The 72089-nt window shown below is 43.6% G+C and overlaps 2 long non-coding RNA genes across 2 annotated transcripts; both read right to left on the reverse strand.

Annotated features, from left to right (window-relative positions):
• Window positions 1-15661: 15661 nt before the first annotated feature.
• Window positions 15662-28678, reverse strand: LOC140219246 (uncharacterized). The gene is made up of 2 exons (XR_011895381.1): window positions 28494-28678; window positions 15662-17271 (listed from the first exon to the last, which is right to left on the reverse strand). It is a non-coding gene; the product is annotated as an uncharacterized lncRNA (long non-coding RNA).
• A 6021-nt stretch (window positions 28679-34699) lies between these two features.
• On the reverse strand, window positions 34700-50801 carry LOC129385932 (uncharacterized). The gene is made up of 4 exons (XR_008613402.2): window positions 49826-50801; window positions 41728-41866; window positions 36719-36803; window positions 34700-34763 (listed from the first exon to the last, which is right to left on the reverse strand). It is a non-coding gene; the product is annotated as an uncharacterized lncRNA (long non-coding RNA).
• Window positions 50802-72089: the final 21288 nt, after the last annotated feature.

Here is a 72089-nt window from a genome sequence, read left to right on the forward strand (position 1 = left end):
CAAGCCAATCAGTAGTAAGAGTTCTGGAAGCGCTTGTCGAACCAACTTAACATACCACGTGTAGAACGAAGGGTTTTGTACTTTAATAATCCAAAGTATCTGAGGCTGCACTCGCTCTCCAGTTAATTCATTATGATGGCCATGTTTAACTCAACTTCCATAGAAACAAAAAAAGAAGAGAAGTGTTTTACGACATAAAAAAGGACTTCGTTTTCATGGAGAAGCATCCGTATAAGCAGACGCGACTGACATGTGAACCCCCATGTAAGGTTTCTAAAGAACAGCCCGCTTTCTAGTAGCCTATAAGGCACTTTTTTAACACGCTGAGCATTCGTAGGGAACATACTGCAATTTTCTTCTGATTCTATACTCCTTCTCGTGGGCCTATCTCGAAGATAGTACCACGTACGTTTGACTTCTATGACGTACATGCAAGTACTGTTAGCTTAAGTTCTATAGAACTAGTACTTCGACATGCACGGAGTCTACACTTTTCATGTGCTGGTTCTCTATGATGCAACCATACCAACTTTCCCAGCTTATCATTCCTCTATCATTCAACTACTTCTGAGCTTGTTTCAGGTATTACCCAGGCACTCACAACTCTGTGGGTGTCTCTAAATGTATTTTTGCAATAGCCATCTCGTGTACGCTGGAATCTCCAGGACCGTGAGAATTTATCTCAATTTCGTTAGCGTGTCTGTGAGATGAAGGGGTGTAGAGTATAGAATAGCACTGTCGGCTGTATAGCCCATCGCCTCTGCATACCATATGCAGAGGCCCCATCGTGCAGAAGGTCTTGTAGGAGGAACGAGAGAGAAAGAGCGAGTCACTTTAGCTGAATCCGTGCGCCACCTGCCAGTGACGAGAGAGTGGTACGAAGGCACATCCTGATAGAAGCCCGATATAGCAGCTATGCCTGCGTCAGGCATAATGAGGGCAGGTTTGTTATGGGCAGCGCATGTAGGAGCCGGGAAGCGGAAGCTGCAGAGAAAACGCGAAATGGTAGGCGGGCGCTGCAGCCCTTTGAGCAAGCCCACTGTTCCTCTAGAGTTGAACACCAGGTTAGGAGTGCCCTAACGGATAGCAGCCACATTATCTACTAAATGTAGCCCCTACAGGTGCGTTACTTTAGGCATCAGAAGCTGTGAAGCTGCTCAACTAGAGTTTTAATATTGCGTGCGAGTTCTTGAGCCGGTCATCCTACCTTCCCACTACTTGCATTTATTCCAATGGTAGGATGATAGGTGGCAACAAGCTTTATGATTATGTTATTCGCTTGTTCATTGAACGGAGTTACCGCAGTGGTCCACGTACCGAATTGGATGTGTGATGCTACGTGCTCAGATAGTGAATGCATATGCAATCTGTACGCGGAGGTAGGAAGAACGAGACCATCGGTATAATAGCAGGCATCTAGTATGCCGTTCTCGGGCGTATGTAGATAGCAATGGGCTCAATCCTTCGTGCTGGTTTGGCGAAAAACCAAGCAACCTGATAATATCTACCCATAACATGGTAACATGATAATATCAACCCATATATTCCATCAGGCTTCAGTGTCACGTGAGACTGACTGCTACGACTGGAATGCCTCGGCTGGCTTCTTCACCTTGAGGAGTCCCCCCCCCCTCCCCCCAACTTACCAAAACTATCTTTCAGATTAAAAAACGTTGCCTCATTGTCACATTTTGTCTAAGTTGCAGAACAGGAACTTCACTTAGTGGCCGTGAGCTTGCGATTAATCTGGAAGCGGACGACATCCACCCTTGGTCAGCTGCAGTGCTTGTCTCTTTATCACACAGCGATCAGCTTCAAGTAGTGTCGGACTAAAGAAAAAAAGAAAGGTTTGGCTCTGGTAAGCACGGTAAGCATTTATTTAAAGGGTTAGCTTACATTTGGACGCATAAATGTTTTGACTGTTCTTTTTCCACATTTAATGACGAATACAAATCCATGTCGCTACAGAGGGAGGATAGATGTAATTGGTAGCATAGTGATATCCAGTAAGAAAGATCCTCACATTTCGCCGTAAAAATGATATTTCTTTGCACTAAGATAAAGTAGCTGCATAGGCTTGACTTCCACATCTTACTGCAGTTGTAGATCAGCATACGCCCATTTCCACTGTACGTGTAATATGATGCGAGAACGTGAAACGTTTCTCGAGGGCTCTTTTGTGATATTGCATGAGGGAATTCAGTTCTCGGGATTGGACGTACTCAGCATTTCCCAACTTTTATCTTGAAGTATGAAGCTTTTTCCATCACAAAGTTTGTGGGAAAGGAAAAAAAGAACGTTTATGCGCTGGATAGATCTCCCCTGCGTCTCGTCATTCATTCTATTCAAGATCAATAACTGCAGCAGCGCACAGCAAGGACTTATCACCCGGATAAAGCGTCAGCTGTGTTTTCGGGTGGGCCTTCAATTTGAAATGCAAATGCCTGCGATGAACGCCGCTCTCCCAGCACGCAAACTGAAGGTATTCTCCGCAGACCCATTTACCCGAAGACTCCTCGCGAGCCCTCGCTCCCTTTGCCTGTCCGCTTGCGCGAGCGCAATAAGTTGAGCTGTTCATTTGATCTTTTTTATAAATGTATACCTTTATTTGTCCGCCGACACGACGCTCCTTGCGAGTGCTTGCACATGAGCCACATGTGCGCTTTGAAGAAGTTGGGTAGAATAAAGTGCTGGCGAAAGTGCAGGGGCCTTTAGCTTTCGCACTGGCTTCCTTGCGATGCCCCACATAGCCAACACTCGTGCCTCTTCTCGACAATGTTGTTTCCAGAGCGCTGTCGTTAGCGCGGTTCGGCTTAGGCATACCTTAAACCAGTTCTCCGGGCACCCGAGCTTTCGCGTAGGAGCCGGCCGGTCGATCCAAATTAGCGGGAGCACAATGTGGCGTGAAGCAAGAGGGGGCGAAACTGCGCGCATCTGCTCCGATCAGGGCTCCAGTAATTAGGTAGTCAATATTCCGTAGAGGCAGTTGCCTTTGAATAAGAGTGTTTGCGTTCTTAGGTCTTCCTTTTTTTTTTTGCGAGTAATGCCAGGCTAGCTCGTTGTGTTCTTGAGCCGATAACAATGGAGCACTGGCTGGGCTGCGGCCGATATAACTAGGCTGCCGTGCGACTTTATGCAGTTGGTGATCAGTGGCTACAGCGGCGGTGTTTATAGGCTGCTGGTTTAGAGAGAATTGGCATTTAGATATGGCCCACAACAAGGAAAGCCGCGGTTACTCGTACCACAACTACAGTAATTTCGTTCCTCAGATAGCCGTTTTTAATGGAGCTCGTGCACTATAGTATAGACGCGCATGCAACCTATTGGAATGTGCTTCTCTGTCTGACCGTTTTCTACCGCAAATTAGTCGTTACGCATGACGAAATAGCGCCCGTGAAAGAAGTGACCGGTTCCCTTCAGCATTCCATAAGGGCGATGTGGATTGATCACACTATACATTTCTCGGATGAAGGGTGAAATCGGCTCATGCACCAATATTGTAGCTGGGAATCTCATGAGTACGAAACACCACGGCGTGTTTATTTGACCACTCCAGCCAGCAGCCACGGTAAGGAAAGCCTGGGTGTGTTCGCAAAGGCACCTTTAGTATATAACGCGAGCGTCGCTCAAAGGCGAAACACTGAAAGTCATAACGAGGTTTCGCGCTGTGCTTGAGCTCTTAGGGCGCTTTTATGACAATATGGGGGGCGGGGAGGGGGGGCGAAATGGTGGGGCGAGGTACCATGCCAGAAAACTGCTGCTGCGCCGGCGGAATAGCGTAGAAACTGCATTAATAGAACTTGTCTTATAGCTCGTATGCATTCTTTATTGTAGGTCATCTTCCAAATAGGTCTCAGACATTATACATATATATATATATATATATATATATATATATATATATATATATATATATACAACATCAAGGAAAAGAGTACGACGTAAGTTAGTATGGCACAATATATTTCGCATGTGTCGGCTCGTGGAGCAGCCTTTGTCAAAGTGACTTTGTGACTAAGGCGTCAGAAAACGTCACACATGTACCGTGGAAGGCCAATGTACGTCGTAATCTTTTCTTCAAAGATATTATACACAGGCTAAATAAGCTAACACTCAAAAATGCTTAAAGGTTGCGCGTGGCAGACAGCAAGATTCCAATTGATGAAATGGGCTACTCCAAGAGGCGGACATTACTTGCGCGAAAAAGTGAAATGCATAATCGACTAATTAACGAAAATTCACTAATTACCTTCTAACTAAACACGTTATGGCCCATATTGCAATTTATAAAATCTGGTCATGGGTTCGCGAGGCACATCCACTTGGAACGAATTCTCAGGATGACACGAGTTTCGATATATGAATTCCGAACTTTTCGGGAGAATACATTGGTGCTCCAATTATGTTTGTGCTTGAATGCATAAAATTGTGTTTTCTTAAGAAAGCAACTGGAACGCCAATGGATTTCTCCGCAATGTTAGGGAATTAATGTCTCAAATCTGGTGTCATCGCAAGAATTCGGTCCAAGTGGATACACCGTGCGAACTCCACGACTACAATTTGTAAGTTGCGATATGGGCTATAAGACAATTAGTTAAGAGGTTAATTAGTGAGTTTCCGTTGTTTAGACGAATCTGCATTTCATTATTTAGCGAAAGTAATGTCCGATTCTTCGAGTTTAGACCAGCTCATGTACTAGACTTGTGCTATCTACCAGAGGCACCCTATAAAAATTTTGTGAGTGTTCGCTGAAACACCCGGTATATATAAATACATATACAACATATATATATGTACCCCCATAGGACTCACTGTATATCTATCGAGCACATCGTGTCATGCGTTACACATGAGCGTACGGACAAACGGACCAACAAATTTAAGGGGCAAGTAGCTTAAGAATGCTTACGCGTAAACAATGTACCAATGACGCTATCACTGTTAAAGAATAAACTGCTTTACTTCATGAGGCAAACGACACCTTGCAGAATTTTGCGGTTCATAACCAACGGTTTGTTTTCGTAACTAACAGTCACCTTCAACTATGGCAGATGGTTTCAAATGTTCTCCCATCGCTACATGTGTACGATAACAATAGGGGACACTGCAAAACGATGGGACGAGACATTGCATGCTGCTCATCGTCATCCCGAGTTTTCGTGCTCTTCGTAAGCATGAAGCATTGCTTTTACGGATCGCATTGTCATTTTCAGAAATACAAACGCGGAATAGCAGAGCAGTAGAGCTGGGCCACACTGAAATTATAAGCTCCTTGTAAGGCATTAAAATGACAACATTGTTTCAGTCATTCATTATTCAACGATGTGGTTAGATAATTAGTTACACTTTACTGCAACAACATGCACACACCAATAATAAATTAAAAAATTGTTTCGCATGAAACGGCAATTCCATATCGCAGAAGTGTTAGCGAATTAACGCAGCAAGTATCAATGTAATAAATATAGCTGACAATAACAAAACGTACAAGCAAACAAGCAGGCAATACGCAGACGTAATAAATATATATCCGGTAGAATAGAGGCAAACGCTAGAGAAATGAAATGAGAAAATGTTTTGCCTTGTGGAGAAACTGTATGGAATTGCGGCTGTAGCTAAGATTAGATAATCGGATTGAGAAGGAATATGAGATCTGAATGCAGGACTTTTTTCCGGCAACGGTCCAAACATTGGTACTGAATAACAATAAAATGGTAATAATAAATGTGCGTGATAAACAATCATAAATTATCATGATTAGGAAGGATGAAATGCACTCCGCAGACAAGGACGAGAGATGAAGCGATAGGAACTAGCGAAATTATCACGAATCTATTCCACGTCCTGAAGGCAAAAACGTTCAAATTTCTGCAATAAATAACCCCATCTTTCTGGATTCGCGAGCGGAATTAGGTGGATTTGCCTGTGTTTTTATATATTTCCCATGTAGAAGCGAATGGCCTGTGACTCTATGATTTTGTTGCCATATAATCTCCCATCAGACAAAATAACGAGCCATGTTTTGAACTCTTTGGTTGGTTTTCTTGGTGTTGCGTCCATCAACACAATATATTTGAATAATAATACGCTCGTTGTTGCTCTTGTAATTAACAAGAGCTCGAGCAACGCTCCTGCCGCATGTCCACTAAACAAGAAGAGGACGCACTCCTCGGCGCTTCAGCTTGGGCTGGCGTTTAGCTGGGTCGGCTCGGCTGCTCTGCGTTCGACCCGACGTGACTGTGCCAACGGCTTCCCGATAACCGGCAATGAAGCCCGTAGCCCCCTCGTTTAATGAATGCTGCCAGAGTGTGAAGGCAAGCTACTGAAGGCCTGGCGTTTCCACAGACCTGAAAAATAAAAATTCCAGCGTTTAAGAAATGGGAAGAAACAAATACATGGGCATTTGCATCACAGGGATGCGTCACCGACACAATGGCAATGTTTAGAAGTCGAAAATCGCCTAAAGATACACCCCATTAAGGCTTAGCGTTGTGATTGAACTCCTTACAACGACAGCTGTGGCTTGTCGATGAATTTCAAAGCTACTTCTTTCAGCTCCATAAGAGATGTGCTAAGGTAGTTCACAGAGTCTTTTTTTTTTACACGAAATGCTGGCACGAGCATTATGCGCACACGCTCTCGAATTCGCGCTGAGCACCCGCGTGCGTACTATACCATGGCACATAGGCTGGTATAAGTGGAACGAAGTGCAGGCGTCAAGAACAAACTATTGCGCCTTGCATAGGACGCTGGAAATGGTTCTTATCTCGTACATCGCAGAGAAGCGAAGTCGACCACATTCTTGGCAGCACTCTCCTCCAAGCCAGCGTTTTTAAACGCTGCCAGGGCACTGCTCCAACGGCGCCGCAGCAGCTGTCTGCCATGCTAAGGAATCATCACTGATCCGTGTTTTGTGACTCAAAGGCAGCTCTCCTGGGTATTCTGTCGCCGTTCGATGACGCACTCAACTAAAAGCTGGCCGTAGCTGGCCACGGCGTGTCCACTTTGTACGAACGTTTTTTTCCTTCTTATGTTATGCTGCCGTCGCCTTTTATTGTATTTACCCCTTTCTACAGCAAATGGTAGCCAGCTGGTATTTACGCTGTCTAAATTGCCCGTATTTTCATCTATATTTCTTCTTTCTACTCCTTCCCTGCTGCATTATGTTACACAGTGATCGGGTCAACAAGTTCTTGCGCATCATGTTATAAAGCTGTCCGTGAAGCTTATGAGGAAGCTTTAGCTCTGGAGCTTCTAATACATGGGAATGGAAAAGTCATTTTCGTGAGTAACCATGGCACCGAAGTTGCTGAGATTTGTTGCACGTAAAATAAAAATTTAGAATCTAGTTACTGTCGATAGTGAAATTCTTATTTAGTCTGTCGATTTTTTATACCCAATCTTGAAAATCACAAAATTAATAAATATCGAAAATTTCAGTTTACAACTCTGAGAAATAAAGACATGGGGCGCTATAATGTAAAGCTATTCCAAACTTTGCTATTCCAGTTCTGCAATCAGCCCTCCACAATTGGTGCAAAACTTTTTTTGGCCACCCCCACTTCGCCTGTCTGTCACCCGACGCCCCGAAAACCGCGATAGCTCCTCTTCTGATATCACGTGTACACACTGATTATGCATGACTGAACCGAAGAAAACAAAAATACATATTTTTTATTCGACGCCTTTTAACCATTATTCCTAGGCTATTGGCCAAACGTTTTCGGGCTGCAACCACTTCACCTGCCTCTCACGCGACGTCAAGGAGGAGGAGGAAGAACTTTATTAAAAACACCAGTCAGTGAACGTCAGGAGAGAAATGCTTCTCCCCCTTCGCCCCTAGCCGTCGGCCGGAATACCTTGAGACACAGCAGCAGCAAGGGCTTGACCGATGATGTCCTGCTGGACGTTGGGGTCTGGGCTGCGGAGCAAAGCCTCCCAGGATTCTAGAGTGCGCGAGCTATCATGCTTAGCCGGACATGCCCACACCATGTGAACCAGATTTGCTGCGCCATCATAGAATTTGCACTTTGACCTGAACACTCCTGGTACTTGCTGTAGAGTAAGGGGTTTGGAAAAACCCCCGTCTGTAATTTCTTCCACATAACCTCATCTTTCTTACTGAGCGTTCTGTCCGCTCCCGGGTAAATTTGTCGATTTAGTCTGTAGTGTGCTATGATTTCCTGGTATGCGCGCATATCCTCTCTTCTGTTTATAGTTTCGGTGGTTTGGGAGCTTCCGGGGGTCGACCGGTAAGTGAGACCTCGGGCGACCGAATGAGCCTTCTTGTTCCCTCTAAGTCCCTGGTGAGCGGGTGCCCAAACAAGCAGAACAAGCTGCCTGGTTCCTCCTTCCCTGTTTAATATACGGATGGCAGTCTGCGTCACCCTCCCCGATTCGTAATTCTCACAGAGTTTTTGGAGTCGCTGATGACCACATTTACCCCCCTTTGGCTGAGGGCCAAGGCTATGACTACTTCCTCAGCTTCAACCGTCTCGACGCCACTGACTGTGCAGCACGCCACCGGTGTTCCGTCTTCTCTAACCGCCACGGCCGCGTGTGCCGCTTTGCTTTCATATTCCGCAGCGTCCGTATATAGGACGTCCTGTCGACAAGTGTATCTAGCTTGTAATGCCTCTGCCCTGTCTTTACGTCTGCCGTCGTGAAAGGCAGGGTTCATGTTTCTGGGTAGCGGAGGTATTTTTATCTTGTCCCTGATCTGTCTGGGGATGTCTCCTGAGCGCACTTGCTCATGTTTGGGCTCGTAGCCTAATTTCTCTAAAATTTTCCTACCTGTTTTAGATCTAAGTAGCCTTTGGTGCTGCGCGGTAACGGCAGCCTCAATCAGTTCCTCGAGAGTGTTCGACACACCCAGCTTCATAAGTTTGCCGGTGGGCGTGTTCGGGGGGAGTCCAAGCCCGACCTTGACACTTTTCCTAATAATGATTTCGAGCTTGTTCCTTTCTACAGAACTGAGCTTGAGGTAGGGTGCCACGTACACTATCCTACTGATTACGAAGGCCTGTGCTAGCCTCAGGAGATTCGCCTCCTTCATCCCAGCGTGCCTGTTCGCTATTCGTCTGATAAGACGACACGTTTGATTTGAACTGGCTTCTAACCTAGCAAGCGTTTTATAATTTTTCCGGTTTGCCTGAATCCTCAGCCCGAGGACGCGGATACTGTCGACCGCCGGGATCTCGGCGCCGTCGACGTACAGGTGGATGCCCGCCTCGCGCTTTTGGTGAAGCCGCCGTTTTCCGGGGGGCATCAGGAACAGTACTTCCGACTTTTCGGCCGAACATTTAAGTCCTTTGGGTTTCAGGTATAATGTCAATTGCATTTTGCAGGGAGCTTTCAATTTGCCCATCACTGCCCTTGTTTATCCATAGTGTTAAGTCATCCGCGTGTATGGTGTGGTTTAGATTCTCAATTTCCCCCAACCGTTCGGGGAGTTACAACATTGCAATGTTGAAGAGGGTAGGTGATAAAACCGAGCCCTGCGGCGTCCCCACGTTACCCAGGTTAATGCTCTTTATAGATTATTCCCCTATCTTGAGAGTGGCTTTCCTGTTGGTAAGAAAGTCCTTGATGTAATCGTACACTCTCTTCCCAACATTGAGTGAGTTCAAATTCTCCAAGATGGACACGTGCCTCACGTTGTCGAATGCCTTTGCCACATCTAACCTCACGATCACTTTCGTGTCTCGCGTTTGCATGTCTATAATTTGGTCTTTGAGCTGCAGCATCACGTCGCATGCCGACAGCTTTGGTCGAAAACCGATCATGGTGTGCGGATACAGTCCATTTTCCTCCATGTACCTATTGAGCCGCGTCAGAACGACGTGCTCCATAAGCTTACCCACGCAGGATGTGAGCGATATAGGCCTGAGGTTCGCGAAGCCCACTTTTTTACCCGGCTTGGGAATGAAAATGAGGTTGGCGAGTTTCCACTCCTGCGGTATCGTCCCCTTCTCCCAGCACTCCTGCATGTACGTTGCAGGGTTGGCGTTGAGCTGTCGTCTAAATTACGGAGCATCTTGTTGCTCACTCTGCCCGGCCCTGCCGCTGACTTAGTACTTAGCCGATTAATCTCCGCTCTGACCTCAGCCAAGGTGATGGGGACGTCTGATTCCGAATTCTCTCCCCCTCCGTAGTCCGGGAGGGGTTCAGGTCCGGCGGGATTGATGTACCTATTCCTAACTTCTTCTAAGAGTTCCTTCTTAGCGCCATCAAACTGATGGGCCATTCTTTCCAGCTGTTGTTTTGACGCTGACTTTGTGCTATCCGGATCTAAGAGGTGGCGAAGAAGTCGCCACGTCCCCACGGTACTCATATTCCTCTCGATCTGATCGCAGACGTCCCCCCAATTTTTCTTCGTGAGCGTGATTGCGTGCTCTTCAATTTCCCTGTTTAAAGCCGCTATGTGTTTCCTGATATTTCGATCCCATCTCTTCTGTCGAAGTCGGTCCTCTAGCCTTTTCTTTTTCCTCCAGAGATTAACTAATCTGCTGTCTACCGCTTCGTTGTCCCCCTCAGTTTCCACCACTTCGGTGGCCTCTTTAACAGTGCGCACTACACCATCGCTCCACTCTGCAATATTAGAGATGGGAGCCGGGTCTCCCCTGAGTGGCCTGAAAAGTTCCCAATTTACAGCCTTCACCCTCCTTTTCCGGGAGGTTGTCGGGCCTCCTTCCACCACCACTTCTATGATTTTGTGATCGCTGCCTAAGTCTTAGTTTGTATTGCACCACGTGGCTTTAGTGCCGCTCCCCGTCAAGGTGAGATCGGGTGTCGTATCACACGCGACACTATTTCCCTTCCTCGTAGGCTGCATCGGGTCGGTTATTAAATCCAGGTTATGAGTTTGTATGTCGTCCAACAATTTCCTACCTTTGATCGAAGTCTGCCTATATCCCCATGCCGTGTGGTGAGCGTTAAAGTCCACCACGATCAACAGCGGGTTGTTCTTAATTTTACGTAGCGTCGTCGCGAAGAGATTCCCGAAGTCGCATTTTCTTTGTCTGGGAGAGCTGTACACATTTAAAACAAACAAGCTACAGTCTTTCTTTCTTCACGGTATCAGTTCTACGAGGACGTGGTCGATTTGTGCATTCCCGGTGTCATGCTTCACCGTTGTGACGTTTCGCCTGATTAGGGCGGCCACCTGCGTGCTTTCGCCTTCGCCTAGACAGGATTTGTACCCTTCAATTTCGCCTTTCTGCCGCATTCCTGTAGTGCTATTAGCTCCGGTCGATCCCCGTTCCTCAGGAATTCTTGTAGGACCGCACGCTTGCTCGTGAAGGCCCTACAGTTCCATTGCCAAACGGTGTTTTTACTGGATTTGTGAGCCATGACTACCAACTAGCTGATTTCCTAATACTTGCTGGGTGAGCTGTTCATATGCCCGGTCCCTCTTCGCAAATTCTGCCTTAAGTTCTTCAGTGAGTTTATTATCCCTCTGATGCAGTCGCTCTGTCAGATTGTTATCTCGCTGATGCAACTGCTGTGTCAGATTTTGGAACATCCCCAACATGCGTTCCTCGAAGGCCATGCGCCATTCATCGTCCTGACCAGACTTGGTCTCAAAATTTTCCTCCAGTTTCGCTATTTTAATGTCTATCACTGTCTCTATGTCCTTATCTATCCCGTGCTTCTCCACTTCCTTCGCCCTCTTTTTAGCAGGAGGCGGAGACGCTATCTGCTCCTCTAGTCCTTCTATATTTGGCTTTTGCGACACTTGCAGTTGTTTAACATGTGCTGTATTAGGCTTAAGGGCTATATTAAGCTCCTCAATTTGCCTATTAAGCGCGGCTAGTTGTTCTTTAAGCATGCGATTCTCTTCCTTAATCTGAAACGTTTCCTCATCGCGTTTATCCTGGGAGGCCCTGCCTGCCCCACCCACCTTTCTGTTCGGAGACGTGGATCTCGCTGGATTGTCGACGACAGCGCTGCCGGAGCTCCCCGTATTCCCGCGCCCGGCCTTCTGTTGCGTCTCTCCTTCCTGCCGTTGCGGCAGTCGCGGAAAGGAATCCTACCCCCCTCTCGACATGCTCCGCTGTCTTGACGGACTCCTGGATCTGCCTTGATTTTTTTCCCATCTGCTCCTTCCTACTTCGGCCTCCTTCGCCTTCCGCTCTTCCTCCTCCAAGCGCAGCTTGGCCTCCCATTGCCTCTTCTTTATCGTATAAGGGATCCTGAAAGCTTCCTCGCATTTACGGTCTGCCGTTAAATGACCTTTGCCGCACAACTTACACTTGGGCTTACATGCGCGATCCTCAGGTGGAGACGTCATTCCGCATCCCCGACATTGAACTTGTTCGCTGACACATACGCCCGATCTGTGTCCTAGCTCACCACACTGGAAGCACACCTCGTAGCGTTTCTTGTGGAGCACACACTTCAGAGGTACGCCATAACAGTACATCCACCTCGGCACTGTCTCGTTTATGAAGGTGACGATTGCCGAGCTGGAGTTGCCCATCTTCCTAACTCCAAGTATCGGCGGGTTCCTCGGATTACCGAAGGCCTCAGTCAGTTCCTCTTTTGTGAATCTCGGGTCGATGCCGTGCACCACACCCCGCCCGTTGTCTTCGTGCGGCGCAAGGTACGCCGTGACTTCGTAGTCATTGTTTTCGATCTTGATAGACTTAATCTTGGTCACCTTCCAGACAGTGTCCATGTCTGGGGTGCTGAAAATCAGGGTGCCTTGCTTGTTGTTAACAATAAGCACGTCCTTTTCTTGTCCCTTAACCAACGGGATTTGCGCTGCCACGCGCACCGCCGCACTCAGCCTGGTAGTCGGAACTTTTGCGAGCACCAGCCCGTTTTTCGGCCGAAGGATGATCTTGTAGTCGTTCGGCGGTAATCGCGCGAGGTGCGACGCAGTTGAACGCTCCGCGATCTTCTGCCCCAGCTTCTTATACGCGGCGTTCGCCGCTGCCGCCTTCTTGCCTTCCCCGAACGCGGTTCCGCGTTCCGTCCACTCGCCGTTGTTCTGGCTTTCTCGCCGTTCGCCTCTCGCAAGGTCCTGCAGCTCCTTGACATGTTTTCCCACTTTCGTGATCCAATCCGCTGTTCTCAATTGTTCGGGGGTAATTTCTGTACCCTCTACGGTCACCTCCATGGTTCTCCTGCCTCCACAGCGGGGTTCCGAAGCGGGTGCCGGGGGCTTCGGCTGCCGCCGAGCCGCCGCGTTTGTTCAACGCTAGCGTTACCCTTAGCTAGGTGGGAGACGCGGTCGACATAAAAGTGGCCGTAATACATCCAAATGTCCACTTACAGTCATAAAATTGTAATCCAGGTGATCCTTGGGTCTTCCGATAGGCGATCACATCACTTATTTCTATGAATCGGCGCTGTTTCCACCAGACAAAGCAACTTTCCACGGAGCCGACTTGAACCACGTCCGCACTCCCTGGCCCCCTGGCGGCTTCCTCCACGCGACGTCAGAAAACCACGAAAACAAACCACGTGAAAGTGACATGTACGCGTTAAAGATGCGTTAATATGCGAAACAAAACTGAATTTTCTTTGGTATAGCCGCAGGCAACGCCGTTCTGAAAGGAATAAAAGATGGCTGCCGCGGATCGCTCAGCCAATAGCTACTCGCACCTACCGGAGCGCTTAGGTGTTGCCTGGCAATGTAACGTTTTTGACCACTTTCGGCACGTTTACGATCTCGCTCTGCCGATTCTTCTTTGCTGGGGATGTGTTTTAGCGTCATCCTTAACCTTCCGTTGCATGCCGCTGTGATTTTCGACCAGCCACCGCAAACTGAATAAGGGAAAGCGGACCTATCGCAGACGCCGGCACAACCCTTTTCATCCGGTTATCGAATTTCAGTGCACTCCACTTGAACTTGCTCCTCGCCTCTTGTCAGCCAGTTAGACAAGACAAGCCGTTCAGTGTAGGCAATGTTATTCGTTCTTAAAACAAACAAAAGTGGCCTCCTATAAACGAGGAGAGCGTTTGATTGGTCAGTTCAGACAACCCTGCCAGTCACCGTCCTATGTTTGCGTCGGCGGGTACGTAAATTTTACTTCGGGAGATTGGAATAAAAAGACATTGGAATGGTATTTTACGTTATCATGGTTTCGCAATTCAGCAAATTAGGTCAAACCGCATCTAAAGCGCACAAAATGGATTTATTACGCACTGATCTAATACGTGAGCAGGACTTTTCGCAGAAACTCTCGTAGACGTGGCAACAACTTTAAATAACTTCCAATTTCATTTACTAGTTGTTAGTCTGTTTTGAATGCTCTTACCGAAGCAGTTTACATAACGGCGAGATCTGTTTTTTGCGTAGAGTTAGGGATATGTGAATTTGCTGCTGATAATTTCTTAGCTTACCAAACTTGAGCATTTTTTTTAATTTCGCATACTATATCTATATCTGGTTTCCCACGGTCGTTAGAATTTTACTTTGTCTCTCGAACGGAAGAAATTTCATTGAAATCGGCCAAGGGTTGCCTCGTAAAAGCATTTCTGTGTTTTGCATGTAACTCAAAAGGTGGCGTCAGAGTTAGCACCGAGCTGAAGCTTCCTCGCAACGCTCAACATTGCTATTGCTTTCAATACTTTGTCCTTCCGGTGAAACTAACTTTTCTTGCTGTTTATTATGCTTCACTTGGCTGCACATGTGGAATATATATCTATTTATTTATCTGTCTCTCTGCGTGTCTGTGTGTCTCTGTATCTGTCTCTCTGTATATTTATTTATTATTACCCCAAATATTATATACAAGCAACAGCTAGATTCTATCGCCTTGTTGCGGTGAATAAAGCTTTCGACTGCAGCCAGAACGCAAGGAATATTGTCATAGCTACTACACTGTAAACAGGTTTGACCCTTTTAGGGAGTTTTGGCCTCGTTGCATAACTTCAGCCCTTAAGGGAGGACAATATCCTCCATTCGAACGGAGTTTTTTTTTACACCCTTGTGTTTGGTGGTGTTAAGGGGAATTATGGGAGTTTTTTAATTCTCCTTTGAACACCAACCCCTGAGTGGTTGCAGGAGTCTATATGGAGAATTATGGGAGGTTTTTAATTCTCCTTTGAACACCAACCCCCGAGTGGTTGCAGGAGTCTATATGGGGAACGTTGGGAGTTTTTCATTCCTCTTTTGAACACCAGAACTATGGAAGTTCTTATGAGGAGCTTTGGGAGCTTTTACAAGTTGACATGGGTATTTCATTTTGCTTCTTATGGGAATTTATAGGAGAAGCGATGGGAGTTCTTACGTACATATTTTCGGAAACGTTTGGCTTCTTAAGGGCGTTTTGAAGGATACCTTTGGGAAATTATTTTACCTCCTTGTAGGAGTGCTTAGGTGTAAACCTGGGAGCAACCGTTCCCATATTTTGGGAGCTCTGCTTAAGGGAGCACTTATGGATATTTTTGAGAGTTCGATTTTTGCTTTTTATGGGAACATATACGAGAATGCTTGGGAGTGAATTTTTACAGCTTTAGGGAGCTGTTTTACTAAGGGAGTTTTAAACAGATGTTTTGGGAGTGCATTTTAGCTCCTTATTAGGGCTTTTACAGGTAGGTCTGGGAGTTTATTATGCACTTTTTGGGAATTTTACGAGGTTGAAGGGAGTTCTTTTTGTGTGTGTGTTTAGTAGATTGTCTGACGAGTGCAAAAACCATGACAAAGCAATAAAATGTCTGGAAATTTATTGCAGTTCCAGAATCAAATGTGCCAGCATGATAGTACAATCAATGACTATTAGCATAATGAAGTGAAATAATTCAATAAATTGGATACAAACAAGCAAACCAGTTTGACAGGAAATTCAAGCATATTGCAAGCTTCAGTACAGTTGAAAATCCACAAGTGCAGCCAAGACTGAAATTCAGCGGCTCAAAACATCATGAGCTATTGGGCAGTCCTTGCATGCATTAGAACAGGCCACATTTGTTTTTGCATGTAAAAAGCATGCTACAAAAAATGATGCAAAGGAGGCCAGACAGCACAAATGACCTAGAACATAATGAAAGTACCTTTGAATACCTATGCTATTTCTAATAGACATCTACGTACAACTTATTCTCTCATGTAACACACAGCTGCAAAGAAAAAGAAGTGGTACCACCCACTCTGAATCAATTTCCTTAGCGTGCAGCACCTGAAATTCAAGCTTGCCAGCTAGAGAACATGACAAGTTCACAGCAAAATGGGCATAATGTGATAACAGTAGACAAACAGGTGATATCTGAGGCTGAAGTTAATTCAACAAGGGGACTAGTCGTCATCAGGGAAAGAAAATCCAAGCAGACAATTCCAGCTCACACTTACTTGCATACACAGATGTCGCTACATAGGTTTGTGTTGTGATGCCCCATGACCTAAGTCAACATCAAAGAGGTTCATTAAAGAGTGGCACATATGCAGTGGCACACACCCAGCGTACATACACAAGTTTGTGTCAAAAAAGTTCATTGGAGAGCTGCATCTACCCAGTGGCCCCAAGTGCTCGTAGTAGCCCCAGGGGCACATACTGAATTTCCACAAATATAAGGATTTTTTTTTCAAAATTTCTGGCGTCAGAAGACGCCTCGCATTATATAACTGACATAGACACAAACAAGATCACTCATAGAAATTGGTGCGAGCAACCTGCCAAACTCCCATACTTCTACACACCTTGCTACCCCAACTAAACCCCCATGGTGAGCATTTAAACTTACCTCACCTTCTCTATGCACTCACTCATTTTGCTGGATATCCATGGAGTGGAGAAAAGTGAACTATATAAATACTGCCAAGGAAAACGGTTGTTACCCTAACGAAGAAGTCCACTTCTCAAAAAAATTTCTCCACCTGACATAACACTTGTTCGACCTCTGCTGATCACCTTCAGCTGAATATTGCATATCACACAAAGCAGCAATTCAACTATAATTTTTAGTTTTATAATGAAACAAAAATTTCTTAGGATGTGAAAGAAAATATGATACAGGAACCTTTAACAGTATCCATAAGTGTGAAATTTTTACACAGGCAAAGAGGCAAACACTTTGCCACCAGGGCACACATAAGGCGTCATTACATTTTCTCTGCAAAAAGCCTTAACACCCCGACGACAGGTGGTGTTGCATGAAGCCATGCATGCATTTCAAAAAATAGGCATTTTGTATTTTCTTCTTCCGCAAGATCAAGGCAGGCAGGCTGTGATGCTGTGCAAACAGTGGTGGCCTTCAAAAGGGAAGGAATCCACACAAAAAGCCATGGTACTGTTGAGATGGCAGTGCATGATAGGGAGCATTCTGGAAAACCAAAGAAAATAGATTATGTACTATTGTATTGCAAACAGACACCGCATGAATATTTAAACATAGCATCACCAATTATTCAATAGTGCTGGGCCATTCAATGCTACCACTCCAAGTGCATCTTGGCCACCTCAGATTTTAGGAAAAATTACAGCCCATTGTACAGTTGCAGGCTGGATGAAGTGGAGAGTATGACGAAAGCCCGTCTGGTCGGGATGATGCATACTAAAAGGAAGAGGTCCAGACACCGACCAAAATGTTTAAAATAGTTTTTTACATTTTCAAATTCAAATAACTTCAAAAATTCAAATAAGTACTTTAAACCATTTTGGTCAGTGTCCAGACCTCTTCCTTTTAAGTCGCAGAATGCACAAACAGACTACTTCGCGAAAATTTCACATGGTGTGAGTATCGTTATCTTGTAGGCTAAGGTTGAAACATCACGGCACTGACAAAGCTACAAACAAGTGTTTCTACGAATGACCACAAGGCCTTCCAGAATGTTTCATTATGTGAGATAGACCATTAATGTTTTTTATCTGCAAAGAGTATCTTCTTATTCTGACTAAGTATAATAGACCTTCGAGCAGTTTCTGAAAAGTATTTTCATCCAGCTCGGGTGGTTTATAGGCGCAAATAACCAATTTAGGAACCCCCATTTTGTAGTGAAGAAAGCTTATATTAAAAAAACCTATAGCTGCAGTGATTAAAAGCTTCTGAAATTTCGAATCAACTCTTTATGTCTGCAGAAGCTCTTTAATTAGGTATTAGGACGCCTTGCAGCACTGACAATGAAAGGAAATCATGACAACATATTACAAAAACTAATAAAATGAATGTGTTCTTGATAATATATGTTGTTGTATTATACACAGATTATACAAAACACCAGCAGTAATGTGCATATCTTCAGAGTGCACACACAGTTCACCAACGTAATAATAAATACAGGTCAACATCATAAAGCAACACATAGGTACTGGCGTTTTTCTTTCACATTGGCCTAAAAACCAATCACATGAGCATTCAGCCATCATATAAGCAGCACCTGCTTGCATGAATTCAAGGAACTTTCAGATGTGCAAAATCGTTTAGGAGCTTTTAAGCAATAGGCATGACACTACTATTATGATTAATTTGTTGCCTGTAAGTGGTAAATCAAGTGAACTGCCAGTTGTCCTTCCGGTGAAGGATATTACAGAAAATGTGAGGACAAAAAGATTATAGTAGCTATTTGGAACTCATGAATGTTAAGAAGATAATATGCAATGTTACCATGCTGACAGACAGTCAGATAAAAGATGATACAAAGAAAATATTATATATAGATTACACAGATGCAAGCATTCTGCTTCTTTATTGCTGCAAAACTCTGTAGTTATAGAAGTGCTTCATCCCCTGAAAAATATTTTTAGCAATACATTCACTATGGAGTTCTATTGAGGATGCATCAGATTTGCATGCTACAAGTGGTTTGAGCTGTTCACAGACAGACATCTGGCTTGTAAACGCAAGAGCATGACGAAATACTGCAAGTGCTCCAGAAAAATGCTTGCATGGTAAGGGAAATGACAAAAACAAGAATGTGGATGAAAAGACCAAACTGCCCCAAAGTCTAATTTTAGCAATGTAAGGTTTTATGAAACATAATTACAGTTCTAAGACAAAACAAAATACCAACATGATATGCAGAGAATGGGTGCTGGACATCAAGCAACCTCACTAAACAATGATTACATACATAAAAACAACACATTCGCAGGAAATTTCACAATACACGACATATAAACTATGTGATTCATGATGCACCCATGTCATACATCATATTGTTCAAGTAACCAACTTCTTTATTCAAGACCCCTGTAGAAGGTTTGTTAATGCAGTTATTGGTTTCTTGGATGGAAAAGACCTAGTATACAAATCTGCACTTCCCTGCCTTATATTTGCAAACTGCATGTGTACAGTCACAGTTTGGCATGTTTTGCAATGTTTTGTGAGATATCCAGATGCTGTTACCACCTACATCTGTGCACAATGCTCCTGCAGCCTGCCATTACCACAAATCCTGGTCTATCCTACATAATACCCCAGTCACACGGGCACTTTCAAAGTCCTTTGAACCAAAGATTCTTTACTTCAAGGGAGAATGTGCACTGTCACACAGGCACAGCAAAGGAGCCCTACTGGAAGGTGGCTTTGAGTCAAAGGAGTGCGCGTTCGTCCTTTGAAACCTCAAGGGAATACTCCCAAGCCTAGAGGGCGTCTGACAGTAGAAAAAATAATCTAAAGATATGGAAGTTCAATTTTTACTTCTTCAGAACAAGCTTATAAGTACTGAATACTGTTACTAAAGTACTAAACACTTTCGGGACACCCGCAATCTCCATCATGAAAGCGCCGGTACAGCAACACCGGTACGGCCTGTCGTCAGCAGCAACCTCGACACAACACGGTTGCCATGTGCGATTTGGTTCTTTGGTTAGTGGCTGCTAGGCATCCCAGTCTCCTTGGCTTTTTTCCGCACATCTTTCCTTGTCACTTTTGTTTTTTAGTTTTTACAGCATTTACGTGTACCTACCGCTACCTAGCCACAACAAACGAAACAAAGCAGCTGAAGCAAAGGCAACAATGAATAATCGACGCCAATGTGCGGTGTACGAAGCGGTACACATGGTGGCCATCATTACAATAAATACATCTGTTTGTGATAAAGTAATGCCTTTACTACGTGTGCATTTTGTTTTGATGTTTCTATGTATTAGGAAAAATAAATGTTGCTGAAAAAAATGTGACAAATTTATTATAAGACGCATTGGGCTATATTTTTTTATTACTTTCAAGGTGATGGTAGCGCTAAGGATACATTGCGGTCTCTGTTAAAAGCTTCAACGGAGACTACCTGGAGACCATGTAGCACCGACATATATCCGTTGAACTAATGTCTTTGAAAGCTCAATGCTCCTTAACTTCAAAGGACCTTTGGCATGCTCGTGTGACGGGTATAACACTTGCTGCTGAAGGCATTAAAGGCACTCAAAGGTGCCTCAAAGACAGGCTGAGCATTCTGCGCAGGTTAGCGTGTCAGCAAGGCCTGAAACACTTGCAGGACATTGTAAAAGATGTCAATACATGGCAAAATACAACAGCACAACATACTCAGAAAAAATGTAAAGGTAAAATTCCACACTGATATATAAGGGCCTTCCCAGACAAACCGATAAATGCAATAGCACACCTTCTATTGAAATCTCGAATATAAAAATTGATTACTTGAAAAAGATGTACGGTACATGCAAAATAAAATGAGTGATGTATGTTATATGTCACGTGTAGTCAAATTTTGCTGCAAATTTGAGCATTTCATGCATGCATATAATCGCACTCATGTACTAAAACAAGTTCATGTGTAGTGCTCATCCTGTGCATTTCATGTGTTTCATCTTATAGTGTAGTAACTATGTTTCCTAATGCCAGTAACCAACTCTCCCAGCTTTCAGCAATAGTATGCAAGATTATTTATTCTTAGAAGTATGATAGCAGGAAGAAACAAGGATAAAGACCTGTCAACAGGACTAGCATCAACTACAAGCTGATTTGGCTCCTGGATGGAAACGAGTATTAGTAATCGTAATCATTATCAATGTTTCAATGAGGGAGTGGGTGAACCCAGAACTTGCACAAATAACTACAGTAGCCACATGGCTGAACATATGAGCCGTGGGTGTTTCCCTATCTTCCAGCACATGAGGTTAGTTGCAGAGCCCCGAGAGAGCTGAGAGGGAAGTGATTGTGATTTTCCACATTAGCAAATAAAGATCGACATGTGTCGGAAAATAATCACCATCTCTCATCGAAAACATGTAATTGTTTATAGAGCACTTATCCTCAATTCATTACACAGATTGCGTTAGGTGACTAATTTGTTTTACTACTGTTCTTAGTGCCCCATACAAGATTAACCTTTTCCATGCCAATTTTATTTTCAGAAAACCACTGAAATTTCTAAAATATTTTTATTAGCTATTCTTTGTGAAGAGTTTTTATTACTGCAATATCAGCAGTTCGTTTAAAATTTTCTGCTGCCTTTTACTAGCTGTTTTTCATGTTTTTAGGTTGCAAACAGACAAGGACGCAGAAACTGTCTACATGAAGCATATTTTTTTAAATAAAGTCAAGCGTGCTTTTGTTACCCTCCATGAAAAATGTTATTGCAGGAAGAAAGGTGGTTAACCGAGGGCCCCTATTTTTATTATTCATATCATAAGAAGCCAACAAACACTGACACCAAGGACAACATAGGGGAAATTACTTGAGCTTAATAAATGAAATAATGAAACGATAAATTAATGGAAATGAAAGTGGATGAAAAAACAACCTGCCACAGGTGGGGAACAATCCCACAACCTTCGCATTTCGCATGCGATGCTCTACCAATTGAGCACCGCGGCGCCGTTTACCGATCCACTTTCTTGGGTATTTATGTTTCCTTGTAGAACCCTGGGAGTGTTAGCCAGCGTTACCACTCACAGACCTTGGCGGCGGACATGGAACATTCTTTCTGCCGCAGGCGTCACGAGAACGTGATCTTTTTTTAGTGAAGGCAACCGGTCAATAAACCCACACATGCTACCTGAAGGCATCAATGTTGCCTGATTCGAGACACTCGTTATGTAATAAATGAGAAGAAAGAGGGTTAACCGAGGGCCCAATTTTTACTAGTAATATCATAAGAAGCCAACAAACACCAAGGGCAACATAGGGGAAATTACTTGAGCTTAATAAATGAAATAACGAAATGATAAATTAATCGAAATGAAAGTGGATGAAAAAACAACTTGCCACAGGTGGAGAACGATCCCACAAGTTCACTTTCTTTTTTTTGGGGTGGGGGCAAAAACTGAACACATAACTAATCACTGATCTATCATGCAAGTGGTGTTTGCCTATCTCAATAGTCTATATAAAGACAGAAAACTAGGCTCAGGTGTTTTTATCTCTAAAAGAAAAGACAAGCTTTTATACGGCAACCTATCAACTTGAAGCCCACGGTAGTAGTTCTCTTCTATGGCATCTAGCTGTTGAGCACGAGTCAAATAAAAATTAATGCAAATGTATTAGTGTTCCATGCTTTTAATGCATGGAAAAGGGACACTAAAGGAAATTAATGAGTTAAGTTAGATTAGAGGTTAGCCTTTTGTAATAACAAATTCATCATTTATACCAAGAACAGAGCTTTTATAAGCAAGAAAATTAGAGAACTGGAACATCAAAGGGCACCAACTAATATATTGAACCAAATTCTGTAGTTTTATTTGCCAAAACCACAATATGATTATGAGGCATGAAGTACGAGGGATTCTGGAATAATTTTGACCCCCTTGGTTACTCTACTGTGCATACAGTGCAAAACACACATGCATTTTTGCATTTCACACCTATCAAAATGCAGCTGCCACAGCTACAATTTGATTATCCACCATCAGGCTTGGCAGCGCAACACCAAACAGCCCAACTCAGAGCCCATGCTTGTCAGCAACCTTCTGCAGTGAGTGCATCACTTGGTGCTCATGAGGCAGTACTTCCAGCTGCTTCAGCTGCTTTAAAGTGTGCGCACTGCTGGCTTTTGCTGTTTTACAGCCCTTAAAGCCCAACCACAACAAAAGTTAGGGCTGCATAAAAAAATGATTCAAACAGTGTAAATACAAAACAGCATTCTAGCAATCTTGATACCGAGACTGAAATGAATGCCACAATTACCAGTAACTGGCAGTGAGGCATGACTCAGATTGCAGGGCACCTTAGTGTGGCCTACGAGATAAGGGACCACCTGCAGCTGCCTGCAGTGATAAAAACCTGAAGGCGATGTGGACTCTCGTCATAGCCACTAACCACCAGGTTCATGTGTCGTCTGCTAATACAGTATTAAAAGAATATCAAAAAGAAAATTAGATACCAGCCCCGCAGCTTTGCCAAGATGACTACAGTAGTATTTACTACTAATTTATTACCAATATAGCCAAAGTGAAATTTCATTGCATTTGGAATTTAAGCTTTTGCAGTAGGGGTTTTGAGATGTGATAATCGCAATGCTCCTGTGCTTTGTGACATTACATCACTAGATATTTGACAACGCCGTGGTTCTAAGTGTTTTTACATACATCGATATCTTGATTCTTTTACAACCTAACTCTAATATGACACATGAGAATACGGTAGATAACATTTGAAATGTCTTTAATGGGCACGGAAAAGGACTAACCTTTACACATGAGACACGCATGGTGAAAGCATTGTAAGCAAGGCTCCCACGTGTCTTTAAATAATTTTTCACTTTGGTCGGTCTCAGTTCTGTTTTTTCCCTTGACTCTTCCTAACCGGACAAGACTTCGTCAGACTCAACTTCATTAACCCATTGACAATATGCTGCATATCTTAGGTAAACATTTGATGCTCACCCTAACGCATGTTTCCTGAAGTTACCAACTAAGAGCAAAGAAAGGTTAGCTACTGTATGAACCAGCCTAAATCCATGTTAAGCCCACAATTGCCCAATGTGCCTTGAATAGGCTCTAAAAATGTGTATTAACACAAGGCGCAATAGATTTTGTGCTCACGTTGGCATGTTCATAACACCTGGCCTCCCTCACTCTCATCATCGGAATCTCACAATCCCTACTGCGAAAACTTCAGGAGTGGAAAGCAGCAAAGGTAACAGTGTGCAGTTTGAAGCAGCCAGAGGCACTGCCTCATGAGCACAGCAGTTGCACTCACTGAAGAAGGTTAATGACAAATATGGGGCCCCATTCGTGCTGCTGGTTCCGAAGAAGCCATCTAAGCTTTTTTCCCACGCTTGAGTGTAAAAATACAGCTGCTTTTAACAAAAGGCATGCAACACCGTTCATGAATTGTGCCATTGGAATGGTTTACCAAATAACCTCTTACTTCTGGTAAGCTCTACACAAGCCAAATTGGACGCTGCACTGATGAAAGGGCAAGAGAACATTTGCAGAATATAAAAACAAAGTAAGACCAATGTAGGTGAGCATTGTAACACATGCACTTGTCATCCACAACTTGAAATATATTCTTGGCAGAAGTAGAAACATGAATTCACAACTGATATCAGAAGCTCTTTTAATATCAAAGAATGACTGTAATTATTCTTTTTTTTCTATTTCTCACAAGTATGTGTATGAATGTTTTTTGCTTTCGGTTTACACAGGTTGCTACACCTCCATTTGTTTGACCCTGTTCCCTTCTTTGCAATCTTTCCTCCCTCCCCCTCTTTTATGAACTTCCAGAGAGATTATATGAATAGTTCCTGCTTTCTTAGAAAACATGGCACACACGCGGTGGATGTGGAACATCCTTTCTGCTGCAAGCATCACAAGTACGTGATCTTTTTGGGTGAAGGCAACTGGTCAATAAAGCCCCACATGCCAACTGAAGACATCAATGTTGCCGGAATCGAGACCCTTGTTATGTAATGAACGAGAAGAAAGCAGGTTAACCGAGGGGCCCGATTTTTATTAATCATAAGACGCCAACAAACAAAGGCACCAAGGACAACACAGGGAAAATTAACGGAACTGAAAGTGGATGAAGAAACAACTTCCTGCAGGTGGGGAACGATTCCACATCTACGCATTACGTGTGTGATGCTCTACCGATCGAGCTAACACAGCACCGTCTTCCCATCTATTTTCTGGGGTATTTATGTTACTACTAGAACTAACCCTGGGATTGTTAGCCAGTGCCACCACTCACGAACCTTGGCGATATGTAGAGCATCCTTTCTGTCGCAGGCATCACGAGTATGTGATCTTTTTGGGTGAAGGCAATTGGTCAATAAACCCACACGTAGTACCTGAAGGCACCAATGTTGCCAGATTCGAGACCCTCGTTATGTAATGAACGAGAAGGGGGTTAACCAAGGGGCCCGATTTTTTACTGCTGGTGTAGTACACACTTTCCTGCGTTTAGGGTGATGCCAGCTTCTTGCAGGTGCTGAAGTACTTTGTGCAGTCGTGCATCATGTTCTGTCTTCGTGCGGCCAAACACTATTATGTCGTCTTGCAGACATGCTTGGCCGTCCAGGCCTTCTAGCAGTCTTAGCATTTCCCAGTGGAAAAATTCAGTTGCTGTGGAAATTCTGAAGGACAATCAGAGGAACTTAAAATGGCCAAGTGGCGTCAGGAAAGTGTTGTACCTCTGGGACTCGGGTAACCAGTAACCAATATCCGGCTATAGCATCAAGTTTGCTAAACCAGGCAGCTCCGGTGAGTTTGGCCAGGCAATCATTGATGGTGGGCACTAAGACTCATTCTCACAGAATGTTCTATTTTAACCCTCCAAAGTCACTGCAGATTTGAAGCTCGCCTCCTTTATTTTTAGCCACTACCATAGGTGCATGCCACTCTGTGGTTTCTTCGACCTTTATGATGACACCCAGGCTCTCCGTTCTCTCCAACTCACATTTGGACACTTGGCAACATGGGCAGAGGTACTCGCCCCGAGTACATAATAGCACACCGCTTGGCATCAGGGAGTAGCGATATATTGTAATCAGTCCTGAGAAGGTAGGCCTAGGTCTGTAGCCAGGTAGAGGTAGTGGCATAAAATGTTGGCTGGGTCGCTGACCTTGCCTTTTGACTCCGCTACTTCTAGGAGACTTGGTTGGACATTGAAGGATTTGATTGCGGGGGGACGTCAAAAAGTGCGTCATGCAGCTTGTCTATTACATAAATTTGTTCTTGACACAACCAGCCATTTCAGCACACGGTAGCAGTCTAACCGTTGCTTTTTTTGGTCCTGCCGGGTCCGAGCAGCTGTTCTTTTGCTTGCTTCAGGTTTCCCGTGACTTGTTCGTCGTAGAGGCTTGTTGGCATGGCAGTCACATCTGCACCAGTGTCTACCTTGAAGCCATTGACCATCACATTGATTTTTCATGGCCCAGGATCCTGTTGGTCAGTTAATTGTCCAAGTAAACCTCTTCCAAAACAGCTTGGTATGTGCATTTTGTTCTGCTTTTTGGAAGCGGAAAAGCATATGGCAGCTGTGTTCCTTTTTACTGCAGGCACTGCATGTTTTGCCATTCGCCGTGCACATAGTGTGTGATGGTGAACCATAGGTGTCTTGTTGAGCCATACCACTTGCATGTCAGCGCAGTTTGGTCACGCTGGATTTTACGAGAATTATTTGACTTTCCTTTGCTCTTCGAGAAGCTGTGCATGGTGTCTACAGCTTCAAGTGATTGTAGCTGTGGCCGTAGGTCCTTTTGCTGCTGTTTGATTGTTGCCGCCATGTTGCGAGCAGCGTTGACAGCGGCTTCCAGAGTAAGCTCAGCATTAAGTTGCAGCTTCTCACTTACCTACGTGTCTGTGGGACCGACCACGAGTCTATCACAGATCAGTTCCTCTTTCAGGGCGCTGTACTCAGAGGCTTCAGCGAGCCTGAAGAGTTCGGTGATGAACATATCGGCTGTCTCATGCACGTCTTGCTTCTGGCTGTTGAACTTTGCACACTCGTATATCATGTTCATCCGTGTCAGGAAATTTTTTATGAACAGTTGCATTACTGTGTTGAAGTCGAGTTTCTCAGCATCACAGAGCCTGAGCAAGGCTAGGACGTCTTTGGATTCAAGACCCATGGCATAAATGAGTGTGTTCACCTGCGTCTCGTCGTCGTCTTTGGTCTGGAGATAGCTCTATAGCCCTCCCTTCTCGTGAGCCACCGTTTCTACTCCTCGGGCTGCCGAAAATCAAGTTTTTCCGGCAGTTTGACGACGAACGAGTTTAGTGGAGCTGCGTGCTGGGCTGTGGACACTGTAGGTGAAGCCATGGGTAGCAAAGTTTCGTATTCACCGCAGTGCGCTGTGATGTAGACTTCTACTTGCGTGGTGCATTTCTCACAGCGTTGTCGAGTATCCCACCGTTGCCTCCATGTCATGGTCGGGTGACGAGCATACGTGATTGACAAAACGTAAGTGTTAACTGGAACTGTTTACTAGGTTGTGTATGCAAAACAAGCACGGCTACATGCCGGCTCGGCTTACACGGTCTGGTCCGCTCTCCCAGAGGCGTTGTTCCGCATCTTACATGACCGTGTACACAGCGCCATCTCGTTGCGGTAGCTCGCATGACACGGTGCACCAGTGTAACTCAATGGACAGCAACTTCAAAAAAAGTATATTTCGGAAGGCTGCCCAAGTTTAAACAACTCTCAGTTAACGTTAAGGCGATTTGCCCTCTTATTAACATGCACATTTACGCCACTAGACCATAACCTCATTGCTACATTATAGCACAGTTTTGGTCCGAATTAAAACACTGATATAACACAGCGGAAAAGTTACGAATAAGTGCCATAAATACAAAGAATATTAGAAGGGCATACACTATCATTCTTGCTAACTGCTCATTTGTTGAAATTATGGCAGTCTTCTGAATTATAATTTTTAAACGTGCTGCCCATTGAGTTATGATAATGCATTGCGGTGAAATTTGATAGATGGCCGCAGAGCCAATTCAACATTTCAGTTTCAACCACAGCTAGTTACCCCTATGCTTTTCTTGGCTTCATTGCCTCCTGGCTTTATATGGTCGTGATTTTAAAAAAATGAAGTCCGTTTTCCTTCTCATTCATTCATGCGAGGGTTTGAAACCTCACAGCTTTGATGCCTTTAGGTAGCATGCATGGGTTTATTAGCCACATGCCTGCTCTCTTCAGTTCAGGTGTTACGCGACACCATCGTGCAAAAAAAGATGTTCCACATCTGCCCACCATGGCTCTAAATGGCGCTGGCTAACACTCCCAGGGCATAAATACCATAAATACCCAAGTTAGCACAATTGGTAGTGCATCGCGTGTGTACTGCAAAGGTTGTGGGTTCAGTCACCACCACAGACAAGGTCCTTTCGTCTGCTTTCATGACTTTCTTTCAATATTTTCTACATTTCAATTTCAACCACAGCTAATTACACCAACGCTTTTCTTGGCTTAATTGCCTGCGACCTTTATATAATCAGCAAAAATAAGGTTACAAGAAAATTAAAATAAATAAGTGGAGGACAGGGTCATCGGTGTTCAAAGAAGCACCTTCCTTTTTGTATCGTTAACCAACATGTGCGCCCAATAGGTAACTCCTCTACCTGCACATCGAATGACAATGCAAGAGATGCAGCTGGAACCCACAGTCAAATATATGTACAGCATACCAATGCATCTCTCCTCCGAAGGTAGTGAAGAGCACAGGTGCCTGTAGAGTTGCGTGCCACGGTTCCTCTTGCCAACCCATGGAAAGGAGCATAAGTGATGCTGTAGAGCTTGCTCCTTCAAGCAGTGTTCAGGTATCCATTCATAATCCTGCATGTAGTGTCCAATGTATTGTAGATATCAAGACAGCTTCAGTCCTGCAGCAAATAAAGTGATCAGTTCTAACCAAAATGTTGAGATTGGCAGGCGCTTTGGCAGACACTTTGGCAGGCGGATGTTAAATGTTGAAGTTTCTGGGATGCCAGTGATAATTTCATTAAACATTATATGGGCCACTCATACAGGGATGGAAGCAGTCAAAGAAGTTTTGGAGCAGCTCTGGGAGGTGGCAAATTTGACACACTGGAGCATGAATTGCCCGTTTTCGAGCAGTAAATACATATTTACATGAGTAGCTTGGTAGAGGTCAATGAGTGAAATACAGGTATATGAAGAAAAGGTGTTCCTTATTTTACTTTACAGAGCACTATTTGATTATGGCAGATCAGTTCTGTGGAAGCCTGCAAGGCAAGTAAAATTCATGACAGGAAAAATTTTCACCCACCCTACTTTAGCATGAAGCTACGAAGGAGACCTGTACAGGTTTCTCGGAAACCACCATTAAATTACATACTGGATATGACAACTAACAGTGGCCAAGAAAAAAATTAATGAGTGCTTTCCGTGAACATCACCCACTCTATGTTGATAGGTTTATGTTTGTGCTACTCAAGTTTTTTTTTCCATTGTGAACAAGCAATTAATATGTACTTGTAATGAATGTTTATTTCCTTACTTATCGAATATGGTGCCAATGCAAAGGTTGTGGAATACGCCGAGAAATGACCGATAACAGCGTTACAACGACCTAGTTCATGTGTGGTCTTTTTTTTTCCGACAAAAAAAAAACAAACAAACAAGCGAATTTTTCTTTAGAAATTCACGTGACAATGCGCTCCGCAACAGTAATATAAGTGGTCTCAGACAGAAACAGTGTCATCAGTGCACTGCATATATTATGAATGTGCAAACCTGGGGCACAGTCTTGTAAAGGTTCGCAAAGCGAACTGTTACCAAGATCGCGCTACTTCGCATTTGGTAGGGACTGTACTTGCCCGCCAAAAACTGCTGACATGTCGAGAAAAAACTGCAGCTGCTCTTTCCCAGTGCCCCTATTTGACAAAGTTTTTGTAAAGATTGATGCAATAGTGCGCAGAAGCATTGTCATGGTAAGGACAGTTTATTTTCACCTTTTATTTATTTCACGGGCTTTCATTCTCGTGCCTTCACAAATCCTAGGCTGTCTTAAATGCTGTTACCGGCCATTTGTAACCATCATACAAAGCTTTTCACTGACATCTCATCGATTAGGTAAATCAAGACACTCATCAGATACAGTGAACACCATTCGAGTAGTGCACTCTGGTAATTTTTCATTCTTGGCAACCTGCAGTTGAGATAGCAGAATATTGCAGAATAAATGTGAAGTGACGTAGTGGTCATTGCATATTTGCGAGTATTTTATATCTGTTTTGACACACTGGTTGGAAAAAAGACATGAACGGGCATGTTAATTGCACTTGAGCTATGGTATACAAGTTTCCCTTGTTGTGCAAGGGCGTCTACATTAGACAGACGGGAAGGGGTATCAATGATTCATAATAAGGTTAGTTACAGCGCAACCTAAGACAAGGACAACAGAAGGTACAAAATGACGACACGGCGCTGTTTTGTACCTTCTGTTGTCCTTGTCTTAGGTTGCGCTGTAACAAACCTTAGTATGAATCCCAACCAACTGGCCCAATTTGCCGTTCTGATGCAGTATCAACGATTGCTTGGGCGAGCATAGTTACAACCTTCATAAAAGTTAACGAAGTAGGCCCCTTGCGATGCATTGCAAGACTTGTGGATGCAAACTAGTTTTTTTAAAGAATGTGTCATCATAGGATGCAGTAACATTCAACTGATGCGCGAGATTACTGATCAGGCTAATGCCATTGCCAAATACGTTAGGGTGTGCGTGAGTACACCCTCCTTATCTTTATCAGGCAAGGAACTTTACTTTCTAAGTTGGTCGGCACGTTTTCAGTGAACTGCAGCCGTCTGCTTCTTGTAAGGTTGTTGTTTTAGTTGTTTTTCTCATGTGTGCTATGAGCGGCGCATATAATGTGCAGTAGGGTCGTGGAATAAGACCAGTTAGAAGTTAGTGCTCATCCTGTCACCTGTACTTTTTCTTCCATACTCAAACTGAGTTATGCTAAAGCAAGATAAGAATCCATTCAGTCAGTTTGTGCCTTCGAACCAGTTCACCTCCACAGTGCACAATGATGCTTTTATAAAGGGACATGGAAAATATTGTTTATTTTCTTTGAATAAATAAAGTTTAGTATGAAGTTTCACACTGCATTTTGCAAGTTTTAATTACCCTAGTATAAATTTGTATTCTAGAATGTGAAGGATGAAAACAAGCATTTCCAACCTTACACATTTCCAATGACATCTAATCACTACAACTTAGAGGAAAGGCGCTACGATCTCAAACAGTCGCAACTTCTATCCGCGGTTGTTGTATATAAAGGCATTACGCACCGAGAGAATATGGTCAAATCTTAAAGCTAAAACTACGGTAAAGGCTTGTACCAACACGCTTAAACAAGGGAGAACATTTCAAAACACATAGTGCGGAGGTAAAAAAAATAGATCATGGAGTTTTACTTGCCAAAACTACAATCTGATTATGAGGCACGCCATAGTGGGGGGACTCCGAAATAATTTTGACCACCTGAGGTTCTTTAACGTGCACCTAAATCAAAGTACACGGGTGTTTCTGCATTCTGCCCCCATCAAAATGCGGCCGCCGTGGCCGGGAATTGATCCCACGACCTCGTGCTTAGCAGCCCAACACCATAACCCCTAAGCAACCACGGTGGGTACAGTGCACAGCTGTGAAAATTTTTCCTATACCAGAAATAAGTTTTTGGCCAGGGGCTCAAGAACCGGGGGAATCGCGCCCTGTCTGGCGCTGTTCACAGTGCCACCTCAGCCAACTGGCACATTTGCACGCGAGAACGAGAGCACCAAGTCCGGCCATGACTGGTAAACCCATATGACGATACATTACCAAAATATACAGTAACTAAAACAAAAGGACGCGTACAAACGAGATGTGTCCTTTTTATTCAACTGACATATAATCTTCGCGCCTTCTCCCCCTTGTACGATATAGAGGTTACACAGTTCTGCTTATTCTATCGTCTTACATCATGCATGCGCACTGAGCACATCAATACGTTCTGGATATCGCAGAAGCCGTTGTTCACGGCGTGAGACTCACGATAGCGAAGTCAAATGCGATCCTTCTAGAAATAAAGAAATTGTTTGCCTGCGACAAACTTTGCAAACAAGAAATAAAATACGAGCTTACCAAAATGCTTCGTCCAGGTTGGTGGTGGCACGCAGTTCGTTGGCGTTCACCGTTGCGCATTACGCTGTGTTGTTAATCACGCCGCCCTCGCTTGTAGGCGTGAGAAGAGCATCAAAGTATTATTCTTTTCTGTCAAATACTGCTGCTTCGTAAGTACAAATAGAAAATTTTGAGTTGTCAAGCCTACCCCAGCACACTGGCACATAACAGCTTCCCGCGCTCAAATCTCGCTGTGGATTCGAATTCGCGCTGCGTGCATTTCGATGAGCTGTTGGGGCGCCACCTAGAAGAATTTGAATATGGACAAAACAAAACAAAGTTCTAACATATGTCCGTCTAGATTATTTTATATTTATTTATTTAAGATATAAGGCACATGCTGTTTAGAAAATACTCACGGCAAACAATGTTTCAGTTTAGTTTCTTTGGCCCCTCGGCCCCTCCGATTTATGTCCATTGTCAGCTGGCCTGCGGCCTTTAAACGATATTCCTTACATATTGTGGCTCAATGTCGAGGACATTAAACCTGGTTGAATGGGGTTTAAATGGAGGGACAATATTTCGTTTTGTAGAGTATTGCTGCTGGGGATAAAGCGAGAAATATAGGCTGCTTCTCGTCGGCAAAAGGAGCCGGACGAGCAAGTCACGAAATGCAAGAAAACGAACGGCTTGCATGATTACTAGTACAGTCTCGCTTGGTTGACCAGTGAGAAACAGCATAATTAACAACCTAACAAATACAATGGACAGCCGCCAAATCGTTGGTCAATTAGACATGTTAATGATGAGTCAGAGTGGTTGTTATTTCGTGTTTGTCCGTTTGTAAACGTGTTGTGCAAAGCTTCGTTTATTCGATGTTGTGCCCCATTTCCACCAGAAAAAGAAAGAAAGAAAAGCGGCGTGTTTCTGTTGACGCGGCACGCGCAAGTGAAACGGATTTACGGGCAAGCCGCGCGTGTCACGTTCACACATATATCGCTCAATAAAGCATTCCGGCGGTATCGATCGACATACCGGCCGCACCACTGGTGGTAACGGCTATAGTGGTACCGGTGGTAATAAGGGGAGCCGAAAGGACCTAGAACCTCAGGGCACTACAAGAATATATTTCATGGTTTCACACCTGCTTACTGCAAAAGTGTACAAAGTACATGCATGGTATAGCACTGTACTCGTAATGCAAAAATAAACGAATTAAAATTAATTTGTAAACTAAGAAACCAAGGTGAACCTTCAATAATTCACGAACAGGTAGGTTCACACTCAACTGACTCATGAAACAGTATGCTAGCTGTGCCAAGAATCTTAATTAGTCGAGCAATTAAGGGTGGTGACTGTCATGTGCAATGCCTTGGGGAAATGCATGCAGAAGTAGGACAATAGCTGTTGCTCTGTCTTTGCTCATGCCCTATCAACTGATTAATCACTTATTTATTTATTTATTTTTATTTTCACATACTGTAGTCCAATTGGGCTATCGCAGGAGTGGGTTTGTACATTGCATATAACAAAATATTTTTCTGCACAAATCAACTTCAATGCCTTAAAAAACATGATAACTTCAATATAAAAGATACAGTCAGTATAATAAACGCAGCATGAATCAAGTAAATACAATGATTTTTCTAATTTACCTAGTTTCACCTGGGAGTAAGTTCCATTTTTCAATTGTATGAGGAAAGCTATACTTAAACAGGTTAGTATGCAGTTGAAATGGAGCAAGGTTAAGTTTGTGGCTATTCCTAGTAGGTTTCAAATTATCAGGAGACAGATAGTTGTTCTTTAATGAGTAGTGTTGGGTGTTATTTGAATTATGCAACAATTTAAGGCATTCATAATCACGCCGCTTGGACAGAGGTAGTAAACCGATTTGTTGTTTATTTAAGTCATTATTCCAAAAAATTGGAGAGTTGGAATTTCCCCTCACAAGGCACTATTGGCAATAAAATCACCTACAGTGCTTGTCGAATGGGTGCCGCAGTGCTACAGTTGACCTGCAAAGACGGGGCCGAACCCCTGCTCAGAAAATGGAAGAGAGGCCGAACTCTCTCGAGCCCTGGCTAACTTTGAGCACTGACTGTGTTGAGTGGTATACTATATATTGTACTACCACACAGTACAATGATGTATATTAATGATTAATACAGTAATATTATGTATATAATAATAATAATAATAATAATAATGATTCAGATCTGCTACCATATCTGCATCTCCTTCCTTCATGCTACAGAAAATGTCTATGGAATTCTTGCTGTCAAATCAATAAATATATACTTCAGAGCATTGTTGCGTTGTTGTGACATCACTGGAAACATCACTTCACAGCATTAAACCTTTATCGGTCAAACCTGTGCTCAGAAAAACATGTGGCACTCAAAGCACAACAACCCAGCGCCGAGCATGGTGTGTCAAGCGCGTCACATGACTCGTCAAAGGTCGTAACATAATTGCTGGTGCTATATATATATATATATATATATATATATATATATATATATACATACCTTCCGCAAAGTACAACACTATTTGCATCTCACGTTGACTGATATCTTTCAATTGTTAGTAGGTGAAATGCAATCCACAGAAAAAGGATAAACAATTGTATGCATATCTATCAGTATAATCACGGAGTATCAGGCTGGGCATCAACCAAATTGATTCTTAATATCTGTAACTGTGGCGAGGAAAGCATATGTCGCCTTGAAGAAGACAAGTCCACTTGTTGAAACGTTGGCTACTGCTTTCATCTTGTTCTCGGTTTGCTCATCGTCTTGAATTTCCATTTCCTGCCTTCCCCATGTTTTCCCTGGGTTTGTATACATGGTATCTTAACACGCAGCCTAAAAGATTGCAGATTCTTCTCCTATATGCATAGTTGGTATATAATTGTGAATAAGCAACACACTAAAAAAACGTTTTCTTCTAGCATAACACTGAAGCATACAAAGTTGAAAATTTACTGTGCCTACCTGGGCGTCATTTCACATATTTAAGAGGTGAATCATTTTCCTTTGTGTACATGTGCATTGGGCTAGCTCCCAGATCAAACTATATGCCATCAATCTGCACAGTTGGCACAGTAGGAATTCACAAGACAAATTTTAGCAGAGTGCACCTTGTTTACACTTTTCTGCATTTCTGTATGCAAGATATAACACTACAATTTCCGCTGAAGATACTGTGCTTGTTGTGCAGGCCATGTTTTGATGCTAATGGATGGCACCTGTATAATCATGTAAGACTTTTGTGAATATATTGGCACAGCAGCACCTTCTGTTATTTTGTATGTATATTTCTGACCAGCAACACAACCAAGCAGAGGTATATTGTGCTGTAGGCAAAACAAGTGGCCACTTAGATTTGGCAGCTCTAGATGGGCACATCGCATCTAGTCGTTCCTCACCCCACTTTAACATTTACATTTCACCAATGGCAAAGGACAATGTTGGATTCCGTAAAATATCCAATTTCAAATGCACTATGGATGACTGACTTTTGAAAGAACAATGAAGTGATGCCTGGAAACCTGTGTACCAACTTTCTTCCCATATTAGTTACTATAATGCCTTACAATGTGTCTTAAAATTCTTCACATGGTGCACCTAAATTTGGTGCTAGAGTGGAGAGGAGTGCAGTAGTTTGACTTTACCTAGGGTAGCAAAATGCCTCACAACACTGCTACATCAAAGTAGCAGTGTTGCAGCGCTCAACGGTGCCCTTAAAGGCATCAGTTGCGCCCATCACATAACAGGGGCAGGGAGAGTACAAACATAAATGAGATTACAAAGAAATAGTTACAACAAATAATAGGACAAAGTACAGAACAAAGGTATGCTAACATTGTTTAGGTATTAAGAAACAGAATGTAAGAAATCATAAGAATTGCAAAACAAAAGTTATGCACACAGCAAAATAAAATGTTGAAAATATGCATGCACACATAAACTACGGTATTAATACAGGTATTTATTAGTAACTCACAAAAACAACTAAACAAGAATGTAATAAAAGAGGCAACTAATTAACAGTGCGTAGCACGTCGTAAAATTTTAATGTCAGATTCTGTGGCAATATCAGAGGGAAAGCAGTTCCCTTCAGTGATGGTGCAGGGTATAAAGGAGCATGCATATTGTAACATGCGAGATGGTGTACGCTTAAATATGAGGTGGTGATCCCGGCATGAAAATACGACAGGTGGTGACTGAAAGAAATCATTGTGAAGAGAAGTACGATTATAAAGTTTGTCAAGCAGGCAAAGACGCACTGATTTGTGGCGAAGGGATAGTGCTTTTAAATCAGTACGTGCTTTTAATGATGACACGGAAGTGTAAGATGAATAGTCGGAAAATATGAAGGTGAGCAGCCCAGTTTTGAACAAATGCAATCTCGTCAACAATGTTTACCTGCCAGAGTGCTATATTAGCGATGCGTATTCGAGCTTTGTGTGGATTAGTGTAGTGTAAGCAAGTTTATGTATGTTGACAAAAGCATGCTTTAGGTTTAATTTGATGATGCCAAGAGAGTGGTGAGCTGCTGCAAAGATGGAGTAAATGTGGTGGTTTCATGCTAAGTCGTAATGTAAATGAAAACCTGTGCTGGTAGTTGAATGTTAAACTGGGATCTTCGAAATAGTCGATGACTTGTGAATTAATAATGTGTTCCATAAGTTTGCGAATTGTACTGGTTAATAATATTCATTGGTAGTTAAAGGGTGATAAACACTCGCTGGATTTGTAGAATGGGATGACTTTAGCCACTCACCAGTCTTAAGAATGAACCCAGGGGGTATGTTGCGACACTAGCTGGGACACATTCTTGAGCAGCTTGTTATTAAATTTGCTGTGACCTGTTGTAGATGAAGTTTTTAATCTGTTTAGTAAGGTAAAAATGCCCGACACACTAATAACAATTTCAGACATGTCAGATTGCATGGGGAAGTCAGGGCATGCAGTGATGTCTTCACATTTGGACACTCAACAAAACATATCATTTAGTAACTGCACACACTATAACTCAGGAACTACATCACCACCAGAATTAGGATTATGTCAGGCTGTGAATAGGGGTTTATTACGTGCCATAATCACTGTTATTCATAATAAATCATAGCTGTAAACCTGTTGACGTGTGGATTTTAGTAGCATCTGGCATTCTTTGTCACATAATATGTATCTTTGCCATGTCTTGGCTTTTTTTTTTTATTTGCCATTCTATAGAGCGCTTCATTTTATTTATGAGGTGCTGCAGGCGTTTATTGAATGTTTTGTTGCATCTAATGCTGAGAAAAAGGACGAACATTTTGATAAGATTTGCAAAGGTGGCTCTAAACATAACCAGTTCTCTTCAATAGCTCGACTGTGTCTGCAAAGGTGGCTAATTAACGATTATGCCGAGTAATGTTGGCCCTATTGTAGCACCTAATGTGTTTAGTAGTGTTTTCTTTTTTGTTAAAGAGAAGTTAAGCAGACCTACTATAACTGCATGATCAGACAGCCCGTCCAGGTGAGTAATGCCGGAACAGATTAGAGGATCGCTGGTCGAGATGAGGAGGAGGAGGAATAAACATTTATTTTTGAAACAGTATCCTGGGTTAAGCCCCAGTTCTACTCTAGGTGGGAGGTCTCCTCATTCCAGGAATCCTCTGGCCTTCGCTGCCTCCTTGGCCCTGGCGACGAGGTGTCATTGTTGCTCCAGGCCCTCGGAGACGAGCTTGGCCTCTCACGTTTCAATGAGGTCTTCGCTTTCTTGTCTGGCGTTATATTCTTTCGGTGAAGGCGATGCGTCTGTATCTAGATGCCATGGACACTCGAGGATCAGGTGCGCCAAGGTGTATGGTAAGCCGCACATTGGGCAGCGGTATCCTTGTAGCATTGGGCATAGTCTGTGCATGAATATTTCCTTGTAGCATTTGGTATAGTCTGTGCATGAGTATTCCGTGGGTGTAAGTGTTACTCTGTAGTCTTCTGAGTGTGGTACTTTCTTCTTCGGTGAGCTTTGGGTGAGGTGGTGGGTGCAGCCTGCGTTCCAGCCTGTGATATTGAAGGATCGCTGAGTAGGTGATGGGTACGGTCTCTGCCCCTGCTGACGCAGACCGGCATCTTGAGAGTAGGAAGGGTTGGCCCGGCAGGTGTGGCCTCGGGCCACGGCGTGTGCTGATTCGTTCCCCTCCAGCCCGTCATGCCCAGGAACCCAGGTCACGCAGGTGTAGCGGATTGAAGCGCTGTCGTGCTTCAATATCTTTAGTGCTTCTGTCGACACTAGACCCTTAGCATAGTTCCTGACAGCTGCTTCAGAATCGGAAAGAACAACAGCTGCGTCTGCACGTGGTAGTTGCTAGGGCGATCGCCGTCTCTTCTGCAGTCTCAGAGTTTTGCGCACGGACTGTGGCAGACGCTAGCTCTCTGCCCTTAGAATCTGTGACGTTCAGGGCGTAAGCATTTCTTTGCGGGTATTTGACTGTGTCGGTGTATCTGGCATCCGGACCTTGCCTGTGTCTTTGCCGTAGGGCATCCACTTGGGCTTGTCTTCTTTCCTTGTGGTACAATTGGTGCTATGCACAGGGATTTGCAGATGTTTGGAGGAATTCTTTCTTTTCGGTCCGTGGTGGCCTATAAAGGTTTCACTGTAGCTCAGCCCTTGCAGCACTGATCTCCCGGTGGGCATGAGCTTAAGTCATTCTAACTGACTGTCTTTACGAGCTTCGGCTAATTCTTGCCAGGTGTTGTGTATGCCCGTCTTGAGAAGTCTCGTAGTCAAAGCCGTAGATGGTAGGCCCAGGGCAGTTTTGATGGCTTTGCATATTTGAATGTTAATTTTTTTCTACCTCTGATGAGATCTAGAATATTGGCCAGTGTACATGATGAACAGGTTGGGAGAGTAATGAGTTGAGGTAACATATACAGGAATGAAGGAAAATATGCCATTGAGCGTGAGCAGCTGTGATAGATTCTGTTGTCCAGTTAATAATGGAGAAATTAAAATTGCCATAAATGATCACAGTAGAATGCCAAAATAGCATATGCACTTCATTTAGCATGTTTTGAAACTCGCTTGAAAATGCACAATTTACATCCGGAGGGCAGTAGTATGCACTTATGAGAACATTCTGCTTGAGCATTGAAGTGAAATGAAAATGTGCTCTAGGAATGAACGAATGCCAGTTGGAACTGCAAGAATTTATTTTTTTAAAGCTATGAGCATGCCACCTTCTATGCAGTTGCATCATTCACAACAAAAAGTGTTGCATGCAGATGTGAAAAGAAAAATTTTATAGGAGATGGTATCGTTTAGCCACGTCTTGATTAGTACAAGAAGAGATGTCACGCATGAATCAATCAGTGATGAAAGTGACATATATTTTGACATCAAACTTCAACCTCTAGTGCATAAGAATGACAGGTTTGTAGACGTGTTATGGGTGTGTGGTTGCATAAACTGTCAGTTTCCACACTTGCATAAGATGAAGGTTTGGCTTGTCATTCTTAAAGCATGCTGAGACAGACGCACTGCACAGTTTATTTCCGAGTCCCAAACGTATGTGTCGTTGTTGACCAAGAGCTTGTTAAAAACCAAGCAAGCTTAGTGTGAGCTGTCTCATACTGACTACAAATTTTAAAAAATTAATAAGAAAATAAATATATCTGTCATCCTGATTGCTGATTTGCTGTTCCTAAGTGATGGGGTAGTGTGAAAGTGACATATTTTATTTGTACATATTGTACTCAACCCACTGCAACAGTAAAAAAAAGGAAAGAAAGGAAGGAAAATGTAATTTTGTGAAATTATACAGATGGAGCATCCTTCTTTTTTTTATGCTGAAGTAAACAATCAATATATGCACATGTGAATACGATATATGTGCATGCACTAGAATAACTTTCACCAGTCATATTATGTCAGCAAGACAGCAAGGTGGGCGAATTGGTTAGGATTTATCTTAGTTTTGGTAACAGCTAGCGCAAAGGTACGATGAGTAGAAAACGTTATTAAATACACGAGCAGGGCTGTTAATGGTTTGTGAACACTTTTCTGTAACGCTATGTGTTATATCCGCGTCCACAGCGACCAGGCCGGCATGGATAAGCGTAGTTTATGATTGAGCTCTTCCTTGTCATTTGACGCGCTGATAACCACGACTTATTACAATACGGCAGTTTCTTAACGTTTGCTAATCCGGCTTGGGCAAAGCTCCCGTCGTTGTGTGCCACCTCACGTCCGCCGTACGCGGTGCCGGCCGGGCAATAATAGATTGACTTTTGGATGGTAGTACGCTCGCTGCGTGAGGGCACCCCGCAGGTGAAGGGCATGGGAAAATAGCCCATTCTTACGACGCGGGGTTCGGTATGTGACCTGTGATTAGCCCGAGGGTTCAGATTAACTGCGTAGCTGTTGCGCGGCCCAATGCTTCGCGCTGCCCGATTGTAGACGGTGGACATTGTAACATATTTTAATTTCGCTTGCGTTTCGCTCGCGCAAGAACTTTCCACGACTCGCTGACTTCCCGTCTGTTGCCAATGAATGTTCCCCGGCCAGACGCTCCTAGGTCCAAGCCCGGCCCGGGCCCGAGTCAGCAATTGCTTGGCCGCCCCGAGCATCCTTGGACCGAGTTTGGCATATGCGGCCGACAACGCTTTCTGTCTGGCCAGCGCTAGTAGTAAAATCGTGTTTTGTCAACAATTAAGTTAGCGTGTTGACGGTACGTGAAACGTCGATCGCTTCCGTATCACAGCTCTGTTGGCATTAGCCTTTTTTTCTTATTGTGTTACACAATAGGTGCGATTGCGATCACTTTATTCCGACGGTTATGCTATGTTATGATAGAGCAGGCAGGCCGGATCGAGGTGCCGTACTCGCTAGGGCCTTTCCTTGCCGTGCTGCGCGTACACTATCACCGATAGGTCGTTTATATGGACGGTAGGTAACAATAATAACGATAACCCCGAGAAAGGAATCCATTGACATACTGGCCCTGGAGATAGGTTCATGTTTGCCGAATCGCACCGTATGTATGTATGTATGACTCGGTCGAATTGGCACGTACAGTTGAGAGGCTCTCATGAGATATGCTCGCCGACGACATGCCGATGAAGTGCTGTTTAGTATTTTTCTCGCACACAACTATGTAAACGAACTTCCTATTAGCGTGTAGACGAATGATGAGGGCGGCATATAGGTACAGTACCGTACATATTCGCCTGAAGAGGAACATTACAAATGTGCACATGGTATTCACATTTTATTAATTTAATGATGATATATGTGGGCTGTGTGGACCTTTAGGGTGTAGTGTAATATGCAATGTAGGAATGAAGTATTAAGAACACAACAACAAAATTTCTTGTCATATGACCAACTGAGTAAAATGGGCTTTTCAAGTGAACAAACATACCCCACAGGAATGCCACTTGTAGCTTTTTCAACTGAGCTACCACATTTTTAGTCACATATGCAGCTAGGGTATGCAATCCAATTTTAGAACATGGCTTAATTAGCAAAAAGCTTTCATAATCTTGAATACAGTTAATGCATTAGAGGTGCAGCCTTAGTTACTGTACACATTGCATAATCTGCACACTGCAGAGCATTAATTTGCATAATTTGTTTTGTACTTTCTTCTGCATGTGGCTGCAAGCCTTTGTTTTCAAGAGTGCGCCTAGGAAAAAAAGTGTTTGTGTTTGGTTTGGATGATGCACTTCGGTGGCCAAGAGAAGAAACATGCAAATTATAATATTTTTTTATTAAGATAGCTGCATTGGACCAGCAGGACCTACCTTTCATACCATGATTAGGGCAAGACAGATGGCACCTGACAAAATCCAGAAAATGTATCATCCACTCTGAGTAATTGGTGAGCAAGCTTCAATACCATGAGGGGCCAGTGAGCCTTGGCTTTGGTATGACAGGAACAGTCTTGAAAATACCAAAACATATGTGCATAAGGGACAGGAGTTGCCTCTGTCTGAAACCCACTGATGACTCCATTATAAACGTAAGCAGCAGTGCTTGTGCCATGCTCTGCTGCTTAATTTCAGAGAGACTAAGAGATGAACGAAAGGCATAGATAGAAACATTGAGAGGAGCATTATTTATGTTCTTTTGCAACATCATGCTGCAATTACCACAAATTATAAACACTGCAATAGTTGTCTCTAGCTTGCTCATTTTAATAATCGTTCCATTCACAGTCTCAACTCAACAGCATAACACAACATATTAACTTATTGCGCTAAAGTCTGAGAGTGTGTTGGTTACATATACTACATTTGGTTACATTTACGTATACTGGATGAGTGAGGGGCATATGAACACACTTAGTGCTGCTTTCCAACTGAGATTATTCAATCCATTGAGCAACCTGACTTTAAACTTCTGCAGGTGACTGTTCAAGTCAATGCACATACATTTACCCACATCTACTGTTTGTTCTATATTGATTTCTCTTTTACGAGTAATCACTGTGGATTATAAGGGATATTACAATTAAACATTGAAGGCCATAATTATGAAAATAATATGGCCTTTGAAAACAAAAAGCATAGACAGGCCATCAAAATGACAGCAAAAATAAAGAATAAATTAATTGTTTATTTAAAAAGAAGCCTAATAAGCTTATTAAATCACCCATGACATGCCTCTTAATTGGCTCTTGAAAGTTGAGCTCCAAGACTGGCATGCTGTGTATATCACTGACAGTAAGCACCAGACTAGCAATACCAGAGTAACAGGGGAATCACCCATTGCAATGACCTCTGAAAATTTAGTCAATGGAGTTAGAGAGCTCTTCTAAATCACCTTTCTAGCAGCGGAGTAACACTGTACCATTTTGGAACAATACATTTGTGTTTCTCTGACATGACCCAAATACCTCAAATGGATCCCAGTACATATGGGAGAAGTAACCATGAATGGCCCTCCCAACCTCAATGAGAAGGCCGACCGAGCCGCGCGAGAACTAATCCACCGCGTCTCGGACAGTGACGGCACAACACCCCGCAACCCCCGGGGAAAGGGGAAGGACAGCGGGGAGGCAACGACAACGAAGTAGCGATACGAGACAACAGGCACAGACTGGTCACGTACCATGACATACTGACACACTATACGAAACGAGGAGAAACATACCCACAACCCCGCAAACAACTCGACAGGTTTCAAGAAACAGATTGGAGGAGGTTGCAAACCAGAATATTCCGAAACCCAGTACATTTAGACAGAGTAAATTCAACACAATACCCAGACGCGAGCTGCAAGCTCTGCAAGCACGAACCCGCATACAATGCACAGATCTCATGGAAGTGCACACAGATCAGATCGATATATCTAGAGGACAAGATAGAACAGGACCTTCTCGAGGAGCGATAGCTAAGCGCTCTGACTAGCTCGGAACTACACGACCAACTATGGGCTATCCAGTGGGCCCGGGCAGCAGTGGAAAGGCTATGCCTCACCGCACATAATGCCCGGGTGGCCTGAGCCTGGGCTGGAAACCTTGCAGATCCTTTTCTCATTAAAGTTATTTCCGTACGTCCCTCCCTGGTTCAAAAAAATTTACCTTCCTAAACGCCATGTGCATCTTTAGAGGCATGCCTTATAGAGATACACTGGCAATTTAATCTCTCCCCCATGGATGCTAAAAAGTCTCAAAAGGCAAAATGCTACTCCCTGATAGATGCTTCATATCAAAGAACATTTGCCCTTTTTACACACAATGCTTTGTTTAAGGTCACATTCAGAGCAAGTGAAAAGCACAATTAGGCCTATAATTCCCTGCCTGTAATGATACTTTGTACAAACTTGCTGTGAAACAGTATTGCATGAAGCTACACTGACTCTCTACAACTGCAGAAGATTACTCTTTTCATTCAGGCAGCAGTGACATTTCTTTCCATTCATAATAAGTGAGTCAAGATGCCTGTGCTCACATTATTAAAATTACGTATTTCCTGATAATAAATTGCAGTTAAGAATACTGCGTCCTTGACAGTGCTTGCAAAATTGATGCAGCAATGGCTGTCGAACTTGAGCGTAAAAGCATGTGTCGCATCAGAGCAAACTTTTCAGGGTAGAAAGACGGTAAGTGAGCCTGGCACAAGAGGTGCGGGTAGATACATGTTCTTGATGTTGTTGTGTTCTTTGTTATCTGCCATGGCATTGAAAAGGCCAGAGATGTGTCCCTGTACCTAGTGTAAGCAAGCATTAAAAGTGAGTAGTTGTGAAGCTTGTGTATCTTCTGACAAAGCTATGTGGCTTTACTGTCTTGCTTCAGCTGCTAAATGGCACTCAAGGAATTGGTGTGTCAGTATTTGGGTGAAGTTTGATAAAAATGAGGCTGCCTCATTGGTGTCATGTGTGACTTTACCGTGTACCAGCCCCGTTCTGCAGACTCTTGTCATGTATGGTATGAAGCTCAAGTAGAGTTGCAGACATCCATTGTAGATTCCTTATTTTTATAAAGAGGGAAGTACTTAAGGCTGACTGATACTATGCTTCCATCTCTTGTAATAGCAGCGTCTGTACAAAATACATTGGTCCAAAGGAACATCAGTGTACAGCCGTGCCATGGCCTTAAGTCTGTTCTTGCACCCAAGCAATCAGAAGTGACTGCAACATGCAACCTCTTTAATTCAAATGCTCATTCACATTGAATTAGCAATGCTGCCGTGGTGTTCACCTGGGCATGTTCTTGAGCGAACAGAGGGAGAGCAGCTATTGCCCTCATCACGTTCTGAATAATGATCTCAATCTGGTCCCTATGCTTCAGTGAGGGCCAGTAAAACTGAGCCTGATAAATAATATGTGGCTGGAGTACAGACCAAACAGCATTACTGGCTATTTCAGTACAATCTTCTCCACATTTAGATGCAATCCTTCATATCAGGTGGAAGGTTGACATTGGTGTCTTCTTTATTTTGCCTAGCCAATTTGATCTTGTTCCGGATTGGCGAACATCGAGACCAAGGATCCGTACTTCTATTTCTTGTAACAAGGACCAGTGCCGGTAGCCAGGAATATATTGGTGCATGTGTTGGGGGGGGGGGGGGGGGGGGTGAGCATTGTCTGCACATTGTCCTATGCCAGGTAAACAGACATGTTGGGTTCGGGGGCAAGGAGTTACGTTCCCGGTGTAGAGCATGCTGCAAAGCAATGCCGGTCTAGCCTGGTGTGGTTGGAAACGCCTTTCTCAAACTAATTGCCAATAATTGTTAGAAAGCTATATTGTGGCTACTTTTCCTTGCAGCAAGGTGTGTATTGTCCAAAATGAGTGATGCACGAATGATGGATGTCGCTGCACCTATTGCTGCCTGCAAATGTGAGCCACCATTCAGGAGCACAGCAGTACTGGACGGTAGTGCTAGTAAATTTACATAATTAGCAAGGCTTCAATATGCATACCCTGGAGTTAAATGTCAATATTGATTAAAATGGCTGTGACATATGAGTAGGCTTTGTTTTTTGTGGCCATTATCTGGCTTTCGCGCACCCCCTGGATGGGCTGTATTATTCTTGCATCCCTCTGACAACAAACATTTGCTTGTGAGTACTTCTTGCTACCTTTATTACTGATTTCTTTTCTTGATACTCAGATCCCTGTCTTTGCAATGTGGCCTCTGGCTGTTTATGTTCTTAGGAATGCAGACTTGTATGATGTTAACATATCTGAAAAGAAGCAGTATACACACTGAATACTTGAATGATAGAAAGCCACTGCTGTAAAATTAATGGTCAATCTCGGAAAGGGTCACCTGAATTGGCCACAATGAATAATTTACTGAAGCTATAAAAGCTGCTTTTCTGAATAAATTTTCCAAGACAAATACAGCAATATGCATGTCATGTTTGACGAGAATTCACAATTACCTGAAGCATATTTGCTTTGAGAATTAGTCCCAGGTGCCACAAGCACACTTGATGCAGAAGCTTGAAAGCAGTACAGTGACAGCCACACACCTCTACCACGTGGAATAAAAAAAATCCCAGACGGTAGCACACTACTCACCCAGTTAAAAAAAAAAACACATGTTGTCATTTATTGAAATTGCTCTTTATTTTTAAAAGTTCAATTCAGAACAAGTTACTACAGAGTGTACTAATGTTTATGTTGGTTTCCATATTACATACCCCTCTGTGGCAACAAAATGCTGCACATACGCAATCAGTCATGCATGCCCTCCTACAAAGAGTGAAATGGAATCTGAGTGAATCAAGTGACATGTGGCTCATTTGTAGTTGTAGGTAAACTTGATGGCTGATAGCACTAAGGGCAAGTAATAGTAGTATAAAGTTTATTTCTCTTAGTGGTTTGGGCGGTCGGTGCTTCCCTCAGTCCAGGGCTCCACTGATCTCTGTGGTTTGCTGGGCTTGATCGAGAAGAGCTCTCTGGCTCTCTACATCTTCACTAGCAAGCCAAACATCCCAGTGCCTGTTACTTGGCACTTACGCCATAAGGGGCGAATTGGAATTTGGAGGCTGTAGTTTATACGTTCATGTTACGTGGGCAAGAGTTGGCAGCTCCTCGCACCAAGAACACATACTTTCATAGAATGCAGGGTGTACCTTAGTGAGTATTTGTAGGTGTAAATATGTGTTAGTCTGTACACAGCGCGAATCCCTGGCCTGTTCTTTCATAAGGTTGGAGTGCGGGCGGCTGTATTTTTGTCTCTCCTTTTCCTGGTTTTCGAAGTGTCGTGTGGGTCAATGGGAGTTCCTTGAAAGGACTGACTAGTGCTCGGATGCTTTTTGCTCGAGCAGTTCGGTCCACCCTCTCATTTTCCTCGAGTCCAGAGTGCGCCGGGCACCAAATTACCACCTGGTGCAATTCTGTGAATTTTGTATGGGACGGTACCCGTCATGCACGAACAGCATGCTGCCTTAGAGTCCATCATGGCCAATGCAGATTGTTTCTTTTGCTTCTGCATCTCGAAAGGCCAGCGCTATGGCTGCTGCCTCCACGGTGCAGGTTAAAGGGTTCCGAATGGAAGTTGTTATCCCTGTGGACCAATTGAAGGCCACTATTTTGAATTTGTCTGTTGCCACTCTACATGCATCTGTGTAGTATACGTCTGGATTTCTTTCACATTTCTTTTGTAAAGCCTTTGATTGCGCTTTTCTTCTGCTTTGGTGGTGTTCCGTGCTCATATTCTTTGGGATTCGTGAAACTAGAATTTCCTCTCTTGTTTGTCTGGGTAGCAAAACTGTTTTTTCTCAGCCATACTGCGCTATCAGGGGATATCCTGCCTTTTGTAACAGAGCCTTTCCTTGTTTTGTAGAATTCAGATGTTCTCTCTGAGGCATGACCACATGCCGTGTCATGTTCTTCATATGTGTTGTGAATACCAAGAGCCTCCAGCTTTTTGGCACATGTGTTTTTGGGAGCCCTAGCTGCCCTGATGATGGAGCTCACTTTAGACATTTCAGCCTTATTTAGTTTCTGAAAGGGGAGGCTATAGGTCACCCTGCTAATAATTAATGCTCGCACAAGTCTGACTGCCTCCGCTTCTTTGAAGCCTCTTTGTTGTTTTGTGACTCTGTGGATCATTTGTGCCACATTCCTTGTTCTTTGTCTTAATGTTTCTAGCATGTGTGATGCCCTGCTGTTGTCTTGGTACAAAAACTCAGAATACATTCAGGTATGTGGACACCAAGGGCAAGAAACAAGGAAGGAAATTGAGATTGGCTGGGTGGTTTCTTTTGATGCAGTGAAACGTAACTAAAGTCCAAGTATGCATTCACACGACATCTGCACATGAACACGTTACTAAAATACATCAAAGCCTGACCAAGCAAACAAATTCGCAGGCCTATTTAAATTTATTCCATTTGTCCTTTTCAGCACTGGTCAAACGTGCAATACATGACTATGAAAACACAGTTAGTGTCTGTATACAAAAAAAAAAAAAGAAATTGTAGGCTGTAACTGCCTGAAACTGTGATTTCTAATGCACAAACCTTTGTGCATAGACAACTTGATACAAGGAAGTGCTGGTACAGATTTCCCAGTGAAAATGCATGCAGTTTGAAGCTTATTTCACAAAACTGACAAAATGAACGTAATTGTGTGCACACACTGCGTGCCTCCATTTAACACAGAAACAGGCTGGCTGTTCGCATTGTTCATGCTGCATAACAGTAATTTGCCGCCTTAAAAATAATGTTGCTGTGACGCAAATCGCTCCCAGTTGAAAAAGACAACAGGAGTTCCTGTCGCAACTACGGAAATTTCTGTTCTACGGCAGAAGTTCCTGATGTTTCTGTAGTTGCGACAGACATTTCTGACATTATGACAGAAATTCTGATGTCCCAACAGAATCATCCTGTCGTGAAGACCAAGAGTTCTGAAGTCGCAACAGCAACTTTCTATCGCAACAGCGATTCTGACGTCGCAACAGGAACTCTCTGTCGGGACTACACATTTTCGGTCGTGGCGTTAGAAATGTGCCACTTTCTGTCGCAGCGACATAATTTCTGACGCCGCGACAGAAGCGCTTTCAGTCGCGACGCTTTAAAATTGTATGTCAATTTCGCATCGGTGGTGTACCCTGTACTTTTCTCTTGCGCGGTATTCAATCGTGCTTCTCTGAAGCCGGCAATGCTGATAGCACAGACACCGGTATTAAAGTCGAAGTGGCCAATTGTTATAATTGTGCCGTGACGACGAAGCACCATAAATGCCCTACCGGCCTCCTCAAAATCGGCCGCTGATAAAAATCATATCATCTGCGGGAATGGCTGCGTATCCGTTTTGTGTTATTTGGTAAGATGTGGCACACAGGCCTGTGGACTTACATGTGCCGTTACACTGACACAGTTAACTTCCCAGAAATATTGCATAAGCTTTTACAAAGCGAAAAAGAAGTTTTGGGTTGTTCCACAAAGTTGCGTGAAAAGCTGTCTCGCTCGGGTCTCATTATTCTGGTACAGCGCTGCCGAGAGATGCCAGTATGCTGTCAGAATGAACAATCATCCACGAATGTTTATGTAGCTATCTTGCATTGAACACAGAATTATATGCGCGCTCAAAAGTGCAGAGCGAGAGACAACTGTCGAAATTAGCAGTAACAACTTAACAGTGTCCCCGGTCACCGTTGTCTATTTCTGTATTTCTTATTTAATATGGATATCCTACAGCAAAATCGATGTTCTAGCACTACACAATGTACCTGTCGATGGTAAGAACACTTTTACTTTTCTAGAGATGCGGCAGTTGACGCGGTGGAATGATAGCGCCTGTTGACTCTTAAAATGCAAATATAAACATAAACGCAAAGTGTTTGTATATCTGAAATATGCACCAAGGGGCATATTCGTCGTGGCTTAGTGGTAAGATGCTGGGCTCGGGATGCCTCAGTCCGGAGTTCAAATCCCCTGCAGGGAGATTTTTTTTTCCTTTCTTTTTTTTTTCTTTTTTCTACAAACAAATTTACATAGCCTTAAAGAGGTCTCTGTCAATTTTTAATTGAATATTGATCAAGAACTACAGGACGTCACACTACGGACAACAGAACGACAGACTAAAATTTCCTGTTGTGTTTTTCAAGTGGGCTGTCACAACCTATATCGACACTTAAGGCGAAGTGGTTATCAAACACACCTGATGACGAAACTCCAATACTCTTTGACCCGCCGTGGTTGTTATAAGCGTCCTTGGAGTTGTGCTTAGTATTAAGCACGAGGTCACAGGAACAGATCATGGTTCTGACACGTAAAACACGACAATTAAATTGAAAAAGAGAAAGAAAAAAGTTGAAACGTCTCTTTTTTGTGCGGCACTGTCTTCTTGAGTTTTATTGAGAGGACCGGTAAGTCTCAACACCGCGACATAAAAGGTGTGAGCATTATGCGCATAGCGCAATGCTTCCGCGCCGTACTCACCACGGCAGCTTGAAAAGGCCGCGTCAAACATGAGGCAACTGGGCAAGCGGTAATCCGAAACGCGCCGTTTCCAAAAGCAGTCGACACCGTACGCGGTCCGATTTTGTGAGGACTGTGGGTGAGGTTTCACTAGCCGCTGTTATATCGTGGCGCAGGAGGGAATACCCGAGCACGGCCGCGCGAACCACGAAAGTGTATTGTAGTACACAGATCACGTCAAAGCGATGACTACGCAGTGGCCGATCACCGCCGTGCTGCGCAGTGGGGCAGGTAGCTTTCTTGTGAGGTTCCACACTACACGAAACACTCTCCGACGGCCGCCAAAATTACCTCGTAAGCACGCATATAGACACACACGCAGAACTACGATGAGCAAAACAGGTGCCGTCACCGGCGCCGACGACAGTGGCGCTTTGCGAGCTTTGCCTTCAGTTTCACTTTTAGTTGATGGGAAGACGAACAGAAGCGAGGACATTCTGCGGCCTAAGCCGTCGAAGTTTTGCATGGTCTCGCTTCCGAAGACAGCTCGTCAGATGCCGACCGGGGGTTCTGGCAGCGCGACAGGACATTGTGGTCGACGAGACGAACAAAGCGTCTATTATATCGCCCTAAATAAGTTGGCTTGCACTCCGGAAATGTATAAATTTGCAGAAAGAAAAAAAAAAGAAGAAGAACCACTTGGACAATATATCTCTCCTTTCTCGTTTCCTTCTCACAGATGTGTAAAAGAAAAGAAAATAACGCATAAAATAAGAAACAGAACTCCGTTTACGCTAAAGGGAGGCCTGTATCTTCTAAACTCCCTCTTAAAAAGGATGTAGAATTGAGGTTCTGTCTCCTTCTTTCATCCGCATTTTGCGAGGGAGAGAAATGGAGGACGCTGAGCATTTCTACACCACTCTAAGGGAGCACGGTTTTCAGGCACGTAGTCTCAAGGGAGGTCACATCCCTTAAAATGCCTTTTTCGGCTCATTTCCGTTTACAGTGACTAGTACCCGCTCTTTTACGTTGTGCCAAATAACAGCTTCAAATTTTTTATGTAGAGACTATGCAGTAGAAAAACAACAGGACGTCAAAACGCAATGAATATTGGTAGGATGTACATACACCTAAAAGACCTCCGCTGAGAAGCGATCGCTCGAAGCGGTGTTCACGCGCGATCGCCCACGAAATGAAAAGCCAGCACTCCCAAAGGACGACGTGGAGGAAGTGAACTGCTTTGCACGAGCGATAAGCGTTCATTGTTGCAGGAATTCAACGGGTAAGAGCTAAGGTAGCTTCTTGTAAACAACATAGAAATAGTCACCTGATTCTTTGTTCCATGAGCTCTAGGCCCTACGCAGTCCCAGCTGCATTTACTGGGCTAACGTAGCTTCTTGAACGAAGAGAGTAGTCCCGCTAGGGAAACATCTCACTGTAGGTGGATTTCAGCTTTAGTTGTTATCCAAGCGAGGTCCCAAGACGTCATTTCGCCAGCGTTCGTTTTCTTTCTTTTTTTGCGGAAGACGATGTATCCATATGCGTGCCTTGTATTTCTTTTTCTGTGTCTCCTATCAGTATACCACAGACAAAAGACTCGCTGAAACAACTAGCACAATATGTTGCTGCAAGGGACTTACGAAGAGTTCGACTAATCTGCACCTATCTCTGCCCCGGTGCTTTCAGACGCTCGCAGCTAAAGCACAGGCGATTCGAATTTACGCCACCACATACCTTTGTTTGCTATTGCGTGCAGTCTAACTTGCGAACTAAGCACTGGTATGTGCATTAACATTTTTAACAAAGGTAATGTCTTACAGACCGGCATTCCCACATCCCGAAAGGTGAACCTACTTTAATCAATGGCGGCCTTAGGGTCTGGGGCGTGTTGATTTTTGGTGACTAACGCTCTTGCGCTGTATTTCACGTCATGCCATCTGCTTATTCCAGTGGTAAACAGCCACTGCTTCTGTGGAGACAAGAAATAATAATATCTAGAGCTACAAAAACTACTTAAGTGACGAAAGAGTGCTTTCATAAAAATGTTAGAAGCTGCCAGTGTATCGGAGAAATATATATATATAAACGAGAAGAAAGGGGGTTAACCGAGGGGCCCGATTTTTATTAGTCATATCATAAGAAGCTAACCAACACTGACACCAAGGGCAACATAGGGGAACTTACTTGTGCCTAATAAATGAAAGTAAAGAAACGATAAAACCATGGAAATTAAAGTGGACGGAAAAACAACTTGCCGCAGGTGAGAACCGAACCCACAACCTCCGCCTTTCGCGTGCGATGCTCTACCAATTGAGCTACCGCGGCGCTGTTTCCCCATCCACAAACGGCGCCGCGGTAGCTCAATTGGTAGAGCACCGCACACGAAATGCGAAGGTTGTGGGTTCGGTTCTCACCTGCGGCAAGTAGTTTTTTTCGTCCACTTTGATTTCAGTCGTATTTATCGTTTTTTTTTATTTTCAAAAATTAGGCACAAGTAATTTCCCCTATGTTGTCCTTGGTGTCAGTGTTGGTTGGCTTCTTAAAATTATGGGCTTTTACGTGCCAAAACCACTTTCTGATTATGAGGCACGCCGTAGAGGAGGACTCCGGAAATTTCGACCACCTGGGGTTCTTTAACGTGCACCTAAATCTAAGTACACGGGTGTTTTCGCATTTCGCCCCCACCGAAATGCGGCTGCCGTGGCCAGGATTCGATCCCGCGACTTCGTGCTCAGCAGCCTAACACCATAGCCACTAAACAACCACGGCGGGTGGTCGGCGCTTCTTATGATATGACTTTTGTGCGCGTGCGTGCGTGCGTGCGTGCGCGCGTGTGCGTGTGCGTGCGCGTGCGCGTGCGCGCGTGTGTGTGTGTGTGTGTGTGTGTGTGTGTGTGTGTGTGTGTGTGTGTGTGTGTGTGTGTGTGTGTGTGTGTGTGTGTGTGTGTGTGTGTGTGTGTGTGTGTGTGTGTGTGTGTGTGTGTGTGTGTGTGTGTGTGTGTGTGTGTGTGTGTGTGTGTGTGTGTGTGTGTGTGTGTGTGTGTGTGTGTGTGTGTGTGTGTGTGTGTGTGTGTGTGTGTGTGTGTGTGTGTACCCTGATGCTCTGAGGTACCGCATTCAATTCCCGGCCTCGGGCGGCCACATTACGCTGAGCTTGTTGCAAGCACGCTTCTGTGCCGGATATCGTGAGCACGTAAAAAGACGCAGTATGTCCGACAATCACTGCTCATTTCTTGACAATGTGGCATTGATGAATCGATCGCTATAGGTCATTTCTTACGGTAGCGCTCAATATCGAAAGCCGCTATTACATGATTTTTTATAGAGACGATTGGAGACTTGCAAGTTTCGCTGCCATTGAGCACATAATATGAAGAATGTGTTTTGAATTTGACGGCGATGGTTCTAGCTCGAAGAATCATTGCACAAGCTGAGGGCTCGGAATGAGTGAAACCATACATGTGAGCATTGAGATATCCTCATTACTTTATGCATCAATAGCAGAGCGGCCTCTGGAAGGGCTTAAGGTGATATTTTAAATTCCTTGTGATGCGAGCAATGATGAGGAAAACTTGGATGGGGGCAGGCCCCACAGCTGTATATGATAGGTTACTGCAGGTGTGATGACCAACAGCAAACGTTACACTGTGGGGTGAGATAAAACCACTTAGCGTTAGAAACAGCTCAGCCGCACGAGGGAAGTCGAGGTAATGCGGCGTCAAATGTATGTTTATGGTTCAAGTGTCGACGAGTGTGGATGTGGTGACGGAGTAATCGTGGGCGTTGGCTACTGTTACTACCGTAGACACCCACATGGTGAGTCTAAGCCATGTTATTAGTGTTTAAAGTCGCACGGTTCAAAACGCACCATGTGCTTTCGTGCGGGTCCCGCCAGGTATAGTCAAGTTTTGCCGTTGGAACACAAGAGCGACACGTTATAGGAGTACAGCACGGCTCACACAGACGCACCTCACAATTTCAAAGTTTTAAATCATAGAACTAACTTTAGAACATTCCGTGCGCACGGCATTGAAGGGGCGGTATTTCCTTTCAATTTTCATCATTGTTCCTTCTTTTTTGCTTCATTATTGACGCCCGAAAAACCATGACTCCACTGTGTCGCTAGGATGAACCATTCGGCGAAGATTGCCATCACATGTCGTGTGTCCCAGCTTACGTTAGCCAAGCTGCAAAAATAAAAAGAAAGTAACATAAGAATACGCAGTGCCATACACGAAAGTAAGACCTACGACGTTCGTTCACCAGACAGGACATGCCCTAAAATTGTACCTTACACCACGTTTTCTAAATCCTTCTTTCTTTGGCAGATTGGCTCACGTTAGCTGAGACAACCTGTATGTGAAAATTGATGCACCGACCACGTGGATCTAGCTATTTTTCCTATAGACGATGAGGTTAGTAATGTATCTACCATCTGAGATGCTTTAGTTCCAAATAGAAAACGACTGCAGTCAAGCAACGATAGTTTGCGTCTTTGTATAAAATGCATCTGCAATCGTAGATGAAAAAATCGTCCATTTCGACTACTGTGCACAATGATTCAGATTGACTGCAAGAGAAATTTTGAAGTAAAGGTACTGCAAAAGGGCATTTATCGTGGCATTATTAGCGTATCGACTATAGATATATGGGAGAAGTGTCACGTCGTCCAGAAATTCATAACATTCAGTTGAAACGTGTGCCGGTTACACGCTTTCTAGAAACGTCGCGTGCCTACCATCGGCAACAGAGTGTTGTTGGAGATCTCGAGTACCTTTCGGCACATTGAAGTTGGGTCATCGAAGAGTGGCCAGTAAGGGAAGCTGCAGCAAAGTGCTGTCATCCAGAAGGTCATCTTGGTGTTCTTAACGAGCAAAAGGCCGTTAAGCCAGGGGCGCGGTTTTTATTAGTCATATCATAAGAAGCCAACAAACACTGACACCAAGGACAACGTAGGGGAAATTACTTGTCCTTAATAAATGAAATAAAGAAACGATAAATTAATGGAAATAAAAGTGGATGGAAAAACAATTTGCTGCAGGTAGCGAACGATCCCACAAACTTCGTATTTCGTGTGCGACGCTCTACCAATTGAGTTACCGCGGCGCTGTTTCCCGGTACACTTTCTTGGGTATTTATGTTTCCTTGTAGAACCCTGGCAGTGTTAGCCAGCGCAACCACTCAAAGGCCTTGGTAGCGGACGTGGAACATCCTTTCTGGCGCAGGCGTCACGAGAACGTGATCTTTTTTGGGTGAAGGCAACCGGTCAATAAACCCACACATGCTATCTGAAGGCATCAATTTTGCCGGATTTGAAACCATCGTTATGTAATAAACGAGAAGAAAGGGGGTTAACCGAGGGGCCCCATTTTTATTAGTGATATCATAAGACGCCAACAAACACTGACACCAAGGACAACATAGGAGAAATTACTTTTACTTAATAAATGAAATAAAAAACAAGGAAGTTGTGGAATCATTCCCGAACTGCGGGAAGTTCTTTTTTTCATCCACTTTCATTTCCATTAATTTAGGGTTCCTTAATTTCATTTATTAGGCACAAGTAATTAAATTAATACGGAAGCGAAGGTTGGTACTAGTGGAAAATATTTCTGCAACGCGTTGGGGTTACCTACACGTGCGTTTACCTTCTGTTTTTAGATGTTACTGAACGATTATTTCCCATAGTCCCTGTCGTAAAAATAGGCTATTCTTGTGTTTTTAAGTAACGTTTCGGTTGCACAACTTCATCACAAACTGAATGCTGAAACTTATCGAGAGTTTCAAGCATCATAATCTAATTTAATATCCAGCGCCGGACGAAGGTCTCTCCCTACGATCTCCTATTACCCCTGTCTTGCGCCAACCGATTCCAACTAGCGCCCGCAAATCTCCGAATTTCATTGCCCCACCTGCCGTCTGCTGTCTGCTGTCTACTGTGCTTTTCTTCTCTTGGTACCAATTCTGTGACCCTAATGGTTAACGGTTATCTAACCTGCTCATCACATTACCTGCCCAGCTCCATTGTTTTCTCTTAATGTCAATTAGAATATTCGCTATACCCGTTTGCTCTCTGATCCGAACATATCTCTTTCTGTCTCTTAGCGCTATGCCTAGCATTCTTCGTTCCATCGCTTTTTGCGCGGTCCTTAGCTTGTTCTCAAGCTCCTTTGTCAGACTCCTAGTCTCTGCCCTATATGTCAGCACTGGTAGAATGCACTGACTATACATCTTCCTTTTCGATGATAATGGTAAGCTTCCAGTCAGGAGCTGGCAATGTCTGCCGTATGCGATCTAACCCATTTTTATTCTTCTATGAATTTCCATCTCGTGATCAGGGTTCGTGTGATTAACTGACCTAGATAAACGTACTCCTTCGCAGAGTCCGGAGGCTGACTGGCGATCCTGAAGTCGTGTTTCCTTCACCGGCTATTCATCATTATCTTTGTCTACTTTATATTAATTATCAACCCCACTCTTACACTCTCTCTGGTAATGTCCTCAATCATTTGCTGTCACTCGTCTGCACTGTTGCTGAATTAAACAATCTCATCGGCAAACCGAAAGTTGCAGAGACATTCGCCGTCGATCCTTACTCCTAAGCCTTCCCAGTTTAATAGCTTGAATCCTTCATCCAAGCACGCAGTGAATAGCATTGGATAGATTGTATCTTCTTTTCTGACCACTGTCTTTATGGGTATCTTCCTCCTTGTGTAGAATTAAGGTAGTTGTGGAATATTTGTAGGTATTTTCCAACATTATTACGTAAGTGCTCTGTACTCCTTGATTACGTAATGCCTCTATGACAACTGGTATGCAAATAGCAAAATTTATTACGATAGTCAAGGGCAGAAAAAAACATCAAATTACAGACCGATATACATACTGCCCGTGTTCTCCAAAGGTTTAGAAAACATTATGTACGCTATAATAATTGGGTTTGCCAACAAATACAATTTAATTAGCCCCACCCAATTCGGATTCAGAAAAGGCAGGTCTACAGAACTTGACCTTGTCATGCAAAAAGATATAGTTCTAACAGTCTTCGATGAAAAACGCCTCATAGCTGGCATATATATCGACTTCTCAGAGGTGTTCGACAGTCTAAACCGCTTAACACTAACTAAAAACATGAAATATATGGAATTGTAGGCACACTGCTCGCGCTTATAACATCCTACCTGCAACATAGAATGCAATTCGTTTGCATTCAGGGAAATTTATCTCCATGCAAAGCAGTTACCTCAGGTGTCCCCCAAGGGAGCATACTTGGACCGCTTCTATTTATTTTTCTATATAAATGACATTACACAAGGTAACCACGGTGAAGAGTATATGATTTATGAAGATGATACAATATTGTTTCGTAGTCATTATTCTAAAACTCTTCAAATTATTATTAAAGAAGCTCTCCGCGATTTACACAAGTGGAGCATAATAAATTCGCTTGAAATGAACATAGATTAAACAAAACTTATTTCCTTCACACCTTGACAGTCCCCTGCAGCACCCACTTTGAATATAATCTTAGGTAATTCACGTACAGAAATTGTTTACTCGCTAAAGTCACTAGGTGTAGTTTTCCAAAAGGTTGTGTCTTGGGACATCCATGTTAACCACGTTGCTACGCAGATTGCAAAGGCGGTAGAAATTCTGGCGAAATTCGAGTTCCATTTACCAGCAGCTGTCAAACTTCCCATTTATAACGCACGATCTTTTTCACATTCAAATTATTGCTGTCCAGTATGGGGCACAGCCGCGTTAACGAACCTGAACCAACCGCTTGTATTACGAAAGAAAGCACTTCACCCCATTGTACGCATCGAAAAAACTGCGCACACACCTCTGTTTACAAAATACAATCTTGTAACTGTGCATAAATTGTACACATTAAATCTAGCCAGAAAATATAAATACGATTCAAAAGAACTTCTACGTACACTTTCAGAGTTGACGCCACTCGAAAGGTCTCGTATTTCACGCAGCGATGATATCTGGAAAATACCCTTTACACACCGTATGTTAACAAAACAAACGCTTCGTCATACACTTACGAAGCTGTAAAAATAACTTCATGAATACGGAACGAAATTATAAACATCTGGGAACCGTGCAATCAAGGCATTTTTTGTTGCGAAAGATTGATGCAATTCTATTGTGGGAAAGCTACACATTATGTATAATTTTATTCCACATTTTAGAATTATTTTTCGCAGTGTTATAATTGTATAAAGCATCGATGAATTTATTGTAGTGAGTGCCTTAGGTAATGGTCATTGTTTAACGTGTACACACTTTTTCGTGTTTGCACGCTCTCACGGTATGCCATGTAAACGGGGGCTCGAAGCTTCTCAAGCTGATAAATCCAATTTTTTTCCCAGCCCTCGTCTTCCACAAAAGAACAGATTTATTTATTTATTTTATTTCAAAATACTGCAGGTTAATGTGGTGGCCCAAGCAGGTGTGGGTTACATGCAACATGAATGTACAAAACCATAGACAACAAAAATCGAGGAAAGAAAGGAAAAAGGAAAAGGAAGTTTAAGAGAGAAGGTGACACTCAAACTCAGCGAGAAAATTATTGGAACCAAAAATATCAGACGGCAATGAATTCCAATCTACCACAGTTCTAGGAAAGTAACTGAATTGATTTTGATCGGGCAAAGATTAGGGTTAGTGCAAATTCATGGCCATGGCGTGTGCGTCGTGTTGTTAGGGGCTTTATACTGTCAGGCAGATCTATTTTTATGTTACGGAACATACAATTATAAAGAAATAGAAGGTGACTAAACTTTCTGCGGGCTTCAAGAGTAGAAATACAGTTTAATTGCATTATGTTGGACGGGAAATCAAGTCTACGATATTTGCCAAATAAAAACCTAACAACCTTTCTGTTAATACGTTCAAGTTGCATGATATCTTTCTTTAAACAGGGATCCCAAGTGATAGAAGCATACTCCGGCTTAGAACGAACACAGGTATTATAGGCTAAAAGCTTTGTTTGCCAAGGTGCAAATGTCAGCTTTCTTTTAAGGAACTATAACTTACGTAGTGCAAATATGCAGATTTCAGAAATGTGGGTTGACCAAGTTAAGTTGCTTGTGACGGTGACACCTAAGTACTTATATTTGCCTACAATCGAGATACTATTGTTTCTAAGGGAATAACAGAACTGGCTAGGAATTAGTTTCCTGGTGATACGCAGTAGGGCTGTTTTCTGAGTATTTAGTTACATGCCCCATTTTTGACACCAGTCGTCAATAACATTGAGTGTATGTTGCGTTTCAACGTGATCTCTGGGTGATACGATTTATTTAAAGATCATACAATCATCCGCGAACAAACGTACAGACACATTCTCGGGAATAACATCAACCAAGTCATTAACATAAACTAAAAACAAAAGTGGTCCCAATACACTTCCCTGTGGGACTCCAGACGTGACATGAAGAATAGCAGATGATGAATCATTAATTACCATATACTGTTGTCTATTGTGAAGATAAGCCCGAATCCTTTGAACTGCTTTTCCTGGTAACCCCAAGCACTGTAATTTGTACAACAATTTCACATGTGACACTTCATTACTACATTATTACTTTCATGCCGTACATTATTACTTTCATGTGTTCTGCGCGCATGAGTCACCAGACCTTTTTGCTTTTATTCAAATTGGTGTGTTCTTTTTAGTTTGTTTACACACCCGCTCGATAAAGAAGAATGCCTCACGTAATAATAAATGTGCCGAATAAAGAGCGTTCGGAATGGGAGGCATTCGGTCCGTTGAATAAGTGCTGCCAGGAAATTTGTTGCGGTTCGTTTTTTTTTTGTGTTAACTAAAATTCCTGGACAACAAAACCTTAGATAAAATACTAGGCAGCATCAGACTGGCTTCAATATTTTAATGTGAAAGCTTTTCTACGGATCAGGGGCCGAATTGACCAGCCTTTTCAATCGCAAGTGCTCGTTACCATTAGCTGACTTGCTCCTAAAATACATGTGCAGCATCAAGGTTGGCTCACATTTGCTCTTCCGAGCAATGTCAGCGTAATAAGCGTTTTGTGAATACATGCTCTGTTTCACTTTAGTTTGCCAAGGGGTGCATGTGATATGGCCTCATGTCGCATAATGTGGTCACTCGAAAACTGAAGCTCATGTCAAGGCGCTTCAGCACTCGACACTTCTGGTCTTTTGGTGATCTGCATTGCGGCTAGATTGGAAAGCATACGACGCAAGCGAGCGACCCTGATGCAGTGCGTAGGCATGAACATTACGATGTTATAATCCTACGTGAACAATTGCATCCTGAGGTGATGACATATGCAGCTCTACAAAATTGTAATCAATTCATAGAAAGCTATTACAATCTAAAATGCGATGCAAGTATACCCCCGAACGCGAAGACGAGAATTAGCAAGCCCATTTGCTTTCTCCAAATCCACTACAACAATTAAAGTTAAAAGCTATTTCCAAAGAATCAAGTGATTTTAATGCATCATGGCAAGTCGCACAATCAAATTTCCTGCTGGTGCTCTGCTGCGCAATCTTTCGTAAACACAGAAAAACAAGAACAAATAATGAAATAGTTGCGAAGGCATAACGTGTACGTCGGCAGCTTCTCGGCACTATGGTCCATGTCTATGTTTCCATTTAAAGCATTTCGTCTGTGTGCCCCGTTGCTCATCTTAAACACCGCATCACTGGGAAAGAAAGAACTCACCGTGACATGCCAATCTCCTGAACAAAAAACTGTTTGACATTTTCTTTGGAGAATCCAAGACAGTAATGAAATTACGGTGGGCGGTCGACGCTCGTAGCCGGGCTTATTGTGTTTCCCAACAAGTGCGGTCCGTTCGCTTGCGTTGCACGTCTATTTGAACTCACAAAACTCGGGGTACATTCAACTGCCTTATTTTACAAACGTTGTCGCGGCCGTAGTTCGCTCTCGTATACGAGACAAAGAAAAAGACGGTATACTGAGCTTAGTCGCTCCTCCTCCTTGTAGAAGTTCCTCAGTGTGGATCGATTGAACGTGTCCGAAATTGTCCCGAACATCAACAAACCCCTCTTCCGGTTTCAAATGCGGTTACCTAACGGGCTGAATTTATTAGGATTGCTTTATTGAGCGCTGTAGCACGGAAGTATTGGAGAAAGAGTTGAGATGTTAGCTTGTTGGAATTAAATTTCAACAAGACAGATAAATGCTAGGGTATTGTAATGAGTATAATTATTGTTACTGTAATTAGTATCGTGCCGTTGTTGCCTAAATATAGGCGGATGCTAAGAGCTATATATATTTACAAGCATAGTGAGTCCAACCGGAAAGAATGAGTTTCTTTGATTATGTATTCTCATTTGTTAAAGATGAGATATAAGCTGCACAGTATGTGTTGAATTGCCTACATACACAAAAGCCCAAGTGATAGAGTAGAAAGAAGCAGGTAAGAATCACTGTTTCCTAATGAAGTCATTTGCTATAATAACGCTTGCCGCTGCATGGGCGTAAGCTCGCGAGTATATAGACAAATTGGCTAAAACTGTATACAACTTATTGTGCGTTTAATCATTTAAAGCTTGACCCTAAATGAAATAGCTATTCTATACCTGCCTTAGCTCTGCCCCTCTGATTGTGAGGATAACTTGAGTAAGAGAGAACTGCTCAGCTCTAGCACACTCGTTACCAAAAGAAGCTTTGTTTATTAGCGCCACCTACTAGCCCTATAAAATATTATGGCACAAGTTTGAAGGTTGGCAAATACCTGTCTAGAGTCGCTCGGTCTGTTCCACAAACTTATAGTATATGTGGTACTCTCAATGTCTCTTCTTTAAAAGAAACCCTCGTTCGGAGTTGATGTTACTGTAACTTAAAAAAAAAACTGCGGAGTGCAAGAACAATGAAGATGCAGGACGAAAATCAAAAAAGATTTGACAAGTGCATGATACATTCTACCTAGCATTGTCGCAGAGGAATGAGCTTTTGCAAAATCTTTGGGTGAACAACCTTCTGCATGAATACTCTCTTGCCGTATACAGCAGTCTCAGGTTATTACCGCTTCATTTTCTGCATATGGCCAGCTTCTGAATTTTATTGATTGTCAATGCTGAGCAATGGATGTAGGCCTAGAACGCTGCTATATTGAATTATGTACTGTAATCTTTCGTCAATGACGCTTAAATCTGTTTCGAACAGTTTAGTGGAAAGAAAGTATATGACACTATAAGAACAAAATATATCCACACTATGCACATAAATGTACATATCATGTAGCTTTCTTCACATAGCATGTAGATTTGCTCGGTAAATACGTATAGCATATACATTTCACATTTTGAGCCATGAGGGAACCGTCATCACTTGTTTCTTGAGATTGGAAAAAGCGCGTGTGTACAAAAAGAGGCTTACGATGAGCGTACGACCACTGACGATCATTATGAGTGCGTCGCAGCGCCCGCAAAATTAGCAAACGTCTAGCGCAATCGTACGCTTTGGCTTCTAGAAACATTTTCTGGGAAAAGTGAATTCTTAGGCAGAATTTTATTTTGGCCCGACCTTGAAAAGTAGGTGGAATTGCTTACCACTGTACTTGAGAAGAGCCCAGTAAAAATGCATTGCAAATTTTAGTATTGCTTTGAAAGGGTTTTAGAAGCAGAATGGGAAAATACCAATTACATTCCGCTGCGGAAAATCCTACAACTAAGTTTCAGCACAGTGAAATTGGTGGGCGGCTGTGTACGAATGTTTTGTAGGCCTTCAACAACATGAAAATCTGGGCTACCTAATGTGGCACGGCAGAATGGCATGTCGTTTGCAAGTTGGTGCTTGCTTAATGATATAATGTAACTCAAGCGCGCAAACACAAATAAGCACATCAATCTTTAAGCGCGGTCTGTCACTGGGGTGGAATACCCTGTGGAATCTCTTATGTACTAGGACAAACTGGCCGCTCCGTTAGCCATCCAATGCGGAAGCATGCCAATGATTTAAAGATACACTTGACTGTGCATCTTTCAGCACACTGTATATGGACACGTGTACTTGTCTTTATTGGGCGACACGTTTCACTGCCTAACAAATGTTATCGCACAGTGCAGGACGCGCCTGCATGTATCGGAAGTTTCCTGGAATGTTATCAATGGTTCCATCCGCTGTCTGTGACCGAACTTGGTGTAATCTGATTGCATGTGTGCGCGACGCGAATAATGTCGAACTTTGTTGAAGGCACGCGGGTCCCAGTGATTACCCTGAAACATTCGACGAGTGATGCATAAAAGCCGACGCGCTTGACCCACTCATCAGATTTTCGACGATCGCCGACCATGCTCGCCGCTATCGTTGTGCTATAAGTGCAGCCTGTTTTTGTGGGCACAGGTTCACCCAATAAATGTTAGTTTTGTCTTTCACAGTATTGCTACTGTGTTCTTCAACGTCACCTTCACGTGACAATATGACACTCTCGTCTACAGAGATTTCATGTATGCAGAAGAACAAAAATGGCACGCGAACAATCGGAATTGGGTTACATAAGAAAAGCAGTGCATGTATGATTCGTACTTTTGTCCTATTAAAGACGTCAAGCATATTTTCTTTGATATTTGAAATGACCTTCGCAGCTGTCATAAAAGCCCACTGCCTTCTGCCTCTTGCGGCTGGGGAGTTGGCACATCGGAAAAAAATGTACTTGGTGTTACTCACTGCTTTCCAAACAAAAAAAAAATAGTAGCACTTGAAATCTGTAGGCTGTCTATCATTTTCTAGTTGTGCCCCTGCGCTACATTATGTAACTAAGCAATGCGGCACGTGACACCTACCTTGGGGAACACTTATTGATAGTTGGCTAAAGAAAGAATCGAATTGAATCCCGTGGTTTTATTTCCAAAACCCAATGATTTTGAGAGACACTGGAGTAGATGCTTCCGAAATATTTTTTGGCCACCTGGGGTTTCGTTCTAGCCTGCACGTAGTACACGGTTCACACATCCGGCTTAGCAGAGCAGCGCCACACCCACTGCGCTACCACGGCGGGTTTGCTTAAAAAAGAGGCACATATTCGTGCATTCGGCTTAGCAATAGATTGCACAGTTTACCTGTTCGTCAATGAGCAGCTGCGTATTGCTGTTTTGAGAAAAATGGGATCTCTAAGTGTCACGTAAGGAATCTAGCGATGGCACTTCGGGCAAAATAATGCTCATTATTACTTCAAGTGGTACAACCCACTTCGGTATTTGTCCACGAAAACCTATGTGAAGATAACGAGAAAAAGTGGAGCATCAGAATATGAGCCATGCACCGAATCCTATTTCACCGCAAGCGACAAGCGACATACCTTTGGCTACCACAGCTTGATCGGTTTGCGTGGTAAATTCAGAAAGTCAGTGACGTGCTGTCTTTGCTGGATTCCATCTCCTTTGCTCTCCAAAGCGTGTATGCGGCGGGCTCGCGGAGTACGCACGTGCCTCTTTGCATCTGCGATTGTGTTCTCGAGAATGAGGCCTTAGTGTGTGTGTCCTTCCCCTACTCCGTAACGTATCGCAGCTGAATTCTATGGTGTGTAGGAACGTGTTCGGAGTCTGGCAGCGACCACAGGCTCGTGTTCAGACTCACGAATGCTTCAAAGCATAAACTTCCAATCGAAGGGGGGCTATAGTGTAGATTTCGCTGAGGATCTCCGAATACCCAGGCTGAGCGGGTTGCTCTCTCTTGGGTTGCTAAGCAGGAACCAAGAAGGCCGAAAGAGAAGCACGGTTCTTTACGTATTCCTTTGTAGCGTTCAAGGAAATGGTCAGGCCAGATAATCTTGAAATTAGCGTGAAAAGTTGATGCATTACTCACCCGTCTTAGGTGGGTGGTACGAAGGGAATTGCATTTAATGCAAGCTTCTATAAATTAATTTCGTTGCATATAGTGCTGCTTAATCTTATCCTAAATTACCTCCCTCCCTCCTTGCTCACGCCATTGATTGCTACGTTAGATTACAGATTGTTTGTTGATGGGACGGAGAGAAGAGATGGTTTTGCGCAGCGTAATAACTGTGTCGCGAAGAGTGCTGCGTGCAGAGGTTTCGAAAGCGCCAATAAGGCTTTCTTATGCACTTGTATACTTATTGTTTGTTCGAATTTTTTTTGTTCCTTTTGTCTTGCTAGGGCATGTTTGTCAATTTTATAGGCAATATTTTTGAAAATGTCGAAATTAGCCGCGTGAAAAACCAGGATGTCCAGATGGCCAAGAAAAATCACACACAAATTACACTTCCTAATTATAGCCTTTATGGCCCATGTTACAAATGCAAAATAGAGGCTGTGTTAGGAGCCCAATTTCCATTTGCTTAGCGGGAATCGTGAAACTAGCGACACCTTCGCGATTACATTATTTTAAGGAATAAATTTTACCTCTCGGTTTTACGTACAACACCACGATTTGATTGTGAGGCACGCCGCAGTTCTAGACACCGCGCTAGTTTTCACCACCCGGAGCTATTTAACATCCACTCAATGCACGGTGCACGAGCGTTTTTTTGTATTAAATCAGTTTTGATGTTTATTAAGGAGCACCACCCATACGAACTACAGTGGCGTTCCAACTAAGTGAATTCAAAGCCTGCGTCAAGCGATTTGCGTGTATGGTAAGTAAGACTTTTTATTGCTTCAGAGCTGAAATATATACATTCACATGTACATGCGCACTCACACAAATAAACAACGAAACAATCCCACCCCAGTTTTCATTGATAGTGGTTTTGTGAGCCAGGGGCGGAGGTGCACCTTTTCTGTGGTGCTTGTGTATGTGTGCGAGTGCACGGGCGTATTTTAGGGTGTTCTTTTGTGCTCTGAGGCAACTTACTAATATGAATTATCAAGTAGCCCAGCTACAAGTCCTTCTAGGTAAGCGCAACGCCTCGGCATTCCTGAACAGGTATTGGGGCAGGTACCCCGATGTGGCACTCGCTTTATTTGTTCTGCTAATCAAACTTGGAATCTCTGCTGATGCACTTTGATTTCTCAATACGAATATGTCCCCTAAAATGAATAGTTAAACACGTAGCTCCACAATATATTTAATTACCCACCTGGTCATTGCAATTTTTCGCGCAAGCAATGTTCCAAGCTTCCGATGTTCGAGCTAAAATCCCGAATTGGGCTGTATGTTCCTTTACAATTAAAAAAGAACGAAGAAAAAACAGTAATCTTCTTTGATTCATGCCGTCGTCGGCATGAGAAAAGCAAGTGGCGCGTTCTCTGTTATACAATTCCTGTATCAAACGAATCGCAAGGGCTACCCTTCATCATGTTGCCTTAATTATAGCATGAAAGCCAATATTCATATTCCACACTCGATGTGAGCCCGTGAAGAGAAAACTCTCAAGAGGAAGGAGAATCGCTTCTGTGCATCGATACTCCGTAGTCATAATTTTGCAGTCTGCAGGGCCAGTAATCGCAGTTATGAGCTGTGGCCCTTTAACTCATTCGTTTTCGGAATATTTGAATTCCGGGTGAAGCTCGCGGAAAGCCATAATCACAGAGCTCTAACACGTACTATAGCACTGAATTCAAAAAGTCCCTGACTGGAAGCATTAAGTGCTGCACTGCTACCCTGACTAAGTTCAACAGCGCGCTTCAGAAAGACTGCTTTGCAACTTCTGCGATAGGTGCTTGCTTTTAAAAGACGTCCACAGCACAGCGCTTTCCGTTAACGTTAAAAAACGCCTCATGACGGTGCTGCTGCTGGTGCAGCTATTCAATGAAAATCTTTCTAGAGGAATGGTGGCCTGCTTAGTCGAAGGACAGCCCCACCGGTAGTGTTCTATAAAAGATAAACTACGACGAGATCCACCTAGTTAACACTGCAGTCGGTGTGTAGATGCAAACGAAAGCGCATGATGCAGACACGCATGACTTCATGTTCGTCTACACTTTTCCTCCGGTAAAGATGGTCGTGGGGCGCTAAACTTGAAGCTCTTTATAAACGCTTTTGTAAAAAAGAACCTGATGTGAAAAGACCCCTCTACTACAATGTTAATTATAGTTAAGGCAAGTATTTCCACTGGTGCAATTTTTACAGCAACTGTCTTTTTAGCCCAAAATAATCTCATAAACAATATATACTGTGAGATGCGTTTTGTCGTAAAAACCTAAAGGAAGGTTATGTGCTTTCTTCTTGTTTGCTTTTAGTCGAATTAACAAAGAAGGCTTAGTTTCGATAAGATCATAGTGTAAGCATAATAGCACAAAAGGGAGACGTAGACACCAAGATGCATTCACTTCAACAGGCAATTTCGAGGGTGGGTGTACATTTACAGACCTTGAACGAGCGCCCAACAACTTGTCGAGGCATCCATCGCTCCTTTCAACAAGGAATTATCTTTACAAAGCAAATGGGATTGCGCAGAGCTATCAGATTTTTACACTTGTAACGGCAATTGGTAGCGACGAACATTTTGCATAAATGTACATATTTCGCGAGGGCAAACAGTTGAAGTCCGTGCAGCATAGAAATTGCATCTGACATGTGTTCTTGTCTGCTAACGCAAAAATGCTGTCCTACTTCGTATACCAACTAGCGCAACACAACCGCAAGAGCACATTTTTCCATTGATCTTGCTATATCAAGCTATTGGCTTCTGCTTTCACTGTTTCCACACAATAGCACACACACACACATGCAGGCACGGACGCATCCACAGAGAGAGAGAGAGAGAGAAAATAAAAGAAATATTGGCACGTTCAGCCTTATGTGATGGTTGGCAAGTTTAATGAAATTCGGAATCGAGCATATGATCGCACATAGTTCGTGATATGTGTTTATCATGAATACTATGCATAGCCCGTGGCACGCAACCTGCCATCGAAGCTGGCAACATAGAAGTGCATTAAAGAATGGCTCACCCAGTGCGCCAAGCTGCCCCAATATATGGTTTTAAATCCAGCTTCCTCAACACAGTAGCCCCACGTGTTGCCCTATTTACTGTGGCAAGCCCATGGCCCAACTCGGCGTGAACGAGGTTAGGCGTGCGCACACACACGCACGCACGCACGCACGCACACACAGACACACACACACAGACACACGCGCGCGCACACACACACACACACACACACACACACACACACACACACACACACACACACACACACACACACACACACACACACGCACACACACACGCACACACACACGCACGCACGCACGCACAAAACTGGTTGAATTTCTCAATGAGTATGAATCGATTTACAAAACGATCAAAACAAGTTACGACGATTAAAACAGCACCAAGTATGTGACTACACACGAATACTCTATAGTCCTGAATTTGGTAATGGTAAGAAGTAGAATTGAACTAAGAAAGGACTAATCAAAGTGGTTGCTGTACTGCAGATAACCTGGGACTCACCGCAAGAAACTGCTAGACACGAGGGTTTCCTTCACTGGAAGCTTCAAAGCGGCGCAGCATCGATAGCAGCACTGCAGCTACCCACTGCGCCAGTGGGTAGCTACCCCGGAGGCTTGCCGCGACGAACGGCTAGGTGCAAGGTGCCCTTCACTGATGGTTCACGAAAGGCAACGCATCGGCATCACCCGGAAGCTACCCACAGTGCATCAGCGAGTATACAAAAGCAAGCGCTCGACACTGAGCATAATCTGGGACTCGCCGCATAAAACTGCTAGGCACGACGGTGTCCTTCACTGGAAGCTTCAAAGCGGCGCAGCATCGATAGCAGCACTGCAGCTACCCACTGCGCCATTAACCCCGGAGACTTGCCGCGATGAACCGCTAGGTGCAAGGTGCCCTTCACTGATGGTTCACGAAAGGCAACGCATCGGCATCACCCGGAAGCTGCCCATAGTGCATCAGCAAGAATACAAAAGCAAGCGCTCGACACTCAGGATAACCTGGGACTCACCGCAAGAAACTGCTATGCACGAGGGTGTCCTTCGCTGGAAGCATCAAAGCGGCGCAGCATTGGAAGCAGCCCTGCAGCTACCCACTGCGCCATTAAGCCCCGGAGACTTGCCGTGATGAACCGCTAGGTGCAAGGTGCCCTTCACCAAAGGTTCACGAAAGGCAACGCATTGGCATCACCTTAAAGCTACCCACAGTGCATAAGCGAGAATACAAAAGGAAGCGCTCGACACTCAGCGTAACATTTGGCAGCGGTCACAGCCAGTAGGCGCAGGACTAATCAAAGTGGTTGTTTTACTGCAGGTTGGTGCTGTTTTTCTCTTTGTTATAGACAAGTTTTATTTTATTTTATTTGTCGCCGCTGCCAACTTGCTGTGTCATTTTACTTATTGAATTTCTTTTTGCACATTTTGGACTTTCTACACTTGGTCACGTCACAGAAGGAACGGGATGCACGGTCTGACTTGCGCGAACTGCGTGCCGAGATGAAACAAATGAAAGAGCGACTTGAATTTATGGAAAAGCAATTTGAAAGAATGAAGCAACAGTTAATGGAAGGGCGCACCGAGAGAGAAAGCTTAAGGAAGGAAAATGACAGGCTCAAGGCTAAATGCCGTGAAAATGAGTCGATCACTGTAGAGCTGCAGAAGCGAGTTGATCAGGGTGAGCAGTACTCTCGCAGGTCGAATGTGGAAATAAAAGGGCTCGTTGAGAAGAAAAATGAAAACATCATTGATCTCGTAGGCCAGATTGGTGATGTCGTTGGCGAACCCATTTCTGCTAGCGATATAGGAGTGTGCCACCGAGTCCCGACTCGTGAGCAGGGCAAAACTAACGCTATTGTTCAGTTCAAAAGCAAGCAGAGACGGGACCATGTAGTCGAGAAAGCCCGCAAGAACCGCATTCGTAATCGTGATGTAGGAAACTCCAGCGAAGCACAAATCTTGGTGAATGAGCATTTCTGTCCGACATTGAAGCGGCTGCTTGCACAGGCAATTGTAAAAAACAAAAAAAAACAAAGGCAGAATCAGTGGCAGTTTGTGTGGACTAAGAATGGGAAGATTTTCGCGCGCAAGACACACTCCAGTCAAGTGGTGCGCATTGAAACAGATCCTGACCTCATCAAGATTGTCTAGGGTGCTTATGCTTATAGTCTGTGTTACCTTTTCTTGTACACGCGATGCTGTATCAAGAGGTTTGTCTCCCATCTGAACTTAAACTTCCGGCGCAGTCGCAGGGAATTAACCTCAATGTACGTTCCGCCTCCACTAAGCTCGATGAGTTAAGCACATTCTTTAATGAATTCAACTTCCTGTTCCACGTGATAATGTTGACTGAAACGTGGTATTATGAAGGAAGCGACATGTTAAATGTGATTGACTACAATCACTATTTTATCAGCGAAGTGGCTGCCGTGGTGGCGGACTGGCAATGCACGTAAAAGAAACACATGCTCTCCGACATAATCCCAGAATTTACGTGCATTAGGGCTGACTATGAAGTGCTTTGCATAAAGAGCAATATCAACATGTATGTGGCGTTTTACAGCCCACCGTCTGGTGATATGAGTGTATTCCTGGAATTTATTGAAGAAATGTTAGCATACCCAACATTTCCTCAGTATAACACTCTAAAGCTGGCGACTTTAACATCATCATCATCATCATCAGCCTAGTTACGCCCACTGCAGGGCAAAGGCCTCTCCCATACTTCTCCAACTGCCCCGGTCATGTACTAATTGTGGCCATGTTCTCCCTGCAAACGTCTTAATGTCATCTGCCCACCTAACTTTCTGCCGCCCCCTGCTACGCTTCCCTTCTCTTGGAATCCAGTCCGTAGCTCTTAGTGACCATCGGTTATCTTCCCTCCTCATTACATGTCCGGCCCATGCCCATTTCTTTTTCTTGATTTCAACTAAGATGTCGTTTACCCGCGTTTGTTGCCTCACCCAATCTGCTCTTTTCTTATCCCTTAACGTTACACCCATCATTCTTCTTTCCATAGCTCGTTGCGTCGTTCTCAATTTCAGCAGAACCCTTTTCGTAAGCCTCCAGGTTTCTGCCCCATATGTGAGTACTGGTAACACACAGCTGTTGTACACTTTCCTTTTGAGGGATAGTGGCAACCTACTGTTCATGATTTGAGAATGCCTGCCAAACGCACCCCAACCCATTCTTATTCTTCTGGTTATTTCAGTCTCATGATCCGGATCCGTGGTCACTACCTGCCCTAAGTAGATGTATTCCCTTACCACTTCCAGTGTTTCGCTACCTATCGTAAACTGCTGTTCTCTTCCGAGACTGTTAAACAGTACTTTAGTTTTCTGCAGATTAATTTTCAGACCCACCCTTCTGCTTTGTCTCTCTAGGTCAGTGAGCATGCATTGCAATTGGTCTCCTGAGTTACTAAGCAAGGCAATATCATCAGCGAATCGCAAGTTGCTAAGGTATTCTCCATCAACTTTTATCCCCAATTCTTCCCACTCCAGGCCTCTGAATACCTCTTGTAAACATGCTGTGAATAGCATTGGAGATATCGTATCTCCCTGTCTGACGCCTTTCTTTATAGGGATTTTGTTGCTTTCTTTGTGGAGGACTACGGTGGCTGTGGAGCCGCTATAGATATCTTCCAGTATTTTTACATATGGCTCATCTACACCCTGATTCCGTAATGCCTCCATGACTGCTGAGGTTTCGACTGAATCAAACGCTTTCTCGTAATCAATGAAAGCAATATATAAGGGTTGGTTATATTCTGCACATTTCTCTATCACTTGATTGATAGTGTGAATATGGTCTATTGTTGAGTAGCCTTTACGGAATCCTGCCTGGTCCTTTGGTTGACAGAAGTCTAAGGTGTTCCTGATTCTATTTGCGATTACCTTAGTAAATACTTTGTAGGCAACGGACAGTAAGCTGATCGGTCTATAATTTTTCAAGTCTTTGGCGTCCCCTTTCTTATGGATTAGGATTATGTTAGCGTTCTTCCAAGATTCCGGTACGCTCGAGGTTATGAGGCATTGCGTATACAGGGTGGCCAGTTTCTCTAGAACAATCTGACCACCATCCTTCAACAAATCTGCTGTTACCTGATCCTCCCCAGCTGCCTTCCCCCTTTGCATAGCTCCTAAGGCTTTCTTCACTTCTTCTGGCGTTACCTGTGGGATTTCGAATTCCTCTAGGCTATTCTCTCTTCCACTATCGTCGTGGGTGCCACTGGTACTGTATAAATCTCTATAGAACTCCTCAGCCACTTGAACTATCTCGTCCATATTAGTAACGATATTGCCGGCTTTGTCTCTTAACGCACACATCTGATTCTTGCCTATTCCTAGTTTCTTCTTCACTGTTTTTAGGCTTCCTCCTTTCCTGAGAGCCTGTTCAATTCTAT

The sequence above is a fragment of the Dermacentor andersoni genome, chromosome 7, assembly GCF_023375885.2.
Source record: "Dermacentor andersoni chromosome 7, qqDerAnde1_hic_scaffold, whole genome shotgun sequence".
In the NCBI taxonomy this organism is placed as follows: domain Eukaryota; kingdom Metazoa; phylum Arthropoda; class Arachnida; order Ixodida; family Ixodidae; genus Dermacentor; species Dermacentor andersoni.